At 43.7% G+C, this 72,089-nt stretch overlaps 2 protein-coding genes across 2 annotated transcripts; one reads left to right on the top strand and one right to left on the bottom strand.

The window, feature by feature from the left end:
• Positions 1-52,564: 52,564 nt before the first annotated feature.
• Positions 52,565-55,161, top strand: LOC125520466 (serine/threonine-protein kinase RIPK-like). The gene is made up of 4 exons (XM_048685388.1): positions 52,565-53,051; positions 53,161-53,296; positions 53,387-53,523; positions 54,254-55,161. The coding sequence occupies exons 1-4, from the start codon at positions 52,683-52,685 to the stop codon at positions 54,896-54,898; spliced, it is 1,287 nt and encodes a 428-aa protein (XP_048541345.1). The 5' UTR covers positions 52,565-52,682; the 3' UTR covers positions 54,899-55,161.
• Positions 55,162-58,440: 3,279 nt separating this feature from the next.
• Positions 58,441-61,709, bottom strand: LOC125518522 (FBD-associated F-box protein At5g56370-like). The gene is made up of 5 exons (XM_048683342.1): positions 60,723-61,709; positions 60,498-60,608; positions 60,262-60,390; positions 59,586-59,602; positions 58,441-58,561 (listed from the first exon to the last, which is right to left on the bottom strand). Exons 1-5 carry the CDS (start codon positions 61,680-61,682, stop codon positions 58,441-58,443), a joined length of 1,338 nt encoding a protein of 445 aa, XP_048539299.1. The 5' UTR covers positions 61,683-61,709.
• Between the last annotated feature and the right edge of the window lie 10,380 nt (positions 61,710-72,089).

Below are 72,089 nucleotides of genomic sequence, written 5' to 3'. Positions count from 1 at the left end.
AACGATTCTCCCCGCAAAAAACCTAGTCACACAATGTGTCAAACACACCAAGGCCAAGGTGTAACCTGAAAGTTGTTGGATGTACCGCGGTGGCGTCCAGACTGGCGACAATGTCCACAACAGCGAGAACGGACGGCGGGACTGCAGTGCTGGTGCTGGCGGCGTTGAGGTTCGGGACGGCAGCGGAGCAAGGGTAGCGACGAAGCTACAACATGTCCGACGCAAAGGAGGAGGAAGAGACGAGAGAGCAAATGATATCGGTAGGTCGAAGGGGTGGATTTGATGCAATTTATGGTGGGGCCAGGATGTCAGGTATGACAGGACGGACATGCCCGATTGCGCCGGGCCTCCCCATACCCGTCATATATCTAGGTTGGATATAAGGGGTGCCAGCCAACCCGACCGTTTGAGCCCCGTTTGAGATGTCTGTCTGTGTCGTATTTTTTAACCGGTCGACGACCGGGCGTTCACAAGGGCGAGTTCGAGGGAGGTTTGAGGCGCCCGGCTATAAATGCTCTTAACGAAAGCACCCACCCAATGTGCCGGAGTCGTTATTAGGAAGCATAAGCACCAGGAATTAATCCTCAGTTTAGTCGGCACCGAAATGGCGTGCTTCCATTGGAACAAAACAGACGCTGGAATTTACTGGGAATGTGTAAAGCAGGCTAGTGGTGAAAGAAATTCTGCCCATCTCCTTTTCTTTTAGTAGAACCATGACCATGACGCGGCGCCAAAATGGATCCCCGTTCCATTCCGTTCCACACAGGCATATCTTGTGCTTTCGGTTAAGAAAAACGACTTTTCATGTTGGCACGCACCAGGGAAAAAAAATACTCTCCTCCTCCCCCTCGTCTTTGTCGTCTGAGCATGCGTTCAGCAAATTTCTCGCTGGCCTGCGCCGTGAAACCCCATTTTCCTCATGCCACCAGCAGGGTACATACATCAACTGAGAGAAACGAAAATGATGACAACGCAGGATGACGTGCGCGTTTCGATTGGTTCCAACCTTTGCCGCCTAATCAACCCCCACTTGTAACCTCTCATCTTCCCAACTTTGCTTCGTTCATCTGCTGATGGGAAAGTCATTACCAACTCACAAGTGGCAGATGCTCCTACTTTTACCGACGGAGCTTCCGTTTTGGAGCCACCACTAGGCCGGGTTTCAGCATCATTGGTCGGGATCCACGCCACTCTTGACACCTGTTGTACGTGCCGGACAAGGTCGTTGTCGCCGGCCTTCAAAAGCACACGTGGGCCTGATGGCGTCCCTCGTGAATTTTTCGGCCATTCCATCCTTCTGCCCATCCCGATCTCGATCAGCAGCAAAACGCGGTCGTGTTCACCGCCGGCACGGGTAAGTTCAGAGAAACTGCTTTGCTTCTGGGTTCAGTCAAACTGCCGGCCGGCCGGCCGTCGGCATGGTCGATCCTCCGGCGACCCGCACCGCACTGGGCAGAGGCGATCGGGCGGGATGGAGCCGTCGCGATCCGTGGCTGATTGATGCACGGATTTTTCTGGTGTGGGATACGACGATGGGACATGGCATCGGCTTGAACCTGATGCTGGGGGCAGTGGGCATCCGGTAGACCACCTCTGGAATCGGCATGCGATCCGGCCCTACGATGCGACTTGACTTGGGAGAATTATTCTGGGCACGATCATCGCCTCTGTTGCTATCAGGTCAGGCATCAGCGACAGTGGGGAAAAGCACCGGGGCGGGTGGGCGTATCTATCCACTGTGGCGCTGTACTACTACTGAGCAAAACAAGGGCGCACGTGGGAACAGTTCAGGGTCACTGGATCGCGTGATGGTCATCCCGGTCATGGCCGCATGGGATCGAGGTCATGGCCTCATGGGATCGAGTATACGTAAGCAGTAGGCTAAATTTCGTGTTTTGACCATTTTCTGAAGCCTATTCGAGATTTGTTCTTAGTTTGAAATTTTTTCGAAATCTGACCCTTTTGCTACCGCCAAGGTCCTTGGCGGTAGGGTTGCGTGCCCTATTACCAAAAACCTCTTAAGTATTGAACACAGTGCGTGCTCGTGCCTACCGCCAAGCGCCTTGACGGTAGGGTTGTGCAGTCTACTGTCAGCCCGGTTGGCAGTAGCGATGTTTCCTACCGCCAAAGTCTCTGGCGGTAGGCTGTTAGACCCTACCGCCATGGACTCTGACGGTAGCAAAAGGGCCAGATGTTGATTTTTTTCAAACTAGGGTCAAATCTCAAATAGGTTTCAGAAAAGGATCAAAACACGAAAAATTGCCTAGAACATACAGGTAGTTCTGCACTCGTATGTATCCATCCCTCCGGAAAAGCTTGTCCTTTCAATAGATGTATCTAGCATCAAGTTAATGCTAAATACATCCATTTAAGAGACAAGTTTGGGACAAACTTTTTCACACGGATGGAGTACTGCATTGCTACTTTTTTCAGAAATATATTAATATTACGAAGATACCAATTATACCCAACCTCTACAACAATGAAATGTTCTAGAGACATTACGGATGCACACAACTCACAAACAAAAGGAAGAAGAAAAAACAAAAGATCCTGCTACAGTGATCAATTCCTAGTAGCGAAGTTCAAATTCTCCAAAAGTGACGCCTCCAAGAAGCAAATAGTGCAGAAGCGCCATTTTCGCGTGATCATAGATCTTAGATTTTCACCCTGGAGAAAATTCGCACCCTTAAAACAATGCTTTCAACAAGGCCACTGCCAAGCACAATCAATTAATGCCAGACATTGGGTTTTCATCCTGAAAGCTAAGACTATGAACTCGTCCTGTGTTGTCGCCCCCTCTTGCTGATGCCGCTGCTACAAGTGACAGATCACCAAGCAAATTCCTCATCGCCTCGAAGACTCGATGCACCATTACTAAGCCTATGACCTCAGCCACCATGACATTCTCCCCCACTGTCTTCATCATGGAAATCGAAATACCATCTGAGTATATGTTTCTAAAATACATGACGTTCTCTGCCATTGTATGTACATGTTTGTAAACGTCTGAGTATATGTTTCTAAAAAAGTTATTCTGTTATATAATATTCACCGAAAATTAAATGTGATTTTCCCTCGGTATATACGTGCCAATATTGCACCTCTGAGACTGTCGTCATGTTTGAGTTTTCATGCAGTATTATAGAACAGAGGGATATATTTCCCAATTGCAAGTGTTGTGGTCAATATTAAATGTTCTTGATTGAGTTTTGATTTGAAACTTTTACAACTATTTACACCACTTCTTTTTAAAAAAGATCCAGATTTATTAAAAAGTTTCATAAGAAGTACATATCACCCTAAACATAATTACATTGAGTAGCTTGCACCATTGAACTGTTGGGGATCGTAGCAGAAATTTAAAATTTTCTACGCATCACCAAGATCAATCTATGGAGTAATCTAGCAACGAGGGGAAGGAGAGTGCATCTACATACCCTTGTAGATCGCTAAGCGGAAGCGTTCAAGTGAACGAGGTTGATGGAGTCGTACTCGTCGTGATCCAAATCACCGATGGTCCTAGCGCCGAACGGACGGCACCTCCGCGTTCAACACACGTACGGTGCGGAAACGTCTCCTCCTTCTTGATCCAGCAAGGGGGAGGAGAAGTTGTTGGAGATCCAGCAGCACGACGGCGTGGTGGTGGAAGTAGCGGGATCCCGGCAGGGCTTCGCCAAGCGCAAGCGGGGAGGAAGAGGTGTCACGGGAGGGAGGGAGGCGCCAGGGCTTCAGGTGCAGCTGCCCTCCCTCCCCTCCACTATATATAGGGGCCTAGGAGGGCGCCGGCCCCTTGTAGATCCCATCTAGGGAGGGGGCGGCAGCCCTAGGGGTGGCTTGGCCTCCAAGCAATGTGGAGGAGCCCCATCCCTTAGGGTTTCCAACCCTAGGCGCATGGGAGGCCCAAGGAGGGCGCACCAGCCCACCAGGGGCTGGTTCCCATGCCCCTTCAGCCCATGAGGCCCTCCGGGATAGGTGGCCCCACCCGGTGGACCCCTGGGACCCTTCGGGTGGTCCCGGTACAATACCGATGACTCCTGAAGCTCTCCCGGTGGTCGAAATTGGACTTCCTATATATAAATCTTTACCTCCGGACCATTCCGGAACTCCTCGTGACGTCCGGGATCTCATCCGGGACTCCAAACAACTTTTGGTTAACCGCATACTAATATCTCTATAACTCTAGCGTCACCGAACCTTAAGTGTGTAGACCCTACGGGTTCGGGAGACATGTAGACATGATCGAGACAACTCTCCGGTCAATAACCAACATCAGGATCTGGATACCCATGTTGGCTCCCACATGCTCCATGATGATCTCATCGGATGAACCACGATGTCGAGGATTCAATCAATCCCGTATACAATTCCCTTTGTCTACCAGTACATTACTTGCCCGAGATTCGATCGTCGGTATCCTGATACCTTGTTCAATCTCGTTACCGACAAGTCTCTTTACTCGTTCCGTAACACATCATCCCGTGGTCAACTCCTTGGTCACATTATGCACATTATGATGAAGTCCTACCGAGTGGGCCCAGAGATACCTCTCCGTCACACGGAGTGACAAATCCCAGTCTCGATTCGTGCCAACCCAACAGTCACTTTCGGAGATACCCGCAGTGCACCTTTATAGCCACCCAGTTATGTTGTGACGTTTGGTACACCCAAAGCATTCCTACGGTATCCGGGAGTTGCACAATCTCATGGTCTAAGGAAATGGTACTTTGACATTAGAAAAGCTTTAGCATACGAACTACACAATCTTGTGCTAGGGTTAGGATTGGGTCTTGTCCATCACATCATTCTCCTAATGATGTGATCCCGTTATCAATGGCATCCAATGTCCATGGTCCGGAAACCATGACCATCTATTGATCAACGAGTTAGTCAACTAGAGGCTTACTAGGGACATGTTGTGGTCTATGTATTCACACATGTATTACGGTTTCCGGTTAATACAATTATAGCATGAACAATAGACAATTATCATGAACAAGGAAATACAATAATAACCATTTTATTATTACCTCTAGGGCATATTTCCAACAGTCTCCCACTTGCACTAGAGTCAATAATCTAGTTCACATTACTATGTGATTGCAATGAATCCAACATCCATGGGGTTTGTTCATATCTTGCTTGTGAGAGAGGTTTATTAGTCAATGAGTCTGAACCTTTCAGATCCATGTGTGCTTTACAAATCTCTATGTCATCTTGTAGATGCAGCTACCACGCGCTACTTGGAGCTATTCCAAATAACTGTTCTACTATACGAATCTGGTTTACTACTTAGAGTCATCTGGATTAGTGTCAAAGTTTGCATCGACGTAACCCTTTACGACGAACTCTTTTACCACCTCCACAGTCGAGAAAATTCCTTAGTCCACTAGTTACTAAGAATAAGTTCGACCGCTGTCGTGTGATCCATTCCTGGATCACTCTTGTACCCCTTGACTGACTCATGGCAAGGCACACTTCAGGTGCGGTACACAGCATAGCATACTGTAGAGCCTACGTCTAAAGCATAGGGGATGACCTTCGTCCTTTCTCTCTCTTTTGCTGTGGTTAGGTCTTGAGTCTTACTCAATATTCACACCTTGTAACACAGCTAAGAACTCCTTCTTTGCTGATCTATTTTGAACTCCTTCAAAATCTTGTCACGGTATGTATTCATCCGAAAGTACTATTAAGCATTTTTGATCTATCCTTATAGATCTTGATGCTCAATGTTCAAGTAGGTTAATCCAGATTGTCCATTGAAAAACACTTTTCAAATAACCCTGCATGCTTTCCAGAAATTCTACATCATCTCTGATCAACAATATGTTAACAACATATACTCATCAAAAATTCTATAGTGCTCCCACTCACTTCTTTGGAAATACAAGTTTCTCATAAACTTTGTATAAACCCAAAATCTTTGATCATCTCATCAAAGCATTCATTCCAACTCCGAGATGCTTACTCCAGTCCTTAGAAGGATTGCTGGAGCTTTGCATACTTGTTAGCATCTTTCAGGATTGACAAAACCTTCTGGTTGTATCACATACAACCTTTCCTCAAGAAAAATGTCGAGGAAACAATGTTTTTTACATCCTATCTGCAAGATTTCATAAATAATGCAGTAACTGCTAACATAATTCGAACAGACTCTTAGCATCGCTATGAGTGAGAAAGTCTCATTGTAGTCAACTCCTTGAACTTGTCGGGAAACATCTTAACGACAAGTCGAGCTTTCTTAATGGTGACACTTACCATCATTGTATGTCTTCCTTTTAAAATCCATCCGCACCCAACAGCTTTACGACCATCAAGTGGTTCTTTCGAAGTCTATACTTTCTTTTATACATGGATCCTCTCTCGGATTTTATGGCCTCGAGCCATTCTTCGGAATCTGGGCCCAACATCACTTCTCCATAGCTCGTAGGTTCATTGTTGTCTAGCAACATGACTTCCAAGACAGGATTACGTACCACTCTGAAGTAGTATGCATCCTTGTGGACCTATGAGGTTTGGTATTGACTTGATCCGAAGTTTCATGATCACTATCATAAGCTTGCACTTCAATTGGTGTAGGTGCCACATGAACAACTTCTTGTGCCCTGCTACACACTAGTTGAAGTGACGGTTCAATAACCTCATCAAGTCTCCACCATCCTCCCACTCAATTCTTTCGAGAGAAACTTTTCCTCGAGAAAGGACCCGTTTCTAGAAACAATCACTTTTGCTTCCGGATCTGAAATAGGAGGTATACCCAACTATTTTTAGGTATTCTATGAAGATGCATTTATCCGCTTTGGGTTTGAGCTTATCAGCCTGAAACTTTTTCACATAAGCATCACAGCCCCAAACTTTTAAGAAACGACAGCTTAGGTTTCTCTAAACCATAGTTCATACGATGTCGTCTCAACGGAATTGTGTGGTGCCCTATTTAAAGTGAGTGCGGTTGTCTCTAATGCCTAACCCATAAATGATAGTGGTAATTCGATAAGAGACATCATGGTATGCACCATATCCAATAGGGTGCAGTTGTGATGTTCGGACACACCATCACACTATGGTGGTCCAGGCGGTATTAGTTGTGAAACAATTTCCACAATGTCTTAATTGTGTGCCAAACTCGTAACTCAGATATTCATCTCTATGATCATATCATAGACATTTTATCATCTTGTCACGACGATCTTCAACTTCAATCTGAAATTACTTAAACCTTTCAATAATTCAGACTAGTGTTTCATCAAGTAAATATACTCAGCATCTACTCAAATCATCTGTGAAGTAAGAACATAAAGATATCCACTGCTTGCCTCAGTACTCATTGGACTGCACACATCAAAATGTATTACTTCCAACAAGTTGCTTTCTTGTTCCATCTTACTGAAAACGAGGCCTTTTAGTCATCTTGCCCATGTGGTATGATTTGCATGTCTCAAGTGATTCAAAATCAAGTGAGTCCAAATGATCCATCTGCATGGAGTTTCTTCATGCATATCTACCAATAAACATGGTTCGCATGTCTCAATCTTTTCAAAAACGAGTGAGTCCAAAGATCCATCAACATGGAGCTTCTTCATGCGTTTTATACCAACATGACTCAAATGGCAGTGCCACAAGTACGTGGTACTATCATTACTATCTTATATCTTTTTACATGAACATGTGTATCACTACGATCGAGATTCAATAAACCATTCATTTTAGGTGTAAGACCATTGAAGGTATTATTCAAATAAACAGAGTAACCATTATTCTCCTTAAATGAATAACCGTGTGGCGATAAACATAATCCAATCATGTCTATGCTCAACGCAAACACCAAATAACAATTATTTCGGTTTAACACCAATCCCGATGGTAGAGGGAGCGTGCAATGTTTGGTCACATCAACCTTGGTAACACTTCCAACACATATCGTCATCTCACCTTTAGCTAGTCTCCGCAGCCTTTTATTTCGAGTTACTAACGCTTAGCAACCGAACCGGTATTTATTACCCTGGTGCTACTAGGAGTACTAGTAAAGTACACAATAATATGACGTATATCCAAAATACTTCTGTCGACCTTGCCAGCCTTCTCATCTACCAAGTATCTAGGGTAGTCCTGCTTCAGTGACCGTTCCCCTCATTATAGAAGCACTTAGTCTCGGGTTTGGTTCAACCTTGGGTTTCTTCACTAGAGCAGCAACTGATTTGTCGTTTCATGAAGTATCCCTTTCTTTCCCTTGCCCTTCTTGAAACTAGTGGTTTTACTAACCATCAACAATTGATGCACCTATTTGATTTCTACTTTCGTGGTGTCGCGAATAGCTCAAGGATCATCATATCTATCCCTGATATGTTATAGTTCATCACGAAGCTCTAGTAGCTTGGTGGCAGTGACTTTGGAGAACCATTACTATCTCATCTGGAAGATCAACCCCCACTCGATTCAAGCGATTGTAGTACTCATACAATCTGAGCACATGCTCAACGATTGAGCTTTTCTCCTTAGTTTGCAGGCTTAGGAAACTTGTCAGAGGTCTCATACCTCTTGACATGGGCACTAGCCTGAAATCCCAATTTCAGTCCTTGGAACTTCTCATATGTTCTGCGATGTTTCAAAAAAACGTCTTTGGTGCCTCAATTCTAAACCATTTAGCATTACGCCCTGAACTATCATGTAGTCATCAAAACGTGTATGTCAGATGTTCGCAACATCCACAACCGACGCTTGAGGTTCAGCTCACTAAGCAGTGCATTAAGGACATAATCCTTCTGTGCAGCAATGAGGACAATCCTCAGTTTACGGACCCAGTCCGCACAATTGCTACTATCAACTTTCAACTAAATTTTCTCTAGGAACATATCTAAAACAGTAGAACTGAAGCGTAAGCTACGATATAATTTGCAAAGTCCTTATGACTATGTTCATGATAATTAAGTTCATCTGATTATTTAATGAACTCCCACTCATATAGACATCCCTCTAGTCATCTAAGTGATACATGATCCGATTCAACTAGGCTATGTCCGATCATCACGTGAGACAGACTAGTCATCATCGGTGAACATCTCATATTGATCATATCTTCTATACGACTCATGTTCGACCTTTCGGTCTTCCGTGTTCCGAGGCCATGTCTGTACATGCTAGGCTCATCAAGTCAACCTAAGTGTATTGCGTGTGTAAATCTGGCTTACACCCGTTGTATTCGAATGTTAGAATCTATCACACCAGATCATCACGTGGTGCTTGGAAACAACAAACCTTCGCAATGGTGCACAGTTAGGGGGAACACTTTCTTGAAATTATTGCGAGGGATCATCTTATTTAAGCTACTGTCGTTCTAAGCAAATAAGATGTAAAACATGATAAACATCACATGCAATCAAATAGTGACATGATATGGCCAATATCATTTTGCTCCTTTTGATCTCCATCTTCAGGGCGCCATGAGCATCATCGTCACCGGCATGACACCATGATCTCCATCATCGTGTCTTCATGAAGTTGTCTCGTCATCTATTACTTGTACTACTATGGCTAACGGTTTAGCAATAAAGTAAAGTAATTACATGATGTTTATGTTGACACGCAGGTCATAAATAAATTAAGACAACTCCTATGGCTCTTGCCGGTTGTCATACTCATTGACATGCAAGTCGTGATTCCTATTACAAGAACATGATCAATCTCATACATCACATATATCATTCATCACATCCTTTTTGGCCATATCACATCACACGACATATGCTGCAAAAACAAGTTAGACGTCCTCTAATTGTTGTTGCAAATTTTTACGTGGATGCTATAGGTTTCTTAGCAAGAACGTTTCTTACCTACGCCAAAACCACAACGTGATATGACAATTTCTATTTACCCTTCATAAGGACCCATTTCATCGAATCCGATCCGACTAAAGTGGGAGAGACAGACACCCGCTAGCCACCTTATGCAACTAGTGCATGTCAGTCGGTGGAACCTGTCTCACGTAAGAGTACGTGTAAGGTCGGTCCGGGCCGCTTCATCCCACGATGCCGCCGAATCAAGATAAGACTAGTAACGGCAAGTAAATTGACAAAATCGACGCCCACAACAACTTGTGTTCTACTCGTGCATAGAAACTACGCATGGACCTAGCTCATGATGCCACTGTTGGGGATCGTAGCAGAAATTTAAAATTTTCTACGCATCACCAAGATCAATCTATGGAGTAATATAGCAATGAGGGGAAGGAGAGTGCATCTACATACCCTTGTAGATCGCTAAGCGGAAGCGTTCAAGTGAACGGGGTTGATGGAGTCGTACTCGTCGTGATCCAAATCACCGATGATCCTAGCGCCGAACGGACGGCACCTCCGCGTTCAACACAAGTACAGTGTGGAAACGTCTCCTCCTTCTTAATCCAGCAAGGGGGAGGACAAGTTGTTGGAGATCCAGCAGCATGACGGCATGGTGGTGGAAGTAGCGGGATCCCGGCAGGGCTTCGCCAAGCGCAAGCGGGGAAGAAGAGGTGTCACGGGAGGGAGGGAGGCGCCAGGGCTTCAGGTGCGGCTGCCCTCCCTCCCCTCCACTATATATAGGTGCCTAGGGGGGCGTCGGCCCCTTGTAGATCCCATCTAGGGAGGGGGCGGCAGCCCTAGGGGTGGCTTGGCCTCCAAGCCAAGTGGAGGCGCCCCCACCCCTTAGGGTTTCCAACCCTAGGCGCATGGGAGGCCCAAGGAGGGCGCACCAGCCCACCAGGGGCTGGTTCCCACGCCCCTTCAGCCCATGGGGCCCTCCGAGATAGGTGGCCCCACCCGGTGGACCCCCGGGACCCTTCCGGTGGTCCCAGTACAATACCGACGACTCCCGAAACTCTCCCGGTGGTCGAAATTGGACTTACTATATATAAATCTTTACCTCCGGACCATTCCGGAACTCCTTGTGACATACGGGATCTCATACGGGACTCTGAACAACTTTCGGTTAACCGCATACTAATATCTCTATAACTCTAGCGTCACCGAACCTTAAGTGTGTAGACCCTACGGGTTCGGGAGACATGTAGACATGACCGAGACAACTCTCCAATCAATAACCAACAGCGGGATCTGGATACCCATGTTGGCTCCCACATGCTCCACGATGATCTCATCGGATGAACCACGATGTCAAGGATTCAATCAATCCCGTATACAATTCCCTTTGTCTACCGGTATAGTACTTGCCCGAGATTCGATCGTCGGTATCCTGATACCTTGTTCAATCTCGTTACCGGCAAGTCTCTTTACTCGTTCCGTAACACATCATCCCGTGATCAACTCCTTGGTCACATTGTGCACATTATGATGATGTCCTAACGAGTGGGCCTAGAGATACCTCTCCGTCACACGGAGTGAGAAATCCCAGTCTCAATTCGTGCCAACCCAACAGACACTTTCGGAGATACCCGCAGTGCACCTTTATAGCCACCCAGTTACGTTGTGACGTTTGGTACACCCAAAGCATTCCTACGGTATCCGGGAGTTGCACAATCTCATGGTCTAAGGAAATGATACTTTGACATTAGAAAAGCTTTAGCATACGAACTACACGATCTTGTGCTAGGCTTAGGATTGGGTCTTGTCCATCACATCATTCTCCTAATGATGTGATCCCGTTATCAATGACATCCAATGTCCATGGTCAGGAAACCATGACCATCTATTGATCAACGAGCTAGTCAACTAGAGGCTTACTAGGGGCATGTTGTGGTCTATGTATTCACACATGTATTACGGTTTCCGGTTAATACAATTATAGCATGGACAATAGACAATTATCATGAACAAGGAAACACAATAATAACCATTTTATTATTGCCTCTAGGGCATATTTCCAACATGAACGACCACTACAGTCGTCGGAGAGTCATCAACGCGTCGTTGTCGCCTACTAGAGTGGGGTTTACCTTGTCGATGACAAACCAGAAAGTCTTCGTGCATGTCCCCTAAGGACCAATGCCCTAGAGCAGCAGTCGTCGCCATTGAAGCTTAGAATTGATCCAAAACGCCTAACACCAAATCTTGTCGGCGCACATGCATGACGAGAAACCCCAACCTTGCTGCCCCAAGTAGATGGCATGAATCTACAATGGAGCTCCGTCCCACTGGACGAATTTGAGGAGGATCGAAGATCTGAAGACCAACTCAAAGATGAAGCACTGCCCTCCATCGGAACGCCGCCACTAGGAGAAAAAAACTAACTTAAACTACTACACGGAGTCAAGGCATCAAAATTCCCCTCCCCTCCATAGCCCACCTGAGCGGCAGGAAAAGGGAAGGTGTATCCATGGGCTCGCTGACAAAGCTTGGAGGGGTTTAGTGTTGTAGCCGCCGCGGATGCGAGAGGGAAAGAGAAATCCTAATATAATCTTATGGTAGAATCAAGATCATGATATCCTTGCCTACATTGATTTTTTACATATTATTAGCTTTCAAGACGTACACTCACTTTAGTGTGGAAATCCTAGAGCTAATACTCACTAGTTGGATTTAGCAACGTGAAAGAACAAGTCATGTTCAATTCTTGAGGATGTTGTACGGGATCAAAATCGTTGATATTGGGGTTAGGGTTACTAAGAATTCTTGAAGAATATATCACAATGACTTTCAAGGTATGAGCAGTTATATGAATGAGACAAAAGGCCATTGGTTTTTCTTTTGGTTTCTCGCAAATAAACAAGAACGAGTGATGGACTCACAGATACACAAACAAAGAGGGTTTGGTCTTGGGCAGCAGCCGCCGCCAGGGAATTTTCGATCCCCATGCCTCTGGCTGCCATCTCGGCGCTGAGAGGTGATGGGACCTCGCATCTTCTAGAGTTCTATGTTTTTCGTCATCGTCTAGTGATCATAGTTTTCTGTAAGAATAAATTTACTCTTGTTCTTTTGGCAGTGCCATGAGATTAGATAGTTTTCTGTCCTTATAGATCCGATTATTCGGATACTATGAGTTTATATTGGTGTGTCAAACTATTTTTATTGGTTTGATTCTTTGTGGAGTTGAAATATTTTATCGACGTCATGGAGAAGATATTATGATGCGATGGCCAGCACTTCTAGGGGATCATCCCCGACCCAAGTACGTTCATCGATTAAGGCTTCCCATCTTTTTGAATGGGCGACTCAAGGTGGTTTCAAAAACCATTATTGATAATGTTCCTGTGGTTGAAACAGTGATAGCATCGTTGCTTCAGTCTAATTGCAGTCTCTTTACCGAAGTCTTTGGAGAATTTCTTCTAGTATAGATTGATGCCGCGAAGAAGGTGTTTCCAAGAGATTCTATTGTAATTCTTAGTCATAGAAGTTACTTTATATTTTCTTGGATTTTAGATCCGAATCAGTGTACCTGTAATTGTTATGAGTATGAATAACATTCACAGGTGTTTCTAAAAAAAGAGTGATGGACTCAAAGATTTTTGGCTCGCTAAAAAAACATTGGTCTTGTTTTTCAGTAGTTGAGCCTACTAACATTTTATGGAGACTTCATTATGTCGACTTGTTCTTCCATCTCATTTATGATTCCACTACCCATGTGTCGGTGAACGTTGGTTTCCCTGTTTTCGAATTAAGGGTTTTTTACTATAATTGCATTCCCTCAAGTGAAATACATTATAAATATATGTTAAACACCATTATAGACAAACCATTCAACATATATCACCTTATTACCACTATCCCTATGCAGTGCCACAGATTAAAAACTCAAGCTACAACCAACTTACAAAGCTAACCACAATATCATACCAAGAACCAAGTTTACCGACTTTTCTACACCACAAACATTATAAAACATCACCAAATTATTTCTCATCCAAGTCATCTTTTTATCACGTGGCCGACCTTGGAATTGTCAATGCCTAACCCCGCCTTCTGTTAAAAACTTCGGGTGCCACTCGCAACAACATTCTTGCACCTTTGGCTTGTGTACCTTATAGGTCTAGCTGTTGTATAAAAAATAGTGAGCAACCTCTACTATCACACTAGTTGGATCACAAGAAAAATACACATTCAAAACAAGCTTTGTTCCTAGTTTTATAAATAGCCCACAACACTGCTTCCAAACCTACAACCACTACAATCCTAAAAGAACTAGGAATCTGGGACATCTAAATTATCTTTAGTCAGAATACTATCTCCAAAATATAACCAGAGAAAAAACTTTAAGAGAGAAGTCGATATTTGAACCCTAACTATTATAATTTCTAAGAATCAACCATGAACCTTGAACACCATCTAAGTTACTCTGGAACTAACAAGACCCATCAAGTTTCAACCAGTTTTTGATGAGTTGGAGTGGTTTGACCAGTTGACTACCTAGTTAGCTGCCACGTTGCAGAAATGAAGTGTCTAGAAAAAAATGATTATTTTGTAAAGTCAATACTACCATGGTGATCATTCTCGGAAAGATTCGAATTTTTTGCCGAACGTATTAAAAATACAAGGAAAAAATTCAATCCCTTTTTTCCAAATTTGATGAAAAATGGAAGTGTTCAGAATATTTTGAAAATAAATTGTAACCTGAACACGACCATGATGATTATTCTCAGAAATTTTCAAACCTTTTTGCAAAACAAATTTAAAAACCTATCGAAATACATATTCAATCCCCTTTTGTCAAAATTTTGACTGAATAATGAAAGTTTGCAGAAAAAATTGAAAAAATCTATAAAACAATCACTACCAAGGTGATCATTATGTGAAAGTTTTAAACATTTTCACAAAACATCTTTAATAGACAAGCAAAATACATATGCAACCCCTTTTTTGGTCAAATTTTGACCACAAAATGAAAGTGTCTAGAAAAAGTTGATTTTAATAAAATGAACACAACCATGGTGATCAATCTAGGAAAGTTTCAAGCCCTTTTCAAAAGTATATTTTAAAAATAGAAGAAAATGCATATTCAACCTCTTTTTTGGTCAAAATTTCAACCCAAAATGGAAGTGTTTGGATTTTTTTGTAAATTCAACACTACCATGGTGGTCATTTTAGGAAAGTTCCAAACTTCTTTTGCCAAACATATAAAAAATACAAGCAAATGCATATTAACCCCCTTTTTTGGCCAAAATTTGGACAAACAATGGAAGTTTCTAGAATTTTTTGTAGACATTCTATAGACTTTAAACTCCATGGCGGTCATTCTAGGAAAGTTTCAAACCCTTTTGCCACATTTTCTAAAAGACAAGCAAAATACATATACAATCTTTTTTGTCAAAATTTCTCCAAAAGTTCCTTTAAAAATTATGTAAAATGGAAACTACCATGTTGAGAACTCTAGGTTTCTTAAACTTTTTGGCAAATAGAATAAAAAATCTAAAAAAATACATATTCAACTCATTTGGTAAAAAATGAAGAAAAATGAAAGTGTCCAGATTTTTTAAAAACATTTTGTAAAATCAAAACTACCATGGTAATGAATATGGGAAAGTTACAATTTTTTCTGGAATAGAATAACTAATATAAGAAAAATAGATATTCAACAAAATTGTAGGTGATGTGGTAGCTGACTAGGCGCATGACCGGGTGGTCAACTGGTCGAGAAACATGGACTTCAAACTTGGGCAACTTTTAGCATAGTATATAGAGAGTTAGCTATGAACATTCCAAATTTAGTGAGAGTCCAAATACATTTATTTAGTAGCCCCCCTCCCCAAGATCACCTAATATTCAAATTGCTCTAGTTGGATGTAAGAACACTAGAAACTTTATATAAGCACAAACAATTACTCCATACAACCTAGGAAATCTTTTGTTTAGAGAGACCTTTCCTATCCATATACCTTCCCAAAACTTAGTATTAAGTCTATTGCCTACTTCCTTTCTACAATATTTGTTGAAAGGTCCCTTAGTCCTTGCATTAAATGAGACCGAGTTGGCTTGAAAGGCAAAGACCAAACAAATTTCTGGTGGAGTATTTCTTCTAAACAACCTCCTCCGTAATTCCTCCTCATTTCAAGCTTCCAAATCCATGTATTCAACAAACGAACATTCATAATACGTAAATCTACAATCCCTAGCCCTCCCCCCGGTCAATTGGTTGACACACCTCAAATCACCTAACTAGATTATATTTATTAGATTTATCATCCTCTTGCCTGATACGTCTCCAACGTATCTATAATTTTTTTATTTCTCCATGCTATATTATCTACTGTTTTAGGCAATATTGGGCTTTATTATCCACTTTTATATTACTTCTGGGACTAACCTATTAACCGGAGGCCCAGCCCAGATTTGCTGTTTTATGCCTATTTCAGTGTTTTGAAGAAAAGGAATATCAGACGGAGTCGAAACGGAACGAAATCAACTGGAGAAGTTATTTTTGGAAGGAAACACACCTGATGGACTTGGACCCCATGTCAAAAGATACGGGAGCTGCCCACGAGGGTGGGGGCGCCCCCCCTAGGGCGCGCCCCCTGCCTCATGGGCCCCCCGTGGCTCCTCCGACGTACTTCCTACACCCATATATATCGTCTTACCCTAAAACTTCCAGAACGCAACATAGATCGGGAGTTCCGCCGCCAGAAGCCTCCGTAGCCACCAAAAGTCAATCGGCACCCTGTTCCGGCACCCTACCGGAGGGGGGAACCCTCACCGGTGGCCATCTTCATCATCCCGGCGCTCTCCATGACGAGGAGGGAGCAGTTCTCCCTCGGGGCTGAGGGTAGCTATGTGTTTGATCTCTCTCTCTCTCGTGTTCTTGAGATGATACGATCTTGATGTATCGCGAGCTTTGCTATTATATTTGGATCCTATGATGTTTCTCTGAAGGAAATATGCCCTAGAGGCAATAATAAAGTTATTATTTATTTCCTTATATCATGATAAATGTTTATTATTCATGCTAGAATTGTATTAACCGGAAACATAATACATGTGTGAATACATAGACAAACAGAGTGTCACTAGTATGCCTCTACTTGACTAGCTCGTTAATCAAGGATGGTTATGTTTCCTAACCATGAACAAGGAGTTGTTATCTGATTAACGAGATCACATAATTAGGTGAATGATCTGATTGACATGACCCATTCCATTAGCTTAGCACCCGATCGTTTAGTATGTTGCTATTGCTTTCTTCATGACTTATACATGTTCCTATGACTATGAGATTATGCAACTCCCGTTTGCCGGAGGAACACTTTGTGTGCTACCAAACGTCACAACGTAAATGGGTGATTATAAAGGTGCTCTACACGTGTATCCAAAGGGACATGTTGGGTTGGCGTATTTCGAGATTAGGATTTGTCACTCCGATTGTCAGAGAGGTATCTCTGGGCCCTCTCAGTAATGCACATCACATAAGCCTTGCAAGCATTGCAACTAATGAGTTAGTTGCGAGATGATGTATTATTAAACGAGTAAAGAGACTTGCCGGTAATGAGATTGAACTAGGTATTGAGATACCGACGATCGAATCTCGGGTAAGTAACATACCGATGACAAAGGGAACAACGTATGTTGTTTTGCGGTCTGACCGATAAAGATCTTGGTAGAATATGTAGGAGATAATATGAGCATCCAGGTTCCGCTATTGGTTATTGACCGGAGACGTGTCTCGGTCATGTCTACATTGTTCTCGAACCCGTAGGGCCCGCACGCTTAAGGTTTCGATGACAGTTATATTATGAGTTTATGAGTTTTGATGTACCGAAGTTAGTTCGGAGTCCCGGATGTGATCACGGACATGACGAGGAGTCTAGAAATGGTCGAGACATAAAGATTGATATATTGGACGGCTATATTCGGACACCGGAAGTGTTCCGGGTGATTTCGGAGAAAACCGGAGAGCCGGAGGGTTACCGGAACCCCCCGGGAGAAGTAATGGGCCATATGGGCCTTAGTGGATTGAGAGAGGGGCAGCCAGAGGTGGGCTGCGCGCCTCCTCCCCCCTGGTCCAAATTGGACTAGGAGAGGGGGGCGGCGCCCCCCCCTTTCCCTCTCCCTCCCCACTTCTTTCCCCCTCCTAGTAGGAGTCCTACTCCTACTAGGAGGAGGACTCCTCCTGGCGCGCCTATAGGGGCCGGCCGGCCTCCTCCCCTTGCTCCTTTATATACGGGGGCAGGGGGGCACCCCTAGACACACAAGTTGATCCGTGTGATCATATTCTTAGCCGTGTGCGGTGCCTCCCTCCACCATAGTCCTCGATAATATTGTAGCGGTGCTTAGGCGAAGCCCTGCGACGGTAGTGCATCAAGATCGTCACCACGCCGTCGTGCTGACGGAACTCTTCCCCGACACTTTGCTGGATCGGAGTCTGGGGATTGTCATCGAGCTGAATGTGTGCTAGAACTCGGAGGTGCCGTAGTTTCGGTGCTTGATCAGTCGGGCCGTGGAGACGTACGACTACATCAACCAAACGCTTCAGTTGTCGATCTACAAGGGTACGTAGATCACACTCTCCCCTCTCGTTGCTATGCATCACCATAATCTTACGTGTGCGTAGGAATTTTTTTGAAATTACTACGTTCCCCAACAGTGGTATCAGAGCCTAGGTTTTATATGTTGATGTTATATGCACGAGTAGAACACAAGTGAGTTGTGGGCGATATAAGTCATACTGCTTACCAGCATGTCATACTTTGGTTCGGCGGTATTGTTGGACGAAGCGGCCCGGACCGACATTACGCGTACGCTTACGCGAGACCGGTTCTCCCGACGTGCTTTGCACATAGGTGGCTTGCGGGTGACAGTTTCTCCAACTTTAGTTGAACCGAGTGTGGCTATGCCCGGTCCTTGCGAAGGTTAAAACACCACCAACTTGACAAACTATCGTTGTGGTTTTGATGCGTAGGTAAGATTGGTTCTTGCTTAAGCCCGTAGCAGCCACGTAAAACTTGCAACAACAAAGTAGAGGACGTCTAACTTGTTTTTGCAGGGCATGTTGTGATGTGATATGGTCAAGACATGATGCTAAATTTTATTGTATGAGATGATCATGTTTTGTAACCGAGTTATCGGCAACTGGCAGGAGCCATATGGTTGTCGCTTTATTGTATGCAATGCAATCGCGCTGTAATGCTTTACTTTATCACTAAGCGGTAGCGATAGTCGTGGAAGCATAAGATTGGCGAGACGACAACGATGCTATGATGGAGATCAAGGTGTCGCGCCGGTGACGATGGTGATCATGACGGTGCTTCGATGGAGATCACAAGCACAAGATGATGATGGCCAGATCATATCACTTATATTGATTGCATGTGATGTTTACCTTTTATGCATCTTATCTTGCTTTGATTGACGGTAGCATTATAAGATGATCTCTCACTAATTATCAAGAAGTGTTCTCCCTGAGTATGCACCGTTGCGAAAGTTCTTCGTGCTGAGACACCACGTGATGATCGGGTGTGATAGGCTCTAGTTCAAATACAACGGGTGCAAAACAGTTGCACACGCGGAATACTCAGGTTATACTTGACGAGCCAAGCATATACAGATATGGCCTCGAACACGGAGACCGAAAGGTCGAGCGTGAATCATATAGTAGATATGATCAACATAACGATGTTCACCAATGAAACTACTCCATCTCACGTGATGATCGGACATGGTTTAGTTGATTTGGATCACGTAATCACTTAGAGGATTAGAGGGATGTCTATCTAAGTGGGAGTTCTTTAAGTAAATTAATTGAACCTAAATTTATCATGAAACTTAGTACCTGATAGTATCTTGCTTGTTTATGCTTGATTGTAGATAGATGGCTCGTGCTGTTGTTCCTGTTGAATTTTAATGTGTTCCTTGAGAAAGCAAAGTTGAAAGATGATGGTAGCAATTACACGGACTGGGTCATAACTTGAGGATTATCCTCATTGCACACAGAAGAATTACGTCCTGGAAGCACCGCTGGGTGCCAGGCCTGCTGCTGGAGCAACAGCAGATGTTATGAATGTCTGGCAGATGCAAAGCTGATGACTACTCAATAGTTCAATGTGCCATGCTTTACGGCTTAGAATCGGGACTTCAACGACGTTTTGAACGTCATGGAGCATATGAGATGTTCCAGGAATTGAAGTTAATATTTCAAGCAAATGCCCGGATTGAGAGATATGAAGTCTCCAATAAGTTCTATAGCTGCAAGATGGATGAGAGCAGTTCTGTCAGTGAGCATATACTCAAAATGTCTGGGTATAATAATCACTTGATCAATTGGGAGTTAATCTTCCAGATGATTGTGTCATTGACAGAATTCTCCAATCACTGCCACCAAGCTACAAGAGCTTCGTGATGAACTACAATATGCAAGGGATGAATAAGACTATTCCCGAGCTCTTCGCAATGCTAAAAGCTGCGGAGGTAGAAATCAAGAAGGAGCATCAAGTGTTGATGGTCAACAAGACCACTAGTTTCAAGAAAAAGGGCAAAGGGAGGAAGAAGGGGAACTTCAAAAAGAACGGCAAGCAAGTTGCTACTCAAGAGAAGAAACCCAAACCTGGACCTAAGCCTGAAACTGAGTGCTTCAACTGCAAGTAGACTGGTCACTGGAAGCCAGAACTACCCCAAGTATTTGGCGGATAAGAAGGATGGCAAGGTGAACAAAGGTATATGTGATATACATGTTATTGATGTGTACCTTACTAATGCTCGCAGTAGCACCTGGGTATTTGATACTGGTTCTGTTACTAATATTTGCAACTCGAAACAGGGACTACGGATTAAGCGAAGATTGGCTAAGGACGAGGTGACGATGCGCGTGGGAAATGGTTCCAAAGTCGATGTGATCGCAGTCGGCACGCTACCTCTACATCTACCTTCGGGATTAATATTAGACCTAAATAATTGTTATTTGGTGCCAGCGTTAAGCATGAACATTATATCTGGATCTTGTTTGATGCGAGACGGTTATTCATTTAAATCTGATCTATTTATATGAGTAATATCTTTTATGGTCATGCACCCTTGAAGAGTGGTCTATTTTTATTGAATCTCGATAGTAGTGACACACATATTCATAGTGTTGAAGCCAAAAGATGCAGAGTTGATAATGATAGTGCAACTTATTTGTGGCACTGCCGTTTAGGTCATATCGGTGTAAAGCGCATGAAGAAACTCCATACTGATGGACTTTTGGAACCACTTGATTATGAATCACTTGGTACTTGCGAACCGTGCCTCATGGGCAAGATGACTAGAACACCGTTCTCCGGTACTATGGAGAGAGCAACAGATTTATTGGAAATCATACATACAGATGTATGTGGTCCGATGAATATTGAGGCTCGTGGCAGATATCGTTATTTTCTCACCTTCACAGATGACTTAAGCAGATATGGGTATATCTACTTAATGAAACATAAGTCTGAAACATTTGAAAAGTTCAAAGAATTTCAGAGTGAAGTTGAAAATCATCGTAACAAGAAAATAAAGTTTCTACGATCTGATCGTGGAGGAGAATATTTGAGTTACGAGTTTGGTGTACATTTGAAAAATTGTGGAATAGTTTCGCAACTCACGCCACCCGGAACACCACAGCGTAATGGTGTGTCCGAACGTCGTAATCGTACTTTACTAGATATGGTGCGATCTATGATGTCTCTTACTGATTTACCGCTATCATTTTGGGGATACGCTCTAGAGACGGCCGCATTCACGTTAAATAGGGCACCATCAAAATCCGTTGAGACGACGCCTTATGAACTATGGTTTGGAAAGAAACCAAAGTTGTCGTTTCTGAAAGTTTGGGGCTGCGATGCTTATGTGAAAAAACTTCAACCTGATAAGCTCGAACCCAAATCGGAGAAATGTGTGTTCATAGGATATCCAAAGGAGACTATTGGATACACCTTCTATCACAGATCCGAAGGCAAGACTTTTGTTGCTAAGTTCGGAAACTTTCTGGAGAAGGAGTTTCTCTCGAAAGAAGTGAGTGGGAGGAAAGTAGAACTTGACGAGGTAACTGTACCTGCTCCCTTATTGGAAAGTAGTGCATCACAGAAAAATGTTTCAGTGACACCTACACCAGTTAATGAGGAAGCTAATGATGATGATCATGAAACTTTAGAACAAGATACTACTGAACCTCGTAGATCAACCAGAGTGAGATCCGCGCCAGAGTGGTACGGTAATCCTGTTCTGGAAGTCATGCTACTAGATCATGATGAACCTACGAACTATGAAGAAGTGATGGTGAGCCCAGATTCCGCAAAATGGCTTGAAGCCATGAAATCTGAGATGGGATCCATGTATGAGAACAAAGTATGGACTTTGGTTGACTTGCCCGATGATCGGCAAGCAATTGAGAATAAATGGATCTTCAAGAAGAAGACTGACACTGATGGTAATATTACTGTCTACAAAGCTCGACTTGTCGCAAAAGGTTTTCGGCAAGTTCAAGGGATTGACTACGATGAGACCTTCTCACCCGTAGCGATGCTTAAGTCTGTCCGAATCATGTTAGCAATTCCGCATTTTATGATTATGAAATTTGGCAGATGGATGTCAAAACTGCATTCCTGAATGGATTTCTGGAAGAAGAGTTGTATATGATGCAACTAGAAGGTTTTGTCGATCCAAAGGGAGCTAACAAAGTGTGCAAGCTCCAGCGATCCATTTATGGACTGGTGCAAGCCTCTCGGAGTTGGAATAAACATTTTGATAGTGTGATCAAAGCATTTGGTTTTATACAGACTTTTGGAGAAGCCTGTATTTACAAGAAAGTGAGTGGGAGCTCTGTAGCATTTCTGATATTATATGTGGATGACATATTACTAATTGGAAATGATATAGAATTTCTGGATAGCATAAAGGGATACTTGAATAAGAGTTTTTCAATGAAAGACCTCGGTGAAGCTGCTTACATATTAGGCATTAAGATCTATAGAGATAGATCAAGACGCTTAATTGGACTTTCACAAACCACATACCTTGACAAAGTTTTGAAGAAGTTCAAAATGAATCAAGCAAAGAAAGGGTTCTTGCCTGTGTTACAAGGTGTGAAGTTGAGTAAGACTCAATGCCCGACCACTGCAGAAGATAGAGAGAATATGAAAGATGTTCCCTATGCTTCAGTCATAGGCTCTATCATGTATGCAATGCTGTGTACCAGACCTGATGTGTGCCTTGCTATAAGTCTAGCAGGGAGGTACCAAAGTAATCCAGGAGTGGATCACTGGACAGCGGTCAAGAACATCCTGAAATACCTGAAAAGGACTAAGGATATGTTTCTCATATATGGAGGTGACAAAGAGCTCATCGTAAAAGGTTACGTTGATGCAAGCTTTGACACTGATCCAGACGATTCTAAATCGCAAACCGGATACGTGTTTACATTAAACGGTGGAGCTGTCAGTTGGCGCAGTTCTAAACAAAGCGTTGTAGCGGGATCTACATGTGAAGCGGAGTACATAGCTACTTCGGAAGCAACAAATGAAGGAGTCTGGATGAAGGAGTTCATATCCGATCTAGGTGTCATACCTAGTGCATCGGGTCCAATGAAAATCTTTTGTGACAATAATGGTGCAATTGCCTTGGCAAAGGAATCCAGATTTCACAAGAGAACCAAGCACATCAAGAGACGCTTCAATTCCATCCGGGATCTAGTCCAGGTGGGAGACATAGAGATTTGCAAGATACATACGGATCTGAATGTTGCTGACCCATTGACTAAGCCTCTTCCACGAGCAAAACATGATCAGCACCAAGGCTCCATAGGTGTTAGAATCATTACTGTGTAATCTAGATTATTGACTCTAGGTGCAAGTGGGAGACTGAAGGAAATATGCCCTAGAGGCAATAATAAAGTTATTATTTATTTCCTTATATCATGATAAATGTTTATTATTCATGCTAGAATTAACCGGAAACATAATACATGTGTGAATACAGACAAACAGAGTGTCACTAGTATGCCTCTACTTGACTAGCTCGTTAATCAAAGATGGTTATGTTTCCTAACCATGAACAAGGAGTTGTTATTTGATTAACGAGATCACATCATTAGGTGAATGATCTGATTGACATGACCCATTCCATTAGCTTAGCACCCGATCGTTTAGTATGTTGCTATTGCTTTCTTCATGACTTATACATGTTCCTATGACTATGAGATTATGCAACTCCCGTTTGCCGGAGGAACACTTTGTGTGCTACCAAACGTCACAACGTAAATGGGTGATTATAAAGGTGCTCTACAGGTGTCTCCAAAGGTACATGTTGGGTTGGCATATTTCGAGATTAGGATTTGTCACTCCGATTGTCGGAGAGGTATCTCTGGGCCCTCTCGGTAATGCACATCACATAAGCCTTGCAAGCATTGCAACTAATGAGTTAGTTGCGAGATGATGTATTATGAAACGAGTAAAGAAACTTGCCGGTAACGAGATTGAACTAGGTATTGAGATACCGACGATCGAATCTCGGGTAAGTAACATACCGATGACAAAGGGAACAACGTATGTTGTTTTGCGGTCTGACCGATAAAGATCTTCGTAGAATATGTAGGATCCAATATGAGCATCCAGGGTCCGCTATTGGTTATTGACCGGAGATGTGTCTCGGTCATGTCTACATTGTTCTCGAACCCGTAGGGTCCGCACGCTTAAGGTTTCGATGACAGTTATATTATGAGTTTATGAGTTTTGATGTACCGAAGTTAGTTCGGAGTCCCGGATGTGATCACGGACATGACGAGGAGTCTCTAAATGGTCGAGACATAAAGATTTATATATTGGACGGCTATATTCGGACACCGAAAGTGTTCCGGGTGATTTCGGAGAAAACCGGAGAGCCGGAGGGTTACCGGAACCCCCCCGGGAGAAGTAATGGGCCATATGGGCCTTAGTGGAGAGAGAGAGGGGCAGCCAGAGGTGGGCTGCGCGCCTCCTCTCCCCTGGTCCGAATTGGACTAGGAGAGGGGGGCGACGCCCCCCTTTCCTTCTCCCTCCCCACTTCCTTTCCTACTCCTACTAGGAGGAGGACTCCTCCTGGCGCGCCTATAGGGGCCGGCCGGCCTCCTCCCCTTGCTCCTTTATATACGGGGGCAGGGGGCACCCCTAGACACACAAGTTGATCCGTGTGATCATATTCTTAGCCGTGTGCGGTGCCCCCCTCCACCATAGTCCTCGATAATATTGTAGCGGTGCTTAGGCGAAGCCCTGCGACGGTAGTGCATCAAGATCGTCACCACGCCATCGTGCTGACGAAACTCTTCCCCGACACTTTGCTGGATCGGAGTCCGGGGATCGTCATCGAGCTGAACGTGTGCTAGAACTCGGAGGTGCCGTAGTTTCGGTGCTTGATCGGTCGGGCCGTGGAGACGTACGACTACATCAACCAAACGCTTCCGTTGTTGATCTACAAGGGTACGTAGATCACACTCTCCCCTCTCGTTGCTATGCATCACCATGATCTTGCGTGTGCGTAGGAAATTTTTTGAAATTACTACGTTCCCCAACAGTTTCTTCCCCCCTCTACTCTCTTGTAATGATTTGAGTTTTCCCCTTGAAGTAATCTTATCGGATTGAGTCTTTAAAGACTTGAGAACACTTGATGTATGTCTTGCCGTGAATATCTGTGGTGACAATGGGATATCACGTGCCACTTGATGTATGTTAAGGTGACCAACTTGCGGGTTTCGTGACATTGGGAACCTATGCATAGGGGTTGGCACACGTTTTCGTCATGATTCTCCGGTAGAACTTTGGGGCAGTCTTTGAGGTTCCATGTGTTGGTTGAATAGATGAATCTGAGATTGTGTGATGCATATCATATAATCATACCCACGGATACTTGAGGTGACATTAGAGTATCTAGGTGACATTAGGGTTTTGGTTGATTTGTGTCTTAAGGTGTTATTCTAGTACGAACTCTAGGGCTGTTTGTGAAACTTATAGGAATAGCCCAACGGATTGATTGGAAAGAATAACTTTGAGATGGTTTTGTACCCTACCATAATCTCTTCGTTTGTTCTCCGCTATTAGTGACTTTGGAGTGACTCTTTGTTGCCTGTTGAGCGATAGTTTTATGATCCAATTATGATAGTATTGTTGAGAGGACTTGCACTAGTGAAAGTATGAACCCTAGGCCTTGTTTACCATCATTGCAATACCATTTACCCTCACTTTTATCATTCGTTACCTTGCTGTTTTTATATTTTCAGATTACAAAAACTATTATCTACTATCCATATACCACCTGTATCACCATCTCTTCGCCGAACTAGTGCACCTATACAATTTACCATTGTATTGGGTGTGTTGGGGACACAAGAGACTCTTTGATATTTGGTTGCAGGGTTGCATGAGAGAGACCATCTTCATCCTACGCCTCCTACGGATTGATAAACCTTAGGTCATCCACTTGAGGGAAATTTGCTACTGTCCTACAAACCTCTGCACTTGGAGGCCCAACAACGTCTACAAGAAGAAGGTTGTGTAGTAGACATCAAGCTCTTTTCTGGCGCCGTTGTCGGGGAGGTTAGCGCTTGAAGGTATATCTTTAGATATTGCAATCGAGTCTTTTAGTTTCTTGTTTTATCACTAGTTTAGTCTATAAAAGAAAACTATAAAAAAATGGAATTGAGTTTGTCTCATACACTTCACCTTTTTAATATCTTTCGTAAGTATGATGGAAAGGATATTTGTGCTCAAGTGCTAGAAGAAGAAATCTATAAAATGTTTGGCACTAAATATTTGAATGATGAGCATGATTGAAATGTTGTTAGTATGAATTCCTTGAATATCCATGATGCTAATGATATGCAAAGCCACAAGCTTGGGGAAGCTATGTTTGATGAAGATGATATATTTTGTCCCCAAGTTTTGATGAGCAAATTTATTGTGATGAAAGCATGCCTCCTATCTATGATGATTATTGTGATGACACGTATGCTTTAAAGAATAATAATAACAATGAAACTTATCATCTTGATCTTAATTTTCAATCACAGGATAGTTATTTTGTTGAGTTTTCTCCCACTATTATTCATGAAAAGAATTTTGCTTATGTGGAGAGTAGTAAATTTTCTATGCTTGTAGGTCATGAAAAGAATGCTTTAGGTGTTGGTTATATTGTTAAATTCATTCATGATGCTACTGAAAATTATTATGAGGGAGGAATATATGCTTGTAGGAATTGCAATAATATCAAGTTTCCTCTCTATGTGCTTAAAGTTTTGAAGTTATGCTTGTTTTGCCTTCCTATGCTAGTTGATTATTGCTCCCACAAGTTGTTTGCTCACAAAATCCATATGCATAGGAAGTGGGTTAGACTTAAATGTGCTAGTAATATTCTTCATGATGCTCTCTTTATGTTACAATTCTTATCTTTTATGTGAGCATCATTGAAATCATCATGCCTAGCTAGGGGCATTAAACGATAGCGCTTGTTGGGAGGCAACCCAATTTTATTTTTGTTCCTTGCTTTTTGCTCCTGTTTAGTAATAAATAATCCATCTAGCCTCTGTTTAGATGTGGTTTTATGTGTTTAATTAGTGTTTGTTCCAAGTAGAACCGTTGGGAAGACTTGGGGAAAGTCTTTGCGATCATGCTGTAAAAAACAGAAACTTTAGCGCTCACGAGAATTGCTGACATTTTTATTTGGAGAGTGCTATTTAGTTAATTCTTTTTGCAGATGATTAATATATAAATTCCTCAGGTCCAGCAATTTATTTGATAATTTTATGAATTCCATAAGTATACGTTTTATTCAGATTACTACAGACTGTTCTGTTTTTGACAGATTCTGTTTTTCATGTGTTGTTTACTTATTTTGATGAATCTATGGCTAGTAAAATAGTTTATAAACCATAGAGAAGTTGAAATACAGTAGGTTTAACACCAATATAAATAAAGAATGAGTTCATTACAGTACCTTGAAGTGGTGATTTACTTTCTTATACTAACGGAGCTTACGAGTTTTCTACTTTAAGTTTTGTGTTGTGAAGTTTTCAAGTTTTGGGTAAAGATTCGATGGGCAATGGAATAAGGAGTGGCAAGAGCCTAAGCTTGGGGACGCCCGAGGCACCTCAAGGTAATATTCAAGGACAACCAAGAGCCTAAGCTTGGGGATGCCCCAGAAGGCATCCCCTCTTTCGTCTTTGTTCATCGGTAACTTTACTTGGAGCTATATTTTTATTCGCCACATGATATGTGTTTTTCTTGGAGCGTCAATTTATTTTGTTAGGATTTGCTTGATGTTATTTAGAAAAAATTTTTGCATCTTTTATTTCAATAAAAGTGGCATTGATAGCCTTTACTATGCCTATGTTACAAGTATACATGTTGCTGTTTGAAAACAGAAAGTTTACCGCTGTTGCAATAATTCCCTAGAAAAGTCAGAATGTGATAAAATGTTGAAACCTTTTTCATATTAAGCTCTGATAAATTTACTACAGTGGGAATTTTCTTTAATAATTTTTGGAGCTAGGGAAGTATGGATGTTGCTGCATTCTTTACAGACTGTCCTGTTTAGGAAGATTGCTGTTATGTTTGCATTGTTTGCATATGGTTGCTTCTTTAATGATTCTATTTGAGGATAGGACTATTAAATATGAAGAGGAATTTAGTATGCAATGTTGAATAATAATTTTAGTGATTTGCTACAGTAGAGTATGATAAGATTTTCGCAATGGTTTATACTAACTTATCTCACGAGTCATTGTTGAGTTTTGTGTGGATGAAGCTTTTGAGATTTAGGGAGACCGTGATATGAGAGGAATTAAGGAGACACAAAAGCTCAAGCTTGGGGATGCCCAAGGCACCCCAAGATAATATTTCAAGAAGTCTCAAGCATCTAAGCTTGGGGATGCCCCGGTTGGCATCCCACCTTTCTTCTTCAACAACTATCGGTTAGTTTCGGTTGATCCTAAGTTTTTGCTTCTTCACATGATGTTTGCCATTCTTAGAATGTCATTTTATTTTTCTTTGCTTGCTGTTTGAATAGAATACCAAGATCTGAAATTATTAAATGTTAGAGAGTCTTCACATGCATAATTATTCGACTACTCATTGATCTTCCTTAAATCTCTCGGAGTAGTTTGTCATTTGCTCTAGTACTTCACTTATATATTTTAGAGCATGGTGGTAGTTTTATTTTGAAGAAATAGATGAACTCTCATGCTTCACTTATATTATTTTGAGAGTCTTAAATAGAATGGTAATTTGCTTAAAATCCTAATATGCTAGGTATTTAAGAATAATAAAATTCTCTTATGAGTGTGTTGAATACTAAGAGAAGTTTGATACTTGATGATTGTTTTGAGATATGAGGATGGTAATATTAGAGTCATGCTAGTTGAGTAGTTGTGAATTTGAGAAATACTTGTGTTGAAGTTTGTGATTCTCGTAGCATGCACGTATGGTGAACCGTTATGTGATGAAGTCGGAGCATGATTTATTTATTGATTGTCTTCCTTATGAGTGGCGGTCAGGGACAAGCGATGGTCTTTTCCTACCAATCTATCCCCCTAGGAGCATGCGCGTAGTACTTTGTTTCGATAACTAATAGATTTTTGCAATAAGTATGTGAGTTCTTTATGACTAATGTTGAGTCCATGGATTATACGCACTCTCACCCTCCCACCTTTGCTAGCCTCTCTAGTACCGCGCACCTTTCGCCGGTATCATACACCCACCATATACCTTCCTCAAAACAGCCACCATACCTACCTATTATGGCATTTCCATAGCCATTCTGAGATATATTGCCATGCAACTTTCCACCATTCCGCTTATTATGACACACTCCATCATTGTCATATTGCTTAGCATGATCATGTAGTTGACATCGTATTTGTGGCAAAGCCACCGTTCATAATTCTTTCATACATGTCACTCTTGATTCATTGCATATCCCGGTACACCACCAGAGGCATTCATATAGAGTCATATCTTGTTCTAAGTATCGAGTTGTAATTCTTGAGTTGTAAATAAATAGAAGTGTGATGATCATCATTCAATAGAGCATTGTCCCAAAAAAGGCCAAATAAAAAAAGGGGACAATGCTACTATCCTTTTACCACACTTGTGCTTCAAAGTAGCACCATGATATAGCGAGTCTCATATATTGTGCTTCAAAGTAGCACCATGTTCTTCATATAGAGAGTCTCATATCTTGTCACTTTCATATACTAGTGGGAATTTTACATTATAGAACTTGGCTTATATATTCCAATGATGGGCCTCCTCAAGTGCCCTAGGTCTTCGTGAGCAAGCGAGTTGGATGCACACCCACTAGTTTCTTTTGTTGAGCTTTCATACATTTATAGCTCTAGTGCATCCGTTGCATGGCAATCCCTACTCACTCACATTGATATCTATTGATGGGCATCTCCATAGCCCATTGATACACCTAGTCGATGTGAGACTATCTTCCCCTCCTTTTTGTCTTCTCCACAACCACCATTCTATTCCACCTATAGTGCTATATCCATGGCTCACGCTCATGTATTGCGTGAAGATTGAAAAAGTTTGAGAACATCAAAAGTATGAAACAATTGCTTGGCTTGTCATCGGGGTTGTGCATGATTTAAATATTTTGTGTGGTGAAGATGGAGCATAGCCAGACTATATGATTTTGTAGGGATAACTTTCTTTGGCCATGTTATTTTGAGAAGACATGATTGCTTTGTTAGTATGCTTGAAGTATTATTGTTTCTATGTCAATATTAAACTTTTTTCTTGAATCTTATGGATCTGAATATTCATGCCACAATTAATAAGAATTACATTAAAATTATGCCAACTAGCATTCCACATCAAAAATTATCTTTTTATCATTTACCTACTCGAGGACGAGCAGGAATTAAGCTTGGGGATGCTTGATACGTCTCCAACGTATCTATAATTTTTGATTGCTCCATGCTATATTATCTACTGTTTTAGGCAATATTGGGTTTTATTATCCACTTATATATTACTTTTGGGACTAACCTGTTAACCGGAGGCCCAGCCCAGATTTGCTGTCTTATGCCTATTTGAGTGTTTTGAAGAAAAGGAATATCAGACGGAGTCGAAACGGAACGAAATCAACTGGAGAAGTTATTTTTGGAAGGAAACACACCTGATGGACTTGGACCCCATGTCAGAAGATACGGGAGCTGCCCAAGAGGGTGGGGGCGCCCCCCTAGGGCGCGCCCCCTGCCTCGTGGGGCCCCCGTGGCTCCTCCGACGTACTTCCTACACCCATATATATCGTCGTACCCTAAAACTTCCAGAACGCAACATAGATCGGGAGTTCCGCCGCCAGAAGCCTTCGTAGCCACCAAAAGTCAATCGGGACCCTGTTCCGACACCCTGCCGGAGGGGGGAACCCTCACCGGTGGCCATCTTCATCATCCCGGCGCTCTCCATGACGAGGAGGGAGTAGTTCTCCCTCGGGGCTGAGGGTATGTACCAGTAGCTATGTGTTTGATCTCTCTCTCTCTCTCTCGTGTTCTTGAGATGATACGATCTTGATGTATCGCGAGCTTTGCTATCATATTTGGATCCTATGATGTTTCTTCCCCCCTCTACTCTCTTGTAATGATTTGAGTTTTCCCCTTGAAGTAATCTTATCGGATTGAGTCTTTAAAGACTTGAGAACACTTGATGTATGTCTTGCCATGAATATCTGTGGTGACAATGGGATATCACGTGCCACTTGATGTATGTTAAGGTGACCAACTTGCGGGTTTCGTGACATTGGGAACCTATGCATAGGGGTTGGCACATGTTTTCGTCGTGATTCTCTGGTAGAACTTTAGGGCACTCTTTGAGGTTCTATGTGTTGGTTGAATAGATGAATCTGAGATTGTGTGATGCATATCGTATAATCATACCCACAGATACTTGAGGTGACATTGGAGTATCTAGGTGACATTAGGGTTTTGGTTGATTTGTGTCTTAAGGTGTTATTCTAGTACAAACTCTAGGGCTGTTTGTGACACTTATAGGAATAGCCCAACGGATTGATTGGAAAGAATAACTTTGAGGTGGTTTCGTACCCTACCATAATCTCTTCGTTCGTTCTACGCTATTAGTGACTTTGGAGTGACTCTTTGTTGCATGTTGAGGGATAGTTTTTGTTGGAAATATGCCCTAGAGGCAATAATAAATTGGTTATTATTATATTTCCTTGTTCATGATAATCGTTTATTATCCATGCTAGAATTGTATTGATAGGAAACTCAGATACATGTGTGGATACATAGACAACACCATGTCCCTAGTAAGCCTCTAGTTGACTAGCTCGTTGATCAATAGATGGTTACGGTTTCCTGACCATGGACATTGGATATCATTGATAAAGAGATCACATCATTAGGAGAATGATGTGATGGACAAGACCCAATCCTAAGCCTAGCACAAGATCATGTAGTTCGTATGCTAAAGCTTTTCTAATGTCAGGTATCATTTCCTTAGACCATGAGATTGTGCAACTCCCGGATACCGTAGGAGTGCTTTGGGTGTGCCAAACGTCACAACGTAACTGGGTGGCCATAAAGGTACACTACAGGTATCTCCGAAAGTGTCTGTTGGGTTGGCACGAATCGAGACTGGGATTTGTCACTCCGTGTAAACGGAGAGGTATCTCTGGGCCCACTCGGTAGGACATCATCATAATGTGCACAATGTGATCAAGGAGTTGATCACGGGATGATGTGTTACGGAACGAGTAAAGAGACTTGCCGGTAACGAGATTGAGCAAGGTATCGGGATACCGATAATCGAATCTCGGGCAAGTATCGTATCGCTAGACAAAGGGAATTGTATACGGGATTGATTAAGTCCTTGACATCATGGTTCATCCGATGAGATCATCGTGGAGCATGTGGGAGCCAACATGGGTATCCAGATCCCGCTGTTGGTTATTGACCAGAGAGGTGTCTCGGTCATGTCTGCATGTTTCCCGAACCCGTAGGGTCTACACACTTAAGGTTCGATGACGCTAGGGTTATAGGGAAAGTATGTACGCGGTTACCGAATGTTGTTAGGAGTCCCGGATGAGATCCCGGACGTCACGAGGAGTTCCGGAATGGTCCGGAGGTAAAGATTTATATATGGGAAGTCCTGTTTTGGTCGCCGGAAAAGTTTCGGGTTTTATCGGTAATGTACCGGGACCACCGGGAGGGTCCCGGTGGTCCACCAAGTGGGGCCACCAGCCCCGGAGAGCTGCATGGGCCAAGTGTGGGAGGGGATCAGCCCCTGGTGGGCTGGTGCGCCCCCCCCCACCAAGGCCCAAGGCGCAAGGAAGAGTGGAAGGGGGCAAACCCTAGGCTCAGATGGGCCTAAGGCCCACCTAGTGGTGCGCCCCCCTCTCTCCCCCCTTGGCCGCCCCCCCCTAGATGGGATCTAGGGCTGGCCGCCACCCCTAGGGGTGGAAACCTAGGTGGGGGCCCACCCCCTCCCCTCCCCCTATATATACTTGAGGTTTTGGGCTGCCATAGACACGATTCGCTCTCCCTGTTGGCGCAGCCCTACCCCTCTCCCTCCTCGTCTCTCGTAGTGCTTGGCGAAGCCCAGCTGGAGTCCCGCGCTCCTCCACCACCACCACGCCGTCGTGCTGCTGGATGGAGTCTTCCCAACCTCTCCTTCTCCCCTTGCTGGATCAAGGCGTAGGAGACGTCACCGGGCTGTACGTGTGTTGAACACGGAGGTGCCGTCCGTTCGGCACTAGGATCATCGGTGATTTGGATCACGACGAGTACGACTCCATCAACCCGTTCACTTGAACGCTTCCGCTTAGCGATCTACAAGGGTATGTAGATGCACTCTCCTTCCCCTCGTTGCTAGATTACTCCATAGATTGATCTTGGTGATGCGTAGAAAATTTTGAATTTCTGCTATGTTCCCCAATAGTGGCATCATGAGCTAGGTCTATGCGTAGTTACTATGCACGAGTAGAACACAAAGTAGTTGTGGGCGTCGATATTGTCAATTATCTTGCCGTTACTAGTATTATCTTGATTCGGCGGCATCGTGGGATGAAGCGGCCCGGACCAACCTTACACGTACACTTACGTGAGACCGGTTCCACCGACTGACATGCACTAGTTGCATAAGGTGGCTGGCGGGTGTCTGTCTCTCCCACTTTAGTCGGATCGGATTCGATGAACAGGGTCCTTATGAAGGGTAAATAGAAATTGGCAATTTACGTTGTGGTTTTGGCGTAGGTAAGAAACGTTCTTACTAGCAACCTATAGCAGCCACGTAAAAACTTGCAATAACAATTAGAGGACGTCTAACTTGTTTTTGCAGCATATGCCTTGTGATGTGATATGGCCAAAAGGATGTGATGAATGATATATGTGGTGTATGAGATTGATCATGTTCTTGTAATAGGAATCACGACTTGCATGTCGATGAGTATGACAACCGGCAGGAGCCATAGGAGTTATCTTAATTTATTTATGACCTGCGTGTCAACATAAACGTCATGTAATTACTTTACTGTATTGCTAAAGCGTTAGCCATAGTAGTAGAAGTAATAGATGACGAGACAACTTCAAGAAGACACGATGATGGAGATCATGGTGTCATGTCGGTGACAACGATGATCATGGAGCCCCGAAGATGGAGATCAAGAGGAGCAAAATGATATTGGCCATATCATGTCACTATTTGATTGCATGTGATGTTTATCATGTTTTACATATTATTTTCTTAGAACGACGGTAGCTTAAATAAGATGATCCCTCACTAAAATTTCAAGAAAGGTGTTCCCCCTAACTGTGCACCGTTGCGAAGGTTCGTTGTTTCGAAGCACCACGTGATGATCGGGTGTGATAGATTCTAACGTTCGAATACAACGGGTGTTGACGAGCCTAGCATGTACAGACATGGCCTCGGGAAACATGCGAAACACTTAGGTTGACTTGATGAGCCTAGCATGTACAGACATGGCCTCGGAACACGGAAGACCGAAAGGTCGAACATGAGTCGTATAGAAGATACGATCAACATGAAGATGTTCACCGATGATGACTAGTCCGTCTCACGTGATGATCGGACACGGCCTAGTTGACTCGGATCATGTAATCACTTAGATGACTAGAGGGATGTCTATCTGAGTGGGAGTTCATAAGATGAACTTAATTATCCTGAACATAGTCAAAAGGTCTTCGCAAATTATGTCGTAGCTCGCGCTTCAGTTCTACTGTTTAGATATGTTCCTAGAGAAAATTTAGTTGAAAGTTGATAGTAGCAATTATGTGGACTAGGTCCGTAAACTGAGGATTGTCCTCATTGCTTCATAGAAGGCTTATGTCCTTAATGCACCGCTCGGTGTGCTGAACCTCGAACATCGTCTGTGGATGTTGCGAACATCTGACATACACATTTTGATAACTACGTGATAGTTCAGTTAAACGTTTAGAGTTGAGGCACCGAAGACGTTTTGAAACGTCGCGAAACATATGAGATGTTTTGAGGGCTGAAATTGGGATTTTGGGCTCGTGCCCACGTCAAGAGGTATAAGACCTCCGACGATTTTCTTAGCCTGCAAACTAAGGGAGAAAAGCTCAATTGTTGAGCTTGTGCTCAGATTGTCTGAGTACAACAATCATTTGAATCGAGTGGGAGTTGATCTTCCAGATGAGATAGTGATGTTTCTCCAAAGTCATTACCACCGAGCTGCTAGAGCTTCGTGATGAACTATAATATATCGGGGACATATATGATGATCCTTGAGATATTCGCGATGTTTGACACCACAAAGTAGAAATCAAGAAGGAGCATCAATTGTTGATGGTTGGTGAAACCACTAGTTTCAAGAAGGGCAAGGGCAAAAAGGGATACTTCATGAAACGGAAAATGAGCTGCTGCTCTAGTGAAGAAACCCAAGGTTGAACCCAAACCCGAGACTAAGTGCTTCTGTAATAAGGGGAACAGCCACTGGAGCAGAATTACCCTAGATACTTGGTAGATGAGAAGGCTGGCAAGGTCGATAGAAGTATATTGGATATACATTGTGTTAATGTGTACTTTACTAGTACTCCTAGTAGCACCATGGTATTAGATACCGGTTCGGTTGCTAAGTGTTAGTAAACTCGAAATAAAAGGCTGCGGAGTAAACAGAGACTAGCTAAAGGTGAGCTGGCGATATGTGTTGGAAGTTTTTCCCAAGCTTGATGTGATCAAGCATCGCACACTCCCTCTACCATCGAGATTGGTGTTTGCGTTGAGCATAGACGTGATTGGATTATGTCTATTGCAATACGGTTATTCATTTAAGGAGAATAATGGTTACTCTGTTTATTTGAATAATACCTTCAATGGTCTTGCACCTAAAATGAATGGTTTATTGAATCTCGATCGTAGTGATACACATGTTCATGCCAAAAGATATAAGATAGTAATGATAGTACCACCTACTTGTGGCACTGCCACGTAAGTCATATCGGTATAAAACGCATGAAGAAGCTCCATGTTGATGGATCTTTGGGCTCACTCGGTTTTGAAAAGTTTGAGACATGCCGAACCATGTCTATTGGTGTGTATGCATGAAGAAACTCCATGCAAATGGACCATTTGGACTCACTTGATTTTGAATCACTTGAGACATGCAAATCATACCACATGGGCAAGATGACTGAAAGCCTCGTTTTCAGTAAAATGGAACTAGAAAGCAACTTGTTGGAAGTAATACATTTTGATGTGTGCAATCCAATGAGTGCTGAGGCATGTAGTGGATATCGTTATGCTCTTACTTCACGGATGATTTGAGTAAATGTTGAGTATATTTACTTGATGAATCACGAGTCTGAATTATTGAAAGGTTCAAGTAATTTCAGGGTGAAGTTGAAAGATCGTCGTGACAAGAGGATAAAATATCTATGATATGATCATAGAGATGAATATCTGAATTACGAGTTTGGCACAGAATTAAGACATTGTGGAAATTGTTTCACAACTAATACAGCCTGGAACACCATAGTGTGATGGTGTGTCCGAACATCATAACTGCACCCTATTGGATATGATGCATACCATGATGTCTCTTATCAAATTACCACAATAGTTTATGGGTTAGCATTAGAGACAACCACATTCACTTTATAGGGCACCACGTAATTCCGATGAGATGACACCGTATGAACTATGGTTTAGAGAAACCTAAGCTGTCATTTCTTAAAAGTTTGGGGCTGCGACGCTTATAGGAAAAAGTTTCAGGCTGATAAGCTCGAACCCAAAGCGGATAAATGCATCTTCATAGGACACCCAAACAGTTGGGTATACCTCCTGTCTCAGATCCGAAAGCAATAAGGGATTGTTTCTAGAATCGGGTCCTTTCACGAGGAAAAGTTTCTCTCGAAAGAATTGAGTGGGAGGATGGAGTGGAGACTTGATGAGGTTATTGAACCGTCTCTTCAACTAGTGTGTGGCAGGGCACAGGAGTTGTTCCTGTGGCACCTACACCAATTGAAGTGGAAGCTTATGATAGTGATCATGAAACTTCAGATCAAGTCACTACCACCTCGTAGGATGACAAGGATGCGTACTACTTCAGAGTGGTACGTAATCCTGTCTTGGAAGTCATGTTGCTAGACAACAATGAACCTACGAGCTATGGAGAAGCGATGGTGGGCCCGGATTCCGATAAATGGCTCGAGGCCATATAATCCGAGAGAGGATCCATTGAAAACAAAGTGTAGACTTTGGTAAGAACTACTTGATGGTCGTAAGGCTGTTAGGTACATATGGATTTTAAAAGGAAGACGGACAATGATGGTAAGTATCACCATTAAGAAAGCTCGACTTGTCGTTAAGATGTTTTCCGACAAGTTCAAGGAGTTGACTACGATGAGACTTTCTCACTCGTAGCGATGCTAAGAGTCTGTTGGAATTATATTAGCGATTACTGCATTATTTATGAAATCTTGCAGATAGGATGTCAAAAACATTGTTTTCTCAACGATTTTCTTGAGGAAAGGTTGTATGTGACAACGGAAGGTTTTGTCAATCCTGAAAGATACTAATAAGTATGCAAAGCTCCAGCAATCCTTCTAAGGACTGGAGTAAGCATCTCGGAGTTGGAATGTATGCTTTGATGAGATGATCAAAGATTTTGGGTGTATACAAAGTTTATGAGAAACTTGTATTTCCAAAGAAGTGAGTGGGAGCACTATAGAATTTCTGATGAGTATATGTTGTTGACATATTGTGGATCATAAATGACGTAGAATTTCTGGAAGCATATAGGGTTATTTGGAAAGTGTTTTTCAATGGAAAGCCTGGATTAAGCTACTTGACATTGAGCATCAGATCTATAAAGGATAGATCAAAATTCTTAATGTACTTCAAATGAGGCACATACCTTGACATGATCTGAAAGGTGTTCAAGATGGATCCTCCAAAAAGGAGTGTCTTGCCTGAGTTTGTAAGGTATGAAGTTAAGACTTAAAGGCTCGACCACTGGCAGAAGAAGAGGAAGGAGAAGGTCGTCCCCTATGCTTTTGTCATAGGCTCTATACAGTATGCCATGCTGAGTACCACCTGATGTGTGCCTTGCCACATATTTGGCAAGAGGGTACAAAGGTGATCTAGGAGTAGATCACCAGATAGCGGTCTAATTATCCTTAGAGGAATAAGGATATGTCTCGGTTATGGAGGTGATAAAGAGTTCGACGTAAAGAGTTACGTCGATGCAAGCTTAACACCTATCCGGATAGCTCTGAGTAGAGATACCGGATACGTATAATGGAGCAACAATTTAGAATAGCTCCAAGTAGAACAGTATTTGAAATGGCTCCAAATGTAGCGTAGTAGTTGCATCTACAAGATTGACATAGAAAATTTGCAGTACATACGGATCTGAATGCTGCAGACCCGTTGACTGAAACCTCTCTCACAAGCATAACATGATCAAACCCAGAACTCTTTGGGTGTTAGTCACATGGGGATGTGACTTGAGTGTTAATCACATATCGATGTGAACGGATTATTGACTCTAGTGCAGTGGGAGACTGTTGGAAATATGCCCTAGAGGCAATAATAAATTGTTATTATTATATTTCCTTGTTCATGATAATCGTTTATTATCCATGCTAGAATTGTATTGATAGGAAACTCAGATACATGTGTGGATACATAGACAACACCATGTCCCTAGTAAGCCTCTAGTTGACTAGCTCGTTGATCAATAGATGGTTACGGTTTCCTGACCATGGACATTGGATGTCATTGATAACGGGATCACATCATTAGGAGAATGATGTGATGGACAAGACCCAATCCTAAGCCTAGCACAAGATCATGTAGTTCGTATGCTAAAGCTTTTCTAATGTCAAGTATCATTTCCTTAGACCATGAGATTGTGCAACTCCCGGATACCGTAGGAGTGCTTTGGGTGTGCCAAACGTCACAACGTAACTGGGTGGCTATAAAGGTACACTACAGGTATCTCCGAAAGTGTCTGTTGGGTTGGCACGAATCGAGACTGGGATTTGTCACTCCGTGTAAACGGAGAGGTATCTCTGGGCCCACTCGGTAGGACATCATCATATGTGCACAATGTGATCAAGGAGTTGATCACGGGATGATGTGTTACGGAACGAGTAAAGAGACTTGCCGGTAACGAGATTGAACAAGGTATCGGGATACCGACGATCGAATCTCGGGCAAGTATCGTATCCTAGACAAAGGGAATTGTATACGGGATTGATTAAGTCCTTGACATCGTGGTTCATCCGATGAGATCATCGTGGAGCATGTGGGAGCCAACATGGGTATCCAGATCCCGCTGTTGGTTATTGACCGGAGAGTGTCTCGGTCATGTCTGCATGTTCCCGAACCCGTAGGGTCTACACACTTAAGGTTCGATGACGCTAGGGTTATAGGGAAAGTATGTACGGTTACCGAATGTTGTTCGGAGTCCCGGATGAGATCCCGGACGTCACGAGGAGTTCCGGAATGGTCCGGAGGTAGATTTATATATGGGAAGTCCTGTTTTGGTCGCCGGAAAAGTTTCGGGGTTTATCGGTAACGTACCGGGACCACCGGGAGGGTCCCGGGGGTCCACCAAGTGGGGCCACAAGCCCCGGAGGGCTGCATGGGCCAAGTGTGGGAGGGGACCAGCCCCAGGTGGGCTGGTGCGCCCCCCACCAAGGCCCAAGGCGCAAGGGAGAGTGGAAGGGGGCAAACCCTAGGCTCAGATGGGCCTAAGGCCCACCTAGTGGTGCGCCCCCCTCTCTCCCCCCTTGGCCGCCCCCCTAGATGGGATCTAGGGCTGGCCGCCACCCCTAGGGGTGGAAACCTAGGTGGGGGCCCAGCCCCTCCCCTCCCCCTATATATACTTGAGGTTTTGGGCTGCCATAGACACGATTCGCTCTCCCTGTTGGCGCAGCCCTACCCCTCTCCCTCCTCGTCTCTCGTAGTGCTTGGCGAAGCCCTGCTAGAGTCCCGCGCTCCTCCACCACCACCACGCCATCGTGCTGCTGCTGGATGGAGTCTTCCCAACCTCTCCTTCTCCCCTTGCTGGATCAAGGCGTAGGAGACGTCACCGGGCTGTACGTGTGTTGAACACGAAGGTGCCGTCCGTTCGGCACTAGGATCATCGGTGATTTGGATCACGACGAGTACGACTCCATCAACCCTTCACTTGAACGCTTCCGCTTAGTGATCTACAAGGGTATGTAGATGCACTCTCCTTCCCCTCGTTGCTAGATTACTCCATAGATTGATCTTGGTGATGCGTAGAAAATTTTGAATTTCTGCTACGTTCCCCAACAGTTTTATGATCCAATTATGATAGTATTGTTGAGAGGACTTACACTAGTGAAAGTATGAACCCTAGGCCTTGTTTACCATCATTGCAATAGCATTTACGCTCACTTTTATCATTTGTTACCTTGCTGTTTTTATATTTTCAGATTACAAAAACTATTATCTACTATCCATATATCACTTGTATCACCATCTCTTCGCCGAACTAGTGCACCTATACAATTTACCATTGTATTAGGTGTGTTGGGGACACAAGAGACTCTTTGTTATTTGGTTGCAGGGTTGCTTGAGAGAGACCATCTTCATCCTACGCCTCCTACGGATTGATAAACCTTAGGCCATCCACTTGAGGGAAATTTGCTACTGTCCTACAAACATCTGCACTTGGAGGCCCAACAACGTCTACAAGAATAAGATTGTGTAGTAGACATCATTGCCTCAGTAATATTTTCATAAAAACTCTACTTTATGTGAAGGGCCTTTAGGAAAAATAAACGTTGACATCATATATATATATAATACTACTCAAACAAGAGTTAGTCGGAATTTGTTGCCTTGCAAAGTCCCTAGTTTTTTCTCTACCTACATTCCACATTATTCCAGTCACTATTCCTCAACGTAAAACTATGTATGGGAATCCCTAAATACTTCATCGGCAAAGTACCAAACATTCATGTAAAAATCCTTCTATATAACTCTACATTTTCACTAGCTTCTCCAAAACAACATATATCACTTTTACGGAAATCAATCCTTAAACTCTACAGTTTGGTTTCCCTTGTCGTCATGTTGTGTTAGAAGAGTTGTCGAGAGGTTAGCCAAAGGTTGTTCCTGTTGGAAATATGCCCTAGATGCAATAATAAATTAGTTATTATCATATTTCCCTGTTCATGATAATCATTTATTATCTATGCTAGGATTGTATTGATTGGAAACTCAGATACATGTGTGGATACATAGAAAACAACGTGTCCCTAGTGAGCCTCTACCAGACTAGCTTGTTGATCAAAGATGGCTATGGTTCCTAGCCATAGACATGAGTTGTCATTTGATAACGGCATCACCTCATTAGGAGAATGATGTGATCGGCAAGACCCAAACTATAAACGTAGCATACTGCATGTCAAGTATATATGTTCCTATGACCATGAGATAACGCAACTCACTGACGTCGTAGCAATACCTTGTGTGTACCAAACGTCGCAACGTAACTGGGTGACTATAAAGGTGCTCTACGGGTATCTTCGAGGGTGTCTGTTGAGTTGGCATGGATCAAGACTGGGATTTGTCACTCCGTATGATGGAGAGGTATCTCAGGGCCCACTCGGTAATACAACATCACAAGAAGCTTGCAAGCAATGTGACTAATGAGTTAGCCACGGGATCTTGTATTACGAAACGAGTAAAGAGACTTGTCGGTAACGAGATTGAACTATGTATGAAGATACCGACGATCGAATCTCGGGCAAGTAACATACCGATAGAGAAAGGGAACTGCATACGGGATTAGCTGAATCCTTGACATCGAGGTTCGACTGATAAGATCTTCGTAGAATATGTAGGAACCAATATGGGCATCCAGGTCCCGCTATTGGTTATTGACTGTAGAGGTGTCTCAGTCATGTCTGCATAGTTCTCGAACCCGCATGGTCTACACACTTCAAGTTTGGTGACGATATAAGTATAGCTGAGTCATTATGGTGGTTCCCGAAGGTTGTTCGGAGTCCCAGATGAGATCCCGGACATGACAAGGAACTCCGGAATGGTCCGGAGGTGAAGATTGATATATTGGACAAAGGGTATTGGAATTTGGAATTGGTCTAGGGGTACCGGGTGATGACCAGCATGACCGAAAGGGGTTTCGAGGGGCCCCAACAAGTGTTGGGGGCCTTATGGGCCAAGGGGAGGGGGCAAACCAGCCCACTAAGGGGTTTTGCACCCCCCCCTCACCCCATCCCACGTTGCCAGAGGAGGTTGGGGTGCCCCTAGGGTTCCCACCCCTTTGGCTTGGGGGCCAAGTCTCCTAAAGGGGGAAACCCCATCTAGGGTTTCCCTCTTGTGGCCGCCGGCCCTAGATGGGATCCCCTAGGGGCGCCCCCTCTCCCCCTCCCCCCTATATATAGATGAGAAGAGAGAGGGCAGCCGCACCTTTGTGAACCAATCTACGTCATGGCGCTGCCCTTCCTATCCCTCGTAGTCTTCTTCCTCTCCGTAGCGCTTAGCGAAGCTTTGCTGAGATTCCGCCACCACCACTGCCACCACACCGTCATGCTGCCGGAGGACTCAAGCTACTGCTTCACCATCGGTCGCTGGATCGAGGAGGTGAAGGTTTCATCAAGCCATACGTGTGTTGAACGCGGAGGTGTTGTCCGTTCGGCACTAGATCGGGAGTTGTAAGTGCATCTAGTGCCCCTTAGTGATTTTGGTGTATTGAAGACTTGTAGGTTAAGGGACTAACGCGTTTGTGAGTGTACACAGGTCTATAAGTCTATGAGGAGTTTGATATTTACAGAGAAAGTCGACCCCTAAAAATGAAGTTCTTTGACTGAAGACTTTGGATTTCTGAAGACTTTGAAAGTGAAGAAATTGGTGTGACCTTGAAGACTTGGTATTCATTCGAGGAACATGAAGCGTGAAGACTTTTGTTTTCATAGTTTCATTTTCTCTTTCTTGAGTCATAGAAAACACTGTATTGTTAAAGGGGGTCGAGGAAATACTAAGGAAAAATTTCCATGTGATGCTCAACTCAAAATCCTACACCTACCAATCCCTTTGAGTGAAGCCATTGGAAATATCATACAGTCCAGTCATATTCTTCAGTGATAGAGACGAAGTTCTTCTGGTCTCTGAGGAATTTGTTCTGACTGAGGAGTTAGGAATTCGGCAGTGCAGATTACCTACACAGTGAGGAACATGATAGCCCTAAGGATTTTGCTACTCAAAATTCCGACCGTTGCTGTGCTATGAGCCAGCTGTCCCAAAATATCTATCCACCTAACGGTCATATCATTGAAGGGCATTTGTGTCTTATCATGTCGGGCTGCTCCCTAGGCTATAAATAGCCGCTCCCTACAACCACTAGCTGGTTGGCTGCTCCGAGAGAAACTGACACTTATCATTTGAGAGCAACCCATCCTTCGAGGACTTTGAGCGAAAATCATCAAGTGAGGAAAACCCAAACCCAAACACCTACAAACCCCAAGTGATTGAGCATCACTGAAGAGATTGATCCTGCGTGGATCCGACGCTTGTTACCTTCGAAGACTGTGCTTCTTCCAGACGGTTAGGCGTCATGGTCTAGAGCATCCAAGAGGAATTGTGGATCGTCGAGTGACCAAGTTTGTGAAGGTTCGGAAGTCACCTGAAGACTTACTACGAGTGATTGGGCGAGGTCTGTGTGACCTTAGCTCAAGGGGAATATAGTGAAGACTGAGTGTCCTGAGCTGCGTGTTCATGACTGGGTGTCCGGGACTGTGTGTCCTCAGGTTTAAATACATAGCCGCCCTAACCAGGTTGGAACTGGTCTACCAAATCATTGTCTTCACCAAGCTTACTGGTTCTATTTCCTCAACTCTTTCATTTCCTCATAACTGTGTTATGTGCTTGTTCATATCTGTGCTTGAAGACTTTGACTGAAGATTTTCTCAATTTCCTCAGTTCAATTTCTTCAGTCTATTTGTCTTCATCCTGTGCTATCATGTGCTTACGCTTTCTATACTCTATGCCTGTCTTCATTTCATCATGATGACTATGCTTGTGTTTTGTTATGTTTACTTTTGAGTAATTATTCCGCTGCTAGCAGTTCTTCGCTAAGGAATTTCCTCACCTGCAAATTCCTCAGTGAAGAATTCATAAAAATCGCCTATTCACCCCCCTCTAGTCGATATAACGCACTTTCAGGAGTTCGTGGGACGGATCGTGATGGGATCGCGAAGACGTTCGACTACATCAACCGCATTTATTAATGCTTCCTGTCGGTGTCAAAACCGGCGGATCTCGGATAGGGGGTCCCGAACTGTGCGTCTAGGATCGATGGTAACAGGAGGCAGGGGACACGATGTTTTACCCAGGTTCGGGCCCTCTTAATGGAGGTAAAACCCTACGTCCTGCTTGATTAATATTGATGATATGGGTAGTACAAGAGTAGATCTACCACGAGATCAGAGAGGCTAAACCCTAGAAGCTAGCCTATGGTATGATTGTCTATGTGTATGTTGTATATGATCTATCGACTAGCCTGGCCTCGGTTTATATAATGCACCAGAGGCCTAGGATAACAAGAGTCCTAGCCGAATACGCCGGTGGGGAGAAGTCCTTGTCTTGATCGCCAAGTCTTGTGGAATCTTCCTTGTATGCGGCAGCTGTCCGAACTGGCCCATGAGTATACGGCCACGGGGGTCCTCGGCCCAATCTATCAGATCGGGAGATGACGTGTTGAGTACCCCCTAGTCCAGGACACCGTCAGTAGCCCCCTGAACCGGTCTTCAAGTTAGGGACGCTCCTCGATTCTTCCGAACTGTTCTTCATCTTTGGTTGACGGTCTTGAAAACTGGTTCAACAAATCTTCTCATCTTCGATCTTGAGGATCGCCGAAATGCATTCGGTGAGTTTACACGTCGGGTATCCGAGGAGCCCCTTTAAGTTTCCGGCCTTTATTAATGCCTTGTTGTTTTTATGCCACACCTCGAGTTTGAAGTTGTTCCCGGGAGGCAGTGTCCTCTTGCGTCCGAGCTCTAACGCCGGACCGCATTCGAGGTATCTTTTGCGGCCGAGCACCAATGCCGGACCGCTTCCGAGCTCCAACGCCGGAATGTATCCGAGCTCCAATGCCGGACTATGTCCAAGCTCCAATGCCGGACTGTATCCGAGCTCCAACGCCGGACTATATCCGAGGTGTCATATCACCTTGGTTCAAAAAAGTTGAAGGAGTTTAGCCGAGCTTAATGCCGGAAATGCCCTCTATGGAGCCAGCCACTAGCGCCCGAGCTTTATGTCGGACTGCTTCCGAGGTGATGCACCACCCCGGCTGTGGGCCGATTTTTCGTCAATATTTTTTATTGGTGCAATTTATTCTTTGCCGAGATATATACAGTAGCCCTCAAGGTGTGTATCGGTCTAAAACCCGAGATGCACCTGAAGGATGACGTAAGACCGCTGATCCCAGTAGCCACTGAGACTGAGGTTGATTTGCAAAATCAGTCTGAGGATCAAGTCCTAGCTTGGCAGAATACTTTGGGACACGAAAAGCGGCGTGCTCAGTCCTCGAGACTCAGGTTGGGTGCGGCCGACCAACCTGAGGATCAAAATCTCCTCGGAAACTGTATTGCACTTAAAATTTTCTGCATTGAACAGGCAATGCAGTAGCCCCCGAGACACTGGTCGGGTGGCAACACCAGATCAGGGGATCGATGTGCCCCTTTAATATTTGTAAATAATAAGGCCGAAGCCCAGTAGCCCCTGAGCCTTAATGCGGGTACGGGTGGCCGAATTAAGGATCGATATCCATAGTAAAATCACAAATTATGTGTAATGACTCTATGTATCCAAGTACTTTACGTCATTAATGCTTGGATCCGCATTGTACAAAACTTTGTTGACCGACCATCGGCTTCCACCTCCTCGGCTAGTAGCCGAGGAGTGTTTGTCCTACTTTATAAAGCTTTTATGAGGGCCAAGATTTACGACAAACAAGGCAATCTGGCCATACGGTTTTATGAACAAAGGTACGCAGAGAGATATGTTATATTACTGTTTAACAGAAGAAATGTCTTCCAAAGAAAATAGTCCCGCTATCGGTTCCTTCTTTGCGTTGTCATGCTAAGCATGACCATGAAACCTCGGCTTGAATGTAAGAGAAAAATATCAAGGATTTAGTTTGGGAGGCCAGTTAATAGCCCCCGGTAGTGTTCGGCGACAGTCGAGGTCAAGCCGTAAACACTTCGGCCAATGTTATGAACGGCCCATCATTTAACATAGTCATCTGATCGCTGACCAGTTTACGCTTATTGTGACAGACAGTTTTCGGCTTTCTCCACTGAGGTGCTTGACCATGCGAGCTGGAAGCACAATCGCAGTGGTTCTCCCTTTGCACACCTAGCCGAACAAAGCGGAACGTAGGAGGAAAGCACAAGAGTCGGGCAACCCAACTATTGACCGAAGACACAATTCGAAACCGATGCATATATAGCAATATCCCAGAATGTTTTTGCCGAATCCCTAAAGGTGTCCGGCGTTGCACTGCGAGACTAATGCTGGAAAAGTACAAATAGTTTAAAAGTGCCAAAAAGCTTGGAAAACCAAGAAACGTCAGTAAAAACATGACTTCCGAACAATATCAAGTGTTCGGTGCCAATCCGAAAGTTGGTCTTAGAAAAAAGAAGTGCTTCTGTCGTGCTTTAACATGATACATCCTATCTCAAGACTTTGAGCGGGTCAGCCTACGGCTTCAACCTCCTATCCCGAGGGCGGAGTACTTCTCATCAGGCCAGTTTAGCAAACTAAACTCTAGCGGCTTTGAGAGAGAAATTAGGCTCCCCGACTAGTGACCGCACACTCACGTCGAAAAAAGGAGTGATAAATAATAATAATAACAACAACAACAACAACAACAATAATAATAATAATAATAATAATAATAATAATAAAACTTTGCAACGACTAAGAAGAAGAACACTTATCATAAAACGGCTCATATAAACTTAAGAGCCCCCAAGTGACTTGGGTAGAAGAATGATTGCATGTACCGAAGTACTTATATCATATCTATGTTCAACCGAACTTTAAACGCGTCTTAACCGACCGTCAGCTTCTCCCTCTTCGGTCAAGGACCAAAAAGTGCTATGTACTCCATCGGTCGAGAATATCGACGGTGTTTCCAATAACCAGGCAATCAGGCCATAAGGCTGTAACAGACAAAGCGCGCTCAGGGAACTTATGCTATATTACCGTGAAGTGTAAGAAGCATCTTCGAAGAAAATAGTACCCCCACCGATACCTTTCTTCGGTGCTCATTGTTATTATGAGACTTGTGCAATAGATTTTTTGTACTCATGAGTTCCGTTGTGTGCCGACCATCATTGAATAACTATAAGAGCGCTAGCTTTCGGCTTCACCCAGTCTGAGGTCCGGCTCGGGTGACCCGATCGTGACAATCGCAGAGGTGCTCTCTTTACTCCCTAGCCGAACAATCGGGAACGTAGGGGTAAACACAGGAGCGAGGCAACCCAGCTTGCAAATCGCTTAAGTCAATGTGGTGCATATTGTGGCGTAATACACGAACAAGGAACGAAGCCGTACAAGTATAATCATATGCAACAGGAAAAGCTTCATAAAGGAAGCCCCCAAGTAAACGGGGTATTTGAATTTATGCGTCACAAACAAAGTTTGGACAAGGAAATTTTTTACAGGCAACTTTTTCCAAAAAAGTATAATGCTTGGTCGAACCGAGCACAAGTTAGAAATTAAAGCTTTGAGCATGAAAGCGACTTAGCTGGTTAATGTGTTCGGTATTGATGACGCGGTCCGAGCTTGATGCGGGGCAAGGTTCCATCCCCCAAGCTGGTCCCGAGGTGGCGGAGCAGAGAGCTCGACACGCCGAAGTGGTGACATAGCACGGTCAATGCAGACCGACAGAGTGACGCCGAAGTCCCCGGATCATTTTCCTATGCACAAAAAATAGTGCCAACCAGAGATAATAGTAATAATGATAATTAAAAAACATTGCATAATAAATAATTTATGCAAAGTGAGTAATAAAAAAAATATGGCCTGGCGCCGAAGTCAATGTCGATGCAGGGCGTCGGCGTGATGTAGTAAAGGCGTGACAAAGCCTGAATTCACAGGTCGATCCGAGCTCCGGATGCGGCGTTCGCCGGACTATGTACGGAAATTGATCGAACCACCACGCGACCATCGTTAATGCGATCACTATTTGATAGACCTGTGTACATATCATGGACAAACCAGAGTAATAATTCCTTGGGAAAAATGAACCCAAACAAGCAAAAAATACTGGGATTAATAGCACCTGGTTTATTTGTTGTAGCAATCCGAAGGAAGATGATTCCCAAAATTGGGACTCAATCCGCACACCCATTGCCTGATGGGTGATAAAGCGATGGTATGGCGATGCTGGCAAAGGTTAGCTCGCCGAGGCAAAGCCCTCGGTCCAGCTAACGTGACAGAGCTGGTCGGTTAGTGACGCCGAAGTCCCTGGAGTAGGTTGATGAAGAGATGGTGAAGCCCCCAGTCCAGCCGAGATGTCGAAGCCTCGGTGTCAGCCGATGAGTCGAAGTAGGTCGGCGTGATGGACACCAGCTTGAAGAAGTAATAGTGCGGCCTTGCCGATGCAGGTCGTGACGTGGTTGATGCCGGCTTGATGAAGTAATCGTGCGGCGATGCCGGTATGCCCGCTCCGTGTAATCCGTGGGGCGGCGATGTTGGTGATGATTTATCCTTCGCGATGCCGGACTCTTGTTCGGCTTGCCGAGATGATGATCCGAAGAAGTTGAGCTCGGCTAAAGTGACGATGTGTCTAGCGCAGGTCGGCAGCCGTGGAGTAATATTGCCGGACTGGTTTGACACCAGCATGATGTTGAAGATCATGTTCAAAAGATCTTAAAGTTAGTGGGATGTGTTCAGGAACAAAACACAATACCCCATATAAAACTTCCTTCAAAAGGGATGTCCGAAATCCCGTTCATAAAAAAGATGAACTCGGGTCGGAATCGTTTTCGCGCAGAAAAGAGATCCGAAAAGTGATGCACTAATCGGAAGGTTCCCGGAATTTGGACGGTCGGATCAAACTGAAATTTTGAGAGGTGGTAGATATAGGAATTCCGCAGCCGATCAACGGTTGGATCTTCCAAAGGACGTCTGAGCTAGAAGCTGGACACCACGCCCTAAACTCATCCAAATTCCCATCCAGATTTCACAGGGCTCCGGTATATCGTGGATTGCCAGAGATTCCTCCATCGGAACTCGACGAAATTTTCCAGGGTTGTTATAGACTCAATTCCGCACAATTCCACCAAAGCGATCGTCAAAGCGATACTCCAGGAGGTGGTGGCGGCAGATACGAGTTTGCTGTCCAGAAAAACAGCACGGTCGCTTAAGGGCAATGTTGACGTTGAGCCCCCGAGCTCCATAGATGATTCCTCTGTGATCTTGATAGAGATCGGAGTTGATGTTTGATGAAGGCCCTCGTCCGAACATGGTGATCCGAACATGGGGCGTAATTCTTGGTCGAACCAAGGTGACCGGTCGAGCTGGTGGCGAAGATGGCGAAGTCGCAGTTGATCTGCAGGCGAGCCATCGATCCTTTTGTCGATCACACAGCGGAACTCTCAATGAAAGCACCAATGTCGGTGTCAAAACCGGCGGATCTCGGGTAGGGGGTCCCGAACTGTGCGTCTAGGATCGATGGTAACAGGAGGCAGGGGACACGATGTTTTACCCAGGTTCGGGCCCTCTTAATGGAGGTAAAACCCTACGTCCTGCTTGATTAATATTGATGATATGGGTAGTACAAGAGTAGATCTACCACGAGATCAGAGAGGCTAAACCCTAGAAGCTAGCCTATGGTATGATTGTCTATGTGTATGTTGTATATGATCTATCGACTAGCCTGGCCTCGGTTTATATAATGCCCAGAGGCCTAGGATAACAAGAGTCCTAGCCGAATACGCCGGTGGAGAGAAGTCCTTGTCTTGATCGCCAAGTCTTGTGGAATCTTCCTTGTATGCCGCAGCTGTCCGAACTGGCCCATGAGTATACGGCCATGGGGGTCCTCGGCCCAATCTATCAGATCGGGAGATGACGTGTTGAGTACCCCCTAGTCCAGGACACCGTCACTGTTTAGCGATCTACAAGGGTATGTAGATGCAATCTCTTCTCTCGTAGATGTTCATCTCCTATATTGATCTTGATGAGTGTAGGATTTTTTTTATTTCCCATGCAATGTTCCCCAACAGTTTCACCGAAATTGGCTACATCATATCAGTGCATTTGTAAAGTGATTTTTGTTTCCTTCTCTTGTAAGCCTATTTCTTTGGTCAAAACATCTTTGACATCATTTGTAACAAATTATGCTATGTTCATTGATGTATGATGAAGTGGTTGAGACACCTGTCTTTTCATTATATAGGTATATATATATACTCTATCATACAATAATGGAGTATTTGTTAAAGAAGACACTTCTTTCATTATACAAGGAAGATACAACTCCCTTGCACACACATACATATATGATGGAGATCAGGAATAAATCATCGATCCTTGCTAAACTATACTAAATACACCATCTTGTGTATAATTGTGAACACTAACATTTAAACCCTGACGGGTAGAGTTATGTCCTCACAACTGTACCTCGCCAAAAGACCAATGGTAGTTCTCAATATTAGAATAGAATGTTTACATGTTTTTCAGCTAAACATCACCTATTTTTAATTGGGCCTCTTCGATTTAAAAAATTCTCAAAAGAAATTTTGGAGGATTCTAATCCTTAAGAATTTCTGGTACATGGTTTGTTCGGTTTATAAAATCACAAATTCATATAAATTATTATTACGATTCATTTGCACTAGATTTCATAGGAAAGTTTTAATTCACTCCAGCCCCATCCGAAGAATTCTTTGATTTTCGCATGCACAATCAAACAACTACTTTATTCAACATGCGAGGCACTCTACTCCTGTCGTTTCTTCTTCCTCTATTTCTACGAATTCAATAAGCCTGTGAATCGAAGTGTTTTTAAAGGGTTAGGTCACTTGCTCGTGCAAAACAGAAACGGATTGTTCTGCACGTAAAGCACTTGTAAGATTTTAGAACCGGCTGCTTTTCTTCTTGGACATCAACTGTCCAACTGAACAGCGAATCTAACAATATAAATAGTATGACAAACGAGCACAGCCAAACGCTGTGACGAAAAAACTGCAGGCGCGCCATTGTTGACACGAAAAAGAAGGAGAGGTCAGCTAACCGGAGCAGGAGAGGCCTGCAATTTCATACCGCCACCGAAGGAAGCATCGAACGAACCGATCGTGCTGGGAGTCGCAAGATCGTGTGCTTGTCCTCATCCCCCTATATATCTATCTAAAGAACACGCACGAAAAAGACAGAATTAAAACTATGTAAGGAACGGTTAACCAACTCCTCCTAATGATAAGCACAAACGACGACCACTCCTGCTATGCTATCCCATCCCATCCCCTGCGTGGAGAAAGAAAGTTGGAATGGATGGTTGGTGGGTCACCGTTGATTAGAAAGGGAAGTCGCCATCATCCATGGATGATGATGCATCACCGTTCACCAAGGCTTTAGCTAGGCCACCCCCTTTCATACCTTGATGCTTTTGTTTTGCTTTGCTTTGCTTTCGTCCTCTATTCATTATTGGTGTGAAGCTGCTTTTGGCCACACTAATTAACTAACTAACTAACCAAGCTATCTGCATCTAAAAAAATGCGACCACCATGCTAAGACTAGAATTTGAACTTTAGTGGGTTGGTTCCACCACAAAGAACCTTTGTATTTTTCTGAATTTATTTCAGGCCTTCCAGCGATATTCGTTCAATAAGAGGTTACATTTCATTTCCTCCACTATGAGGGCGTCTGTGGCAGCTTCGTCAATATGAGAATAATATGTCCGCTCAGTCTCTTAAAATTCATATGTACGAACGTCTGCGTCTCTATTGTGTTAAAATAAACGAGCTGCTCTACTGTGTTAAAAATAAACAAGCTGCGTGCGTATGCATCACCTTTCTAATCACTAATTACACCACCTGCTCTATTTGGCTTGTTAGTTAATCAAAAAGTTAATGAGACCCTTCTCCAACCCCACCCACCAGGAAGCCACACACACAGAGGACAGAGCGCCCACTCCGGCCTTTATATGCGCGCCGCGCGCGCCATCTTCGTCTTGTCCTACCACAGAAGTCGCAGACCACTCCCTCCGTCTATCGACTTCCTCGGAGCAGCAGAGAAGAGCAGAGCAGAGCGGAGCAACAAAGCGCAAGAAGCGGAAGCCATGGGGTTCAGGAAGGGCCTGCTGGCGTGCTTCGGCCCGGGCGGCGGCGGCGACGAGGAGGCGGAGCAAGAGGCGCGGGCGACGCCGGGGGCGCGGCGGCGGCGCACGGTGATGAACCTGCGGTCGCTGTCGCTGGAGGACCTGTCGCGGACGCTGGCCACGACGACCCTGCACGCCTTCACCCTGGACGAGCTCAAGTCCGTCACCAAGAACTTCTCCACCGCCAACTTCCTCGGCGAGGGCGGCTTCGGCCCCGTCTACAAGGGCTGCGTCGGCGGCGCCCTCCGCCCCGGCCTCGCCGCGCAGCAGGTCGCCGTCAAGTACCTCGACCTCGACAGCGACGGCGTCCAGGGCCACCGCGAGTGGCTGGTACGTCCCGATTGATCCTCCGCCGCAAGATTTTCAATCAGTCGCCAACCGCAGCTCGTTCGTTCTCCTAATCTAATCATGTTCATGTGTGGCGTGACTGATCCATCAGGCGGAGGTGGTGTATCTGGGGATGCTGAGCCACCCGCACCTGGTGAAGCTGCTGGGGTTCTGCAACCAGGACGACCACCGCATGCTCGTCTACGAGTACATGCCCCGGGGCAGCCTCGAGAACCACCTCTTCAACAGTAAGCGCTCAAAATTCATCAACAATTTTTCTTATTTCTTGTTCGACGATCGATCGACTGGGTTGCTGATTGATCGACTGGCCGTTGCAGATCCGCTGGCGCCGCTGCCATGGTCGACGCGGCTCAAGATCGCCGTGGGCGCGGCCAAGGGGCTGGCCTTCCTGCACGAGGCCGACACCCCCGTCATCTACCGCGACTTCAAGGCCTCCAACATCCTGCTCGACTCGGTGAGCTCCATTCCTCCTCTTCATCCACCCACCCGCTCGATCCGATCTCCCGATCCAATCCAAGCCTGTACCACCACTGTGCTAGACCAGACCACACCTGCGCCAGAATTCAATCTTGTCGACCGAGTGGGCCAGAGCAGAGTAGCAGGTCGCCGTCGACCTTGCAAGTTGTCTGAATTTATTTTGCTATGATCGCTGGTCTGCTCGCCACGCCAGCGAGCCTACCTCGCAGGCCGCACGCAGCGTCCGACCGTTCCGGGTCAAGGCCTCGCTCAGTTTACAATTCAGAGAAGCCAACACGCTCGTGCGAAAATTCAGATTTTGCATCAGCAACGCCCGACAAAATTAGCCAGCCGCAAATTTCCCTTTGTTTATTATGGTTATTGTTGATTCTAGATGCCGGCTGTTGCACAAGTCTGAACCAATTTGTCTGGTTGGTCAGAAGCCCGTACAGTTCTTTAGCCCCCAGCTGGTACAGTACGTGTACATCCCAACCACTATTATAATGCGCAGACGGTACGCCCATACCAGCGGCATTATTGAGGTCCAATGTGCACATACACAGTAGATTTCCTTAAGATAATCGTCTCGGTCTCACCATCATCTCTGCTCAAAGTTCAGAGTGTAATCCAGTTCAAGAAAAAGAAGTTCAGAGTGAAATTCAGTTCGAGTAAAAGAAGTTCAGGTTGTATAATTTGCTGACCTTGGTTTTGATGGTCTGGGTTTGCAGGACTACGCGGCGAAGCTGTCGGACTTCGGGCTGGCCAAGGAGGGGCCCAAGGGGGACGACACGCACGTGACGACGCGGGTGATGGGCACGCACGGCTACGCGGCGCCGGAGTACATCCTCACGGGCCACCTCACGGCCAAGAGCGACGTCTACAGCTTCGGGGTGGTGCTGCTGGAGCTGCTCACGGGCCGGCGCTCCGTCGACAAGCGGCGGCGCGGCCGGGAGCAGAACCTCGTCGACTGGGCGCGGCCCTACCTGCGCCGCGCCGACGACCGGCTGCACCGCGTCATGGACCCCGGCATGGAGTCGCAGTACTCCACGCGGGCGGCGCGCGGGGCCGCGGCCGTGGCGCACTCGTGCCTGCAGAGCGTGCCCAAGGCGCGGCCCCGGATGCGCGACGTCGTGGACGCCCTCGAGCCGCTGCTCGCGCTCGACGACGACGTGCCCATGGGGCCCTTCGTGTTCACGGTCTGCGAGCCGGAGCCGGCGGGCAAGGTGAGCGGCGCCGGGGACGACGAGCCGGCGGCCGCGCAGGGCAAGTGGCACGTCAAGTCGGCCGTGCACGCGGACAGCCCGCTGCGCAAGGGCGACTGCTGGGTCACCAGCGCCGCCAAACGGCCGGAGAGCCCCCCGGGCGTGATCTGAGCAGGGACTCCAGACGAACTCCGGTGCATAGAGACGAGGGATTGCGGTGTAAATGGTGACGATCTGTTCTTTGATTCTTTTCTTTCTCTTCTTCTTGGTGATGTCATTTCATTCTCTCAAAGAACTTTTAGGGGGCAAATTTTGTATTTCAGTTTTGTTGCTGATATGTGTACTGCCAAGAGTAATCCGGCTGATGCCATACCTCCTGTGACCTGTATTATGAAAGTTTGAGGCAATTATACATGGTAAAATGTTCACGTGAATTTTGAATGGATTTTTTTTTACAATGTAGAAATTTGCATCAAATTTTATAAGACTGTGCTAACGACCAGACTGGTCGTTAGCGACACATCCACACGACGAGTTTCCCACGCTCGTTTTCACTGATTTTTTTCCTTCTCTCAAAAACCGTAGTAAATTGCTAGTGTTTTTTTTTATTTTTCACCGCAGTAAATTGCTAGTGGTTTTTTCTGATTTTTCGCTACATAATATGAAAAGAAAATAAAAGTGCTTGAAAGAGGATTCAAACCCAGGTCTATGTAATACCTATCGAGCCTAATAACCAACTAAGCCACCTTTTGTTGTTGTTTATTCTAGAATGACAATGTTATTTGAACCTTTCTTATTTCTGCCATATCAGAAGAAAAAATAAAGTTTGGCTTGGTAACTTTGGCAATGACCAGCGTGATAACTATGGTCTGAGCAACATGATAACTATACCATGATAAGGCTGGTAACTACAGTACGAGAAAGTTAAAAGCATGGGGAAGTATGGTAATTTAACATAGAAATTACCAGTGAAATGTTTCAAAAACTTTTTTCCCTTGGATGAAAGACACCATGGTGTTTAAACGTAAGATATTAGTTATCAAATCCGTGATGATACATCATCATGTTATTTACACAGAAATTATTGGATGTATGTTTTTCAACAAAAAAGTTTCAGGTCAAAAGTTACAGTGGCGTTTGTATGGGAGTTATCAATTTTGTATGTTTCAATTACCATGTTATTTACACAGAAATTAGCGGGGCATCACCCCCCCCCCCCTCTCGCCACACTCGCCATATTTACCAAGATCAGGTACATAAGTTATGAAGTCTGCGATATGTGAGTTATCATGTTATTTGCATAAGAGCTATCGTGGTATGGTTCAGCAACTCCTCCCACCCCTATCCCCACCGACAAAGTTACCAGGACTGGATACATAATTTATCATGTTTACGATGTGTGATTTATCATGTTATTTGCATAGAAGTTACCATGGTATGTTTCAACGACTCCCCCCACCCCTACCCCCGCCGACAAATTTATCAGGACTGGGTACATAATTTATCATGTCTACGATGTATGAGTTATCATGTTATTTGCATAGAAATTATCAGGACAGTGATGCGTAAACTATCATCATGTTTACACAAAAGTTATCGAGGGTATATTTCATCAAAACCCCTCCCTCCGGCGGAGGGAAAAGTTATCATGTTTGCGGTGCGTAAATTATCGAGGGTATATTTCAGCACCCCTTCTCGCCAAAGTTAACAGGACCGGGGTGCATAAGTTATCGGGTCTCTGATGTCTGAGTTACCATATTGTTCACATCAGAGTAACTGGGGATATTTCATCAACACCACTTCCCTCAAAGTTACCAGGATCGAGGTGCATAAGTTTATCAGGTATGTGATGTGTGAGTTATCATGATATTCACACAAAAGTGACTCGGGATATTTCATCAACGCCTCCCTCCCGATCGCCAAAGTAATCAGTACCGAGTACATAAGTTATCAGTATGTGATTTGTGAGTTACCATGCTATACACACACAAAAATTACCAACGATATATTTCATCAACCTCCCCCGCCAAAATTACCATGGTGTCATCACCTCGAGACGAGTTGGTAAAATAATCTACTCAAGTGCGAAAAAGATCGGATATTGCATTCACTTTTGTGCAAACATAGAAAAGGAGACAGGTTAAAAAGCCTATTTGCTTTAATTTTTACGAGAAAGGAACGTAGGCGAGGTGGTTGGTTAGCAGGTTACCTTGTAAAAAGTACAAGGATCGAATCCTGAATCGGGAGTCGCAGAGAGACATGCGTGCGTGCGATGAATATCCGACGGCTCGTAGGTCGTGCGGATTTGTTGTAGATTTCCTGCCGACTGGAAATTAGCATTCTTGAATTTTATAAGCAAAATCTATCACACGAAAAGATAGTAGGGAGGATGCCCAAAGATGGCAATTCACGTCTGAGCTGAGGCTAATATGTACCCGGCGAACAGTAAATAAAAAAAACATTCAAAAAAATCTGAATGTTTTTGTCATCGAAGATAAACTTTCATGGTACACTTGAGGGTATGATATGTTTATCTCTCGTTTACTCGTACTTATACTAGCCGTATTTGTGCTGCTCATAGATGGTTCGCTTTCGCTTCTATGTTCTGTACGTGCTAGTATGTTTAGGTATAGCTATGAGATGCATACTTTTTGTGCCATGTTTGCTGTATACTTGTGGATTAGTCTAATCAGGAAAGTGCTAATAGTTCCAATACATCCTCCACTTCCGCTGTCCAGACATGGGCCGACGCCGCCTCCGCCGCCTCTCTGCTTTCGGCTTCTTCGCCTTACGTGCTAATCGTCAGCACCCCGGAGGAAGCGCTCTCGGCGGTCATCGCCGCCTCCGACAATGACGCAATTGCCGTGGGCATCTGGGTTGGGATGTCCCTCGCTGATGCTATGGAAATCAACCAAATTCTTCTCCACAATCAGGTTCCCCTTGATGATCCACTGATCCTCTCCACTAAAGTAGATCAGGCAACCTGGCTGATGAAAGAAATTGACAAGGCCACCGAACGCCTCCAGCGGCTGAAGAGTCTTTTACATTGCCCATGGTTACCACACGAGTGATTTACGCTGTTAATGTGGTCTAAACATCAGCACGAACAGAGCCTGTTTCTAGTTTTCTTAATTCTTTGGTGCTGAAATTTTGTTGGAATTTTCTGTTCAATATGCTCGAGAAACGGAAATTCAGTTGTAGTTCAGGATTCAGTAAATATACTTTAAATTTTCAGTTCATGAAATCATCATCTGCTCAATTCGGGGGAGCACATACTTCACTTCGTGTGCAAAATTATCATCAGAACGCAATAATTTCTTATACATCTAAATAATTCCCAGCTGAAGCATTTAAGCTCAAGCTCTGTGAGATAACAGTCCACAGGAATGAGAGGTGACTTTCTCTCAATCATACTACTAAATATGAGGACCCAGAAGATACTATATGTTTACATGCAGACAAGTACCTTGTGTTCCAATCAAAAAGGGAGGGAAATTACAAAACAGCAACCCGTTGCATGTACAAGAGCCGCTACATGTCTGGCATACAGTTAAATAATACGCAGCTCAACATTTGGTGAAATTATCCAATTCTCGAAACTGAAAAAATAATTGCCTTTCCCTTCTTGATTGAGATCACAACCAGTCAAGTCAGCCCCTTTGATCGTCAAGATCTTCAGGGCAGGGGCATTTTCAACAACGTGCACCAGAAATTCAAGTTGTCCTGTTGTTCCTGAAAATCCTGTAATATGCAGGTTGTTCAGATAACGACGTGCACACCGTGAGGGCTCTTGATAGGCTTCGAGACACAATGTGCGAAATCAAAAACAGCAAACTGCAAAAGTTTGACAGAGAAAGCATGATAAGCAGAGGCATAATTCATGGTTCGTTAGTCGATCGACTTGTAGCAAAAGAGAAGGCTAGGAGATAGGAGTATACTCACATGCATTTATAACTTTTCAACAGATGGAGCAGCCCACAAAAAAAAGAGGCCAAAGACAGAATGTTGCCAGCTTCTTTATGATCTAAAATCAACCACAAATCTGAACATTTTAAGTGGAAAAACTTGCAAGTGGTTTCCATCAACAAGGGCATCTGAAAAGTGGATAATAAATGGTCTTGTATCAAATGGCGAGTTTATGCAATAAAGTGTTCAAGGCATGATGTGTGTCATTTCCTCCTTATGTAAGCTGGTTTTATGTAGACGTTCAAGTCTTCTGTCGAATTACGAGCTCAGGTAATAAAGTGCTTGACACACGATGTGTTCCTTTCACTTGTTGATTTTATTGTGCTGTGTTCGTTGTGTTTGCCAGGATCGAGCGGCTTCCTGGTTTAGCAATGAAGGATACAGTAGTCAGTACACATTTGGCAATCATGTGCATACGACTTGCTGAAAGTACTGTACCTGTTCTTTCTTATCATCTGTGCAGTTCTATGTTTACACTTCACTTAGAACAATTTGTTATAAGTAGGCTGCTATGACCATTTTTCTTGTGTGTTAGAGCAAAGTAAATGTTTAAATGTGGTATATATAGGCCCTGTTCGGATTCTCTCCACTCCGCTCCAATATTTCTGACTCCGCAGAGCTGTGGAGCTCCGTTTTACCCGCTCCAGGAAAATAAGCTGCAGACAGGTCCGCTCCAGGAGCGTAGTCGAGGGAGTGGAGAGGAACCGAACAGGCTTATAATATATATGTCCTAACAGGTAATGTGCGGACAGCGCGCTTCCTAACTAGTACTTGAAAGCCGGACAAAAATCAAAAGCCGTAACCACGTACATGCGCACAAGCCAAGAAAGAAATCAAGTGGAAACTAAATGGTAACTCAGCCAGAGAATGATAGACGAAAGAGTTGACTCACCTGGACAGATCTGCACACTGCAATCAGCAAGAAGTTTCACCAGTCATCAGCAACGACGTTGCATCTGCCATTCCGTCGCCATCATGGGAAACATCTCTGCTTCTTGCAGGTCGAAGCCTCGGAGCGGCTTACCGACAGAGGAGGATCTAAAAAACGTACAAGGCCAAGATTATTAATATGTCCGCCTCATGAGTTTTGTCAGGAAATCCCAGACATGACAGCACAAATCCTGGTTTAGTTTTGTTGGGAAATCGCAGACATGACAGCGCAAATCCTGGTTTAGGGGTTAATCAGTTAAGTGGACAACAAATATTAAGTTGGGAAATGATTTGGGCCAAGAAAATTGGAGTGTAAAAATAGATCAGTTGGTAAAGTGGATGTTTTCCTTTGGAATATACGTTTATATGCATACAAGTACCTTAACTTCAAGTCAAAATAAAGTGGGCAAATGGAACAGCAGCCCATTGCTTGTACAAGAGCAGCTACATGTCTGGCACACTTAAATAATACGGAGCTCCACATTTGGTGAAATTATCCCATGAAGGTATTTCCTCTCCAATTCGCGAAACTTCAAAGTAAATCTTCTTTTCCCTTCATTATCGAGATCACGGCCACTCGAGTCAGCTCCTTTAATCGTCAATATCTTCAGAGCAGGGGCATTTTCAACAACATGCACCAGAAATTCAAGTTGTCCTGTTGTTCCAGAAAATCCTGTAATACACAGGTTCTTCAGATAACTATGTGGACACCGTGGAAGGCTCTTGATAGGCTCCGAGACACAATGTGCGAATGTCAAAACACTAAACTGCAAAAGTTTGACAGAGGAAATATGCTCAAGCAGAGGCACAATTCATGGTTCGATAATCGATCAAGTTGTGCAAAGAGAAGGCTACGAGATAGGAGTATACTCACATGCATTTCTAACTTTTCAACAGAAGGAGCAGCCCTCAGAAAAGAGGCCCAAGATAGAATGTTCCCAGCTTCCCTATGACCAATTGACAGCTTCAAATGTAAATATTTCAACTGGGAAAATTTGCATGGATTTTCCATCAACAAAGGCGTCTGAAAAATAGGTAGTGAATGGTCAAAAATAAGAGGGGGAGAAATGTGATAAAATATAAGTGTGAAACAACAGACCTTAAGTGTAAAATGAGCATGCAATGTCAGATCTTGAACACTTGGAAGCACTTTGGGAAGCACAGTCAAAGCATGCTCAACAGTTAACAGGGAATAGATATTAAGAAATGTATGCTTCAGTTTGGGAGTATGCCCAAGGTCAATAGGATACAGACGCCCATAGAACAAGAAAGTTTTGAGTTCCACTGCATGGAGTACTATCCTGGTTATCTTGCAGTGTGCAACACGCAGGTATCTCAGGTTTGACAACGGACGTGCTACCGTCAGTTCATCATTCAAATGGCATCTAACCATACTGAACCACTCAAGATTGATGCAATTTGACAGCATATCTTGAAGATCATTTCGAGTGACTTGTAGCAAGTGCAAATCAAGTGTTCTCAGATTAGGGAAACCACTGAATTGAGGGGGTAGTTCAAGACTTGCGAAGCTAAGTTGAAGATGACGAAGCCGAAATATGCTTCCATCGTCCAACAGCTCAACCGGTAATCTGTACTGATCAGTACGGCCCGGGGAGTTGGCTGGCACTAAATCAAGGGCAAGGCTCTCCATCCGTGATGAAACGGCAAAAGCAACCCACGTGTTGATATGACCCAGTACCCTGCTGTCAAACCCAAATTTGATCACGAGCTCTTCAACGACCATGCACTGATGCTTCTGCATGACTGCATTAACATTGTCAATGAATTTCTGAGTGTACTGTTCTCCCCCAAACACGCTGTCACTGCACACTGTGAAGCCATCAAATCTCAGTTTGGGGCAAACTCTCCACACGTCGTTCCATTTACTTGACAGAATGACGGTTCTTGCAGCTTCCTTCAGTGGCAATTTTGATAGAATCGTAGACAGCAGATCATCGGGAAGGTCTGCAAACTGAACCTTTGCTCTCGTTTTCTTAATGACTGGTCCGTGGTAGTAACGCCTCAGTCTTTTTCTCGTGTGTGTTAGATCGCTGCCCATTTTGATTCTGCACACAAATAATGCCAGGTTAAGTATGAACAGATCGAGGAAACGAACATGGAAGGCCAGAAGAACACATGTGAACTGCAGAACAGAGTGTTGTTGTACTATTCTACTATCCCTCATAACCAGATAAAACTACAACAGTACCTATGATTTTGCAAAACTATAAAACGAAAGGTCAGTTTTGTTAAATTTTACTACAACAGTACCTATGATTTGGGGTTGGGTGTTTGTGAGGGCGAGAGGGTGCAGGGCACACAAGACTGAATTCGTGGGATTCAGTGGGGGTTAGCTCATCACTGGGTGACAAAAAACTTACCGACGGGAGTTAATTAAGTACCACACTTGAGGCAGTTGTAACGAATCAGTACCATTATTCAGATTTTTTGCAAGTCACTACCATGTTTGAGGCTAATCGTTGCAAAACGGGCTAATGCGAACTGACGCTGTATCTGACCAGGACAGGTGGCATATTGTTTTTGCAGATAAGCCCCCCGCATTGCACTTAATCACGCAAATGCTCCCGCGCACTTACAAAAATAAATAACGCGTAGCCGGGGATTCGAACCGCGCTCTCCCAGTTTCATCGGAGAGGCCCTGCCACTACGCTAGGCCCAGTCAGTTGTCCGGTTAACATACTAAGTGCTTATATACTACTAAACGATTAAATAAATAAAACGAACGAAAAAAGCAGCGTTTCGCGGTCACTACCGGTGCGCCGCCAGCGTTTCCCTGTTTACGTAGCACGCGCAAAATATTTTATACTGTGCTTCGTTCTCTTTTTCATACGGTAACAAAAAAGATAAATAGCGCGCGCCGTACATAGTGTGTGTATCGTATATTGATAAAAAATTACATCGTATACGAAAAATGTAATTTATAAATTTTAGAAAGTTCATTGTATATTAAAAAAATGTTCAACGTATATAATTTTTTTTCATTGTATGTTATACAATAATGTTCAATGTATTTTTATAGAATAATGTTCAGTGTGTATTTACAACCTTTTTTGCATACTAAACCTATATAAAAACTGTAAAAAATATTGAAAACATGAAAATCCGAAGAATACCAAAGATCTGAAAAAGATAAAAGAAATCAGAAACAAAAAAACACGTACAAAAAAAGGAATTTATGCATTTTCTTAAAAGTTCATCGTATATTTATGTTCAGTGTGTATAACAAAATTGTTCATCATACATTATACAAGAATGTTCAGTGTGTATTTATATAATAATGTTTAGTTTGTATTTACAAAAATATTGCATACTAAACCTATATAAAAAAGAAATGCGAAACAAAAAAACATAATAAAAAATGAAAAAAAGGCCAGGACGTGTCCAGACTAGATAAATGTAAGAATGCCACTATTGTAACGCGAGCGTCTCTCTAGTGTAGTGGCTGGCGCGCTGTTTCTTTCCTCGCAGGCGCAGGTTCGAATCAGCGCAAGCATGATTTTTATTTATTTAAAGGTCACATAATATATTAGCTTACTATACCATAACAACAGGCAACATGGACTAGCGTAGTGGCAGGGCCTCTTCGTCGAAACGGGGAGATCGCGGGGAGAACGCGGCAGATGAGTTTGGGGGCTGGGGTTGAGGCGTCCGCGGTGGCGCTACGCTAGCCTACGGCACGGATGCAGCTCTAGGTCACGGAGAGTGGTATTTCAGAGCCTCGGTCCGATCCGGTCCCCACTGGAGGTCAGTCAGGGCTAGGGAGGAGGAAAGGATGGACTTCTTTTCTTTTTTTATTATCTGGAGAATCCGAAGATCCCGCCGCGCGCAATTTCCTTTTTTTAAACTTCGCGGTGGCATTTGCGTCATTAAGTGCAATGCGGAGTCTTATCTGTAAAAAAAAAATATGCCACGTGTCACCTGACAGGTGGGGCCGCGTGGTTAGATACAACGTCAATACAGCATTATACTGCGCTTAGCCCGTTTTGCAACGATTAGCCTCAAACGTGGTACTGACTTGCAAAAAATCTGAATAATGGTACTGATTCGTTACAACTGCCTCAAGTATGGTACTTTCTTGCAATTAACTCTACCGACGGCAAAGATTGGGGGCGCTGTTGAGACAGCAGCGGCGCGACGGCAGAACGGAACGGCGATGGGCGGCGACGCGGCAGATGAGTTTGGGGGCTGGGGTTGAGGCGTCCGCGGTGGCGCTACGCTAGCCTACGGCACGGAGGCAGTTCTAGGTCACGGAGAGTGGTATTTCATAGCCTCGGTCCGATCCGGTCCCCACTGGAGGTCGGTCAGGGCTAGGGAGGAGGAAAGGATGGACTTCTTTTCTTTTTTTATTAACTGGAGAATCCGAAGATCCCGTTAGTCTTGATTAGCATCGAGGAGATGAACAGATCCCTATTCTTACTGTTAACTGTTTTTTCATTTCATTTCTTGATGAATTTGTAAGTAATACCTTCTGTGTGAGACACTCATGTTCATGGAACACGAACAATGATACGCTAGCCCGTGCCCATGGAGGATGACACAGTAGTCGGCAGTTCATTCTTATCCTATGTGTACACATTGACTAATGATATAGCAGTCAACTTGTGTCCCTGATTTACGTTTTCTTGGATTTGGATCGTGCTTCTGCTCGATATAATAGAATGTTTGTCTCCCAGTTTTTAAGCATCCACACGGCTTGTCGGAGCTGTACAAATACAATATAATGTTTTGCAAATAATATAATTGCATACACACCCGACGATGGAAAGAAGAAAAGGCATCGAGGACGAACTGTTGGACATAATTTACAACCAAAAAGTTATACACACATGTTGAGTTTTTTTTAACGGAGGTAAAAGATTTGTCTCATCCATTTATTAAGAAGAAACTTTACAAGGTTAATGCTCGGAAAAGAAGGTGCATTGCAACAACAGTTTGGAATACAACAAAGTCTTTATTCCCGCGCCATCAAATTACTCTGGACTTCTTTAACTCAGATCATAGGATAGGAATATCATAAGTATGAAAATCATAGGAAGTGAAATGACACATATCTCAATTTCTATAGGAAAATAGATGTCATCATATGTATAAGATGAGATATTTTCAACTGAATCTAGACTAATATTTTTTTTCTTCGAAATGTGAAGGGTCGTTTTCTATCCTACATAGGAATAGGAAATCATCCCTACAAATCAAAGAGATTCAAGGGATATTTTCCTACATAATTCATACCAAATTCCTGTAAACCAAAAGAAGACTCCAGTGTTTTGGCCCCATGTTGACCCAAATCTTGGCCTCCTCATTGATGAGTTGCATAATATAATATGGCGGCGTCGATTTCTTCCAGAAAACTCATGTGTTTCTGTCCTTCCAGCATTCAATAATTCCGGGGGAAAATTGAGAGCTTCACATTTGGTGAAATTATTTCATGAAGATATTTCCTCTCCAATTCTTGAACTAGGGAACGGAATCTTATTAACCATTTATCATCTCGGCGAGCTATGTTAGGTCCATTAATCGTCAAAATCTCCAGGGCATGGGCACTTTCAACAACATGCACTAGAAATTCAAGTTGTGTTGTTGTTCCAGAAAATCCTGTAATATGCAGGTTCTTTAGATGATTATGTGGACACCTGGTAATGCTTTTAATAGGCTCTGAGACATGATGTGGGACACCAAAAACACGAAACTGCAAAAGTTTGAGGGAGAAAACATGGTAAGCATAGGCATAATTCATGGTTAACGAGTCAATCTATTTATAGCAAAGTGAAGGTCGTTGTAGGAGATAGGAGTACTATGCTCACATTCATCCCTAACGTTTCAACGAAAGGAGCAGCCCTCAAAAGTGAGGCCAAAGACAGAATATTGTCAACTTCTTTGTCATCTAAAATCAACCACAAATCTAAACATTTTAAGTGGGAAAACTTGCAAGAGGTCTCCATCAACAAGGGCATCTGAAAAGTACATAATATAAATGGTCATTGCGAGAGAGAGAGAGAGAGAGAGAGAGAGAGAGACCAGAAAAACCAACTTGCATATTAAAGTGAAGTGTGAGACAACAAACCTTGAGTGAAGCACGCAATGTCAGATCCTGAACACTTGGAAGCACTTTAGGAAGTATAGTCAAAGCATGTTCAAGAGTCACTGGGGTATAGAAATCAAGAAATGTGTGTTTCAAGTTTGGAGCATCCCCGAGGTCAACAGGATACAGACGCCCATAGAAAATGAAAGTTTTGAGTTTTGCCGCATTGAGTACTATCTTTGTTATCCTGCAGTGCACAACACGGAAGTATAATAACTTTGACAATGGACAAGCTACTGTCAGCTCATCATTCAGGTGACATCTAAACATACTAAACCACTCAAGATTAATGCAATTTGACAGCATATCTTGAAGATCCTTCCGGCTGACACGTAACAAGTACAAGTCAAGTGTTCTCAGATTTGGAAAACCGCTGAATTGAGGGGGCAGTTCAAATGATGCAAAGCTAAGTTTTAGATGACGAAGCTGAAATATGCTTCCATTGTCTAAAAGCTCGAGCGGAAATCTGTACTGATCAGTATGACCGAAGTAATCGGTTGGTGCTATATCAAGGGCAAGGCTCTTCATCCGCGATGATACAGCAAAAGCAACCCATGAATTTATATGATCTAGTATCCTGCAGTCAAACTCAAATTTGATCATGAGCTCTTCAACAACCATGCCCTGATGTTGTTGCATAACTGCATTCACGGTCTTAATGAATTTCTGAGTGTATTGTTGTTCGTAAAACACATTCTTGGACACTGTGAGAACATCAAATCTTAGTTTGGGGCATAACATCCACCTATCTTTCCATTTACTTGACAGAATGTCACTCCTTACAACATCCCTTAGTGGCAACTTTGATAGAACCATAGATAGCATATCCTCAGGAAGGTATGTAAACTGAACATTTGCTCTGGTTTTCTTAAAGACTTTTCCTTGGTAGGATTCATAGGAACCCATATGTCTTTTTCTTGTGCATGTTAGATCGTTGTCCATTTTAATTCTACATGAAAATGAAGCCAGGGTAAGTACAATTATATCAAGCAAATGAACCTGGAAGGCTGAAATGCAAGTACACTACACAACAAAAGGTTATCCCATTTCATCACATTTATTGCTTCTACTATCCCTCATAATTAGATAAGAACAACCACTCAATAAAGTTGTTGTATTTTCCTTGATAAATAGCCAACTGTGCTTCTAGCAAAAACTGTAAAATGGAACCATAGATCGGTACGATAAATAAGAGCATGGGTTTGTGTGGGCAAACATTTGATCTAGATCGTGTGCTCGTTGTGCACGACAAACCCAAAGTTCATTTGTGGAAATTCGGTAAGGTTTAGATCATGATGGGATGACAAGAACATTACCAATGGCAACGAATTGAGAAGGGTGAACTCTGGAGGTCCCTTGTTTACAAATGCACCATACGTAGTTAAATAAATATATATCGTTGGGGAAACTCTAGGTTTTGTAAAAGTTTAATAAATCTAGATCCTCTGATCCAGCTTGGTGGTTGGTCAAGACTCGGGAGCAGAATCAGAAAAGGAAGGTGGGAGGAGAAGGGTGAATCATGGAGATCCCCTCTGGAGATCCATCTTGTGAATTTAAATAAATCTAGATCGTAAGAGCAAGTAGAGATTCCCTAATAAATCCAAATTATCTGATAAAGATTTGAGGTTGGCCAGGGAGATGAATCGGAAAAGGAGGTGAGAGGAGAAGGATGAACTGTGGAGATCCTATGTTCCCAATCCATCGTGTGCAGTTAAAAATCAAGATCGTTAGATAAATTCTAGATTCTCTAAAAGTTAGGCCTTTAAAATAGCTCCTCCTATCACTCATAACCAGATTAGAACAACCATTCCATAAAATTGCCTTATTTCCATTGCTAAAAATTTGAGCTAGCAAAAACTATAAAGCGCAACCATAAATCTGAAGGATAAATCAGGGCGTGGGGTTGAGTGTTTGTGTATACGAGAGGGTGCAGGGCGGCAACGAAAAACTTACCAAAGGTGAAAGACTCTGGATGAGGTTGAGACAACAGCGAACGGCGGTAGAACGGGAACATCGATGAGCGGCGACACACTTGAGTTTGGGGGTTAGGGTTGAGGAGGCGGCGGCGGCAGTGGCGGACCTAGGTCACGAAGGGGTACACTCATACAATATATATATATATATATATATATAGAGAGAGAGAGAGAGAGAGAGAGAGAGAGAGAGAGAATTTGGGTCAGATCCAGATAGAGTGTCACTTTCTGCACACAAAAAAAATATTGGAGGGGCCGGGACTCAAAGAAAAATCAAAAGAGGAAAGTGTGAGAGGAGGGTGAACCGTGGGGATCCCCTATGCCCAAATTTACCATGTGCAGTGAAATAAATCTAGACCGTTAGATTAACTCTAGCAGATTTCCCAAAATGTTGAGCCTTTATAGTGCGTTTAAAGGGTCTTCTAAAAAATAAAGGCTCCAACGCAAGGGTATAAAGTCAAATTATATGAACTACAGTCTTTATATTTCTTCTTCCATGTAGGGCCCACTTATTAGTGGGTTATCATTTCTTTTTTATCCTTGCCCATCTTGGCCATACCTCCCCATCATAGTTGCTCCTCTGCACGCAAACTGTCCCCACGCTCCGGTGGAAGCCCGATTGTCAGAGGCGGCGAGGTCGTGCCGCGTTGAAAGCGAAGGGAGTGCGGTGTAGAACTCCAGGTTCTGGCGAGAGAGGGAGGAGGCAGCAGCGGCAGAAGATGGAGGAGAGGCGATAATGCATTCACCAACTCGGAAAGAGTGCTGGAGGGATGGTCGCAGAGTTGTCGGGCATGGCCAACAAACAAGGTTCCATGTTCAGGAAAAATAGATCAAATGTACATTTCGTACATTTATTTCACCTTATACTTACTTCATAGAAAAATAAACTGAGTTTAATATGTTGTCGCAACAATGAACTTTTTAAAATTGATAAATGATTCTATGATTCTACATTTGAGAACAAAGCTCTGCCTATTAACAGGTAACTAAGCTGCATTGCCAATTTTTACTGATCAGAAAGCTTCAACGAAAAATATGAAAGGAAAATTTATAATGGCAACACGCTCATTCAAAACTATGACCTATGAGGTGAATCTTCTGTACTAACTGGTTTCTTGATAATAGTCAATGACTAATTAAAAAATAGATAATGGGAGGCGGTGGCGTTTCTCAGACATCCAACACGTTGTCCTCCTGATGCACGGCAAAGAGACGGTCGCCCCCAACTGAGAAGTCACTAATGGCACCACTGCCTTGGCTCCCACGCAGCGCCAGCCTCAGGTCATAATTAGGGCCGCCATACACCGAGATGGTGTCATTCTTGGACGCCAAGAGCAGTCCGCCGTGCATGGCAAGCTTTGAAGTATTGCACTTGGAAGTGGAACTCATCTTGCTCTGATGTAGCCACTGCACGTTTCCGGAGTTGCCCTGGATACGAATGTCGAGTAATCCGAGATCATGGTACTCACTGATCAAGCAGACCGAACTCTCGTCCTCCATCACGGCTACATCCACAACCCGTGTGTTCTTCCCCTCGCAGGCACTCTCAGGCACTCTCATACCACCACGACCATACAACGCTCATATCCCAGGAATCTACCAGAGCCATGGAAAACGACAGCCAAACGCTGGCCACCATGAGCGTCTTGGTGTTTGGCAGCCATTGAAGCTTGTTGGTGCTGCCCATCTTACTTTCGGGGTTGAAGTGCAAAAAGGAGCCTGCCTGCTCGTCGGTGATGCAGTCCCAAGCACCGAAGCCGTAGTTGTCATAGAGGCTTCTTCCTCTGCAGCTTGCAAACATTTTTGTTTCCTGGTCGGAGGCCAAAGCTAGTGTGTCAAGGTCGACACTCTCGCCTAGGTTTGGTAATCGGAAGTGGTGACTTAGGTCGCCGGTAAGCGCCGAGAAAGCACCCATGCCCAGGCCGCCGACGAGAAGCGTGGAAGGGCCGAGGTAAACCGCATCGCGGACCCACGACACCGCAGGTGTCAGGCAGATCGGCCGGCGCTGCTCCAGCATCCAGTTGTACGCCCGCGCGGTGGTGCCGTGCGTGTACGTGTGCGTGATGCAACACCCACCATTGGGCGCCGTGCGGACCACCGGGTGGTCAACCGGCACCCGCCCTGGTGGCACTGAAGCGGCTAGGCGGACCCTCTCGAGATCGAGCTCGCCCGTAGTAGTTCGCCTCGCAGAAGAGCACCTTGCACGAGAGTTACGGTTTTGCTTCCACAAAAGGTATAGGTGTGATTTCGCAAGAGGCACGGGCGTGCCTCTTTCGGAAAGGGAAAAAAATCGTGCTCTCAGTTCGGTTTTTTCGCCCGGTTTTTTTCGTCCGTTTTTTTCATAAAAAAAAGTTCGTCAAAACTTATCAACATGGGATCTAGTTTTGAAAATCTCGACGCGAGGAATCCAATGATGAAAACGGTTCGAGATTTGAACGCGCAGCTTAAAAGATAAAACATTTTGAATAAACGGTTCTACGAAAAAAGGAAAAACTCTCAGGTTGCGACAAATGACGCGCTGCATGTGCGCCACTTGTCGCAACCGGAAAGTGGAGTGTTCTTTGCAACGAGTATTCCTTAATTATTGATTTCGGGTATGCCCTATTGGAAGGACAAGAGTTGGCTTTTACACATTCTCCTTCTTTCTTTTCTTTGACTTTTTTTCTTTCTTGGTTTTCAACGCTTTTTTCGTTTGTTTTTCTCTTTTCATTTTGTTCCTTCGTTTTTTATTTTATTTTTCCTTCTTAATTTTTTGTTTAGGTTTCTTTTTTCTTCTCCATTTTTTGTTTTCCTTTTTTCCTTTGCTTCTTTTTGTTTCTCATTCTACATTCTTATATACATGACTAACATTTTTTCAAAATTGTTCAACACTTTCTAAATACTTGTTCAATGTTTTTCAAACACTTATTCAGCATTTTAATATACATGACCAACGTTTTTTATGTACTTGTTCAACATTGTGCAAATACTTTTTCCACATTTTTTGAATGCTTGATTAACATTTTTTTTCAATCTTTGTTCAACATTTTTCGAACGCTTGATTAACATTTTTTCATGTACTTGTTCAGCATTTTTTGAATGTTTGATTAACGTTTTTTAAATCCTTGTTTAACATTTTTCAAATCCTTGTTCAACATTTTTCGAATGCTTGATTAACATTTTTTTCAAACTTGTTCAACATTTCCTCAAATACTTGTTCAATATTTTTGAAAATGCTTGATTAACATTTTTCAAATACTTGTTCAACATTTTTCTAATACTTGATCAACATTTTTCAAATACTTGTTCAACATTCCTCTGAATGTTGCTACATTAACATTTTTAAAATACTTGTTCAACATTTTTTCTGAATGCTTGATAACATTTTTTAAATACTTGTGCAACATTTTTTAAATACTTATTCAACATTTTCTAAATGTTTTTTGAAGAGTTTTTTTTTGTAATATATATATATTTAAAATATTTTAAGTATAAACAAAAGTACAAAATAAAACATAAAACGAAACCAGAAATCATAAAAGTACAGAAAAATAGGTTGTTGCCTCGCTCGGGCGTGGGCCGGCCCATCTGGGCTCCTCCCTACGCGAGGTTGACCCCTACGCTCGGAGAAATAGGGGCGCCCGACTTAGTGGCCTAGGAACAGAGAATTGCGGGCGCAAATATGTAGTTAGATGAACTCGGGGGGGGGGTACTATTTCTCGCATTAAGCAAGGTTCAAAATCACTAATTGAGGAGTACTCCTTGCAAAGATCACTCGCACCTCTCTAGGTCGCAACAAGTGGAGTTTTTTTCGTAGATCCGTTTATTCAACATGTTTTATCTCTTAAATCGTGCATCCAAATTCTGAACTGTTTTCATTGTTGAATTTCTCGCGTCGAGATCTCCAAAACTAGATCTCATGTTGATAGGATTTGATAAACTTTATTTTCACGAAAAAACAGGATGAAAAACCCAACGGGAACACGGGGTTTTTCCCTTTTCAACAGAGACACGGTCGTGTCTCTCACGGAAGCAAAACCGTTCTTTCGTTTCCGAAAGGCACGGCCGTGCCTTTCGCGGAAGTACAACCGTGTCTCTTGTGGAAGGAAAACCAACAAAAATGCAATTTATTTTCCGTTTTCGAGAGGCACGGCCGTGCTTCTCGCAAAAGTATAGCCATGCCCCTCGCGAAAGCAAAATCGTGCCTCTCGCGGAAGGGAAAAACAGAAGACACAGTTCTTTTTTTCGTTTCCGAGAGGCATGGCCGTGCCCTCGCGAAAGCACCCGTGCCTCTCGCGGAAGGGAAAAGCAACAGAAAACACGTTTTTTTCATTTCCGAGAGGCACTCGCGAAAGTACAACCGTGTCCCTCGGGGAAGCAAACCGCACCTCTCGTGGAAGGAATAAAAATA

Source organism: Triticum urartu, chromosome 7 (assembly GCF_003073215.2).
Source record: "Triticum urartu cultivar G1812 chromosome 7, Tu2.1, whole genome shotgun sequence".
NCBI lineage: Eukaryota > Viridiplantae > Streptophyta > Magnoliopsida > Poales > Poaceae > Triticum > Triticum urartu.
The sequence above is the reverse complement of the archived record's forward strand: the minus strand, read 5'-3'. Positions and strand labels throughout refer to the sequence as shown.

Coding starts and splice junctions, on each gene's coding strand:
- LOC125520466 (XM_048685388.1), top strand. CDS start 52,683: ATGGGGTTCAGGAAGGGCCTGCTGGCGTGCTTCGGCCCGGGCGGCGGC. Junction 53,297..53,386: donor CGAGAACCACCTCTTCAACA/GTAAGCGCTCAA, acceptor TGGCCGTTGCAG/ATCCGCTGGCGCCGCTGCCA. Junction 53,524..54,253: donor CCAACATCCTGCTCGACTCG/GTGAGCTCCATT, acceptor CTGGGTTTGCAG/GACTACGCGGCGAAGCTGTC.
- LOC125518522 (XM_048683342.1), bottom strand. CDS start 61,682: ATGGGCAGCGATCTAACACACACGAGAAAAAGACTGAGGCGTTACTAC. Junction 60,609..60,722: donor ATGCTCATTTTACACTTAAG/GTCTGTTGTTTC, acceptor AAATTTTCCCAG/TTGAAATATTTACATTTGAA. Junction 60,391..60,497: donor TTGAAAAGTTAGAAATGCAT/GTGAGTATACTC, acceptor AAACTTTTGCAG/TTTAGTGTTTTGACATTCGC.